General features: G+C 39.5%; 1 pseudogene; it reads right to left on the reverse strand.

Annotated features, from left to right (window-relative positions):
• Positions 1–32342: 32342 nt before the first annotated feature.
• Positions 32343–34205, reverse strand: LOC136335440 (large ribosomal subunit protein uL30-like; annotated as a pseudogene).
• Positions 34206–64423: the final 30218 nt, after the last annotated feature.

Below are 64423 nucleotides of genomic sequence, written 5' to 3' on the forward strand. Positions count from 1 at the left end.
ACAAAACATTGAATCATAATAATGAAAACAGGCATCCTTACATTGCTTTTGAACTTAAAGACAATGTCTTTAGTGGCCCATTCATTAAGTTGTTTTTTTATAGATTTTATTTATTAATTTTTAGAGAGAGAGGGGAGAGAGAGAGAGAAAGAGAGAGAGAGAAGAAGGGAGGAACACAAAGAGCATCAACTCCCATATGTGCCGTGGGTAGGCAAGCCTGGGGTTTCGAACTAGTGACCTCAGTGTCCCAGGTCGACACTTTATTCGTTACGCCCTCACAGGTCAGGCCCATTTATTAAGTTTTATGTTCTCTATTTATCATGCTAAAACTTTTTTTCTTTATTTTAGACTTTTCATTTTACTGAGAAACGTTATGTCAAAAATAGGAATGAATATTAAATTTTATCAAATATTTTTTTTAATTTAAAGAAGATATATTTGAAATTTTTTTCTGTTACTCATTATGTTATTAATAAGTTAAACTATTTTAATTTTCCTAAAATTAACTATTTTTACTTTAAAAAGAAAGTATTTCTCTTTTTATTAGTTTTTGATTTGGATATTTACAAGTAAAATTATAAACAAGTGATTTGTGTTTTATTTTTCAGACTTTGATATCAGATTAATATTAGTCAAGAATAAATAAAATGGGTTTACATATTTCCATATCTTATGAAATAGTTTAAATAACCCAAGAATTATCTGTTTCTTAAAAATTAATAGGCTTCATTTACATACAAATATGCGCCACACTCCTCTTTTGGTAGTAGACCTTTGAAAACCTTTTAATATCTACTATAGTTGAAACAAATAGGATAAAATGTTCCCAAAAATTGCTCCATGCAGTCAAACCCTGCCAGAACTATGGCAGTTATCGATGATAGGTTGCTAAAAACAATGATCTAGGCACTAATCTAATCTGACTCCTTTTAAGTCTGTATTTTAGATCTAAAGCCAAGCTCCTAACCACAAAGACAAACTCAATACCTAGCTGGAAAAGTCCTTTCCTATATCCCATAATAAGTGCTGTACAATCACAGAATGCTTTGCCTCACTGACATACCTGGACATCAGTGTTCGTATACCTAGACATCTGTGTTCTAAAAAAAGAGAAGCTTGTTAACCTTCTCCCTGATTGGTTAACCCTAGCAACTCCATGTTCCCAAGCCATAAAAACGCCTAAGCCCCACATTCAGTGCAGAAGCTGGGACCTTATCTCAGTCTTTTTGCCCTCTGCAGAGCCTCAATACATCTGCATTTGCTTTTATCACTGTTCCTGGTCTAAATCCTTTTATATCAGGAAACAAGAAACCAAACTTACCAGTAACATAGTTACTGTTGTTTATAGGTCTTAAGAGAATTTTGTTCAGTTATGTTTTCTTAGAAATTATTTTATTTAATATAGATTTTCAAAATTATTAATACGGATGGAGCATATAATTTAAAATATCCTTTTTTTTTTTTTTTTTTTTTTTTTTTTTTACAGAAACACAAGAGTCAGAGAGAAGGATAGATAGGAACAAACAGGAATGCAGAGAGGTGAGAAGCATCAATCATCAGTTTTTCATTGCGACATCTTAGTTGTTCATTGCTTTCTCATATGTGCCTTGACCATGGGGCTACAGCAGAGAGAGTAACCCCTTGCTCAAGCCAGTGACCTTGGGTCCAAGCTGGTGAGCTTTTGCTCAAACCAGATGAGCCCGTGCTCAAGCTGGTGAACTGGGAGTCTCAAACCTGGGTCCTCAGCATCCCAGTCCGACGCTCTATCCACTGCACCACTGCCTGGTCAGACTAAAATATCTTTTTATTTTAAACATTATTTACTAATATTTTCCTCTCTTTTCTCCTTGGTCTCAGTTAAAAGAAGTGTATCACTTTTACTGTTATTTTTGAAGTAACATGTCTTGATTTTATTATAGTTCTATTTTATTTAAAATAAATTAATTTCATATTTTTTCATAATGTATTTCTTCTGATTTATTTTAATTTCTTTTATTGTTCTTATTTATTTCTTCAAATTTACTGATTAATTTATTTTTATTCTGTCTTGTAGAAATAATTAAGGTTGGGAATTTTCCTTTGAGAACTGCTTTAGCTGTATAAACATGTTTTGATATATTGTGCTTCATTATTAATTTTCAGAAAATCTGTCATTTCTTTTTTTTTTTTTCAGTTTTCTGAAGCTGGAAACAGGGAGAGACAGTCAGACTCCCGCATGCGCCCGACCGGGATCCACCCGGCACGCCCACCAGGGGCGAAGCTCTGCCCACCAGGGGGCGATGCTCTGCCCATCCTGGGGTCGCCATGTTGCGACCAGAGCCACTCTAGCGCCTGAGGCAGAGGCCACAGAGCCATCCCCAGCGCCCGGGCCATCTTTGCTCCAATGGAGCCTTGGCTGCGGGAGGGGAAGAGAGAGACAGAGAGGAAGGAGAGGGGGAGGGTTGGAGAAGCAAATGGGCGCTTTTCCTGTGTGCCCTGGCGGGGAATCGAACCCGGGTCCTCTGCACGCTAGGCCGACGCTCTACCGCTGAACCAACTGGCCAGGGCCTAATCTGTCATTTCTGTTTGATTTATTTTAGTTATTTGTCAGTGTGATTTTTTTTTAAAGCATCGTATTCAAAATAGCTTTATTGTTACTGTTTATTGTAGACTATTCAGAGACTGCATGTTATAAGATTTCAAAATTTTTCAATATATTGAAAATGTATTTGTAGCTTAATATATAATCAAGGTTTTTAATGGTCTGTAAACTTTTGAAGGAGCTCTTTGCATTGCATAAATTTATATATTCATACAGTCAAGATGAATACTTTTAAATGTGTTACTTTATTGTACCTACTGTATTAATTTTCTATTGTTGAATTAAAGATTACCACATACCTAGCGACTTAAAACAACACAAATTAATTTTTTTATAGATTCTATAGGCCAAGAATCTGGTTTGGCATAAATGGTTCCTCTGCTCATGATCCCACTGGCTGAACAATCCAAGTGCTGGCCAGCTATGTCCTTATTTTGAGGTTTAACTAGAGAAAAATGCATTTCTAATTACCTCAGCTTGTTGAAAAAATGTTTCCATTGTATTGCTGCTCTCAGCATCTACAGGTTGCCTTCAGGGCCTTGCTATGTGACCCCCTCCACAGGCCCTCTCAGAATTCCAAATGTCTCTATTTTCTTTTTTTTTTAATTTATTAGGGTGACATTGGTAAATAAAATTATATGAGTTTTAGGTATACAATTCTATAATACATCATCTGTATATTGTATTATGTATTCAGTCACCCCAAGTAAAGTCTCCTTCCCCAAATCTCTTAGTTTAGAAATAGCCCAGTCTACATATTTTTTAATTATTATTTATTTATTTATTTATTTATTCATTTTAGAAAGGAGAAAGGGGGGAGAGAGAGAAAGAGAAGGGGGGAGGAGCAGGAAGCATCAACTCCCCCATGTGCCCTGACCAGGCAAGCCCAGGGTTTCGAACCGGCGACCTCAGCATTTCCAGGTCGACGCTCTATCCACTGCGCCACCACAGGTCAGGCCCAGTCTACATATTTTAATGGCTCCTCTAATTCGATCAGTCCCACCCAGGTTAAACTGTTGTTTAAGTCAAAGTCAACTAAGGACCTAAATTATATCTGCAAAATCTCTTCAGCCATGTAACATAATTCAATCACAGGAGTGATATGCTGTTATATTTACAAGTCTGGCTCATTTCAGGGAAGTGAATTAAAGAGAGAATATACACAGCAGAAGGTGGGGAACCTGAGGACCGTCTTAGACTTTTGTCTACCACGCTTAACCTATCAAATTCTGAGTAAGGTTTGTTCAAATCTTCCACCATGATAATTATTTTATAAAATTCTCCTTGTATTATTGGAAGATTTGCTTAATATATGTCTATGGCATATTGTTTATGGTGACTCTTTAAAGTGTCAGCGTGGATAGTTTGAATGCATTTACCAGAATTCCCTTTTCCATAAATTTCTGGTTGGGGTGATCCACCAGAGAATTCTTTTTTTTTTTTTTTTGTATTTTTCTGAAGCTGGAAACAGGGAGAGACAGTCAGACAGGCTCCCGCATGCGCCCGACCGGGATCCACCCAGCACGCCCACCAGGGGGCGAGGCTCTGCCCACCAGGGGGCGATGCTCTGCCCCTCTGGGGCGTCGCTCTGTGGCGACCAGAGCCACTCCAGCGCCTGGGGCAGAGGCCAAGGAGCCATCCCCAGCGCCCGGGCCATCTTTGCTCCAATGGAGCCTTGGCTGCGGGAGGGGAAGAGAGAGACAGAGAGGAAGGAGAGGGGGAGGGGTGGAGAAGCAGATGGGCGCTTCTCCTGTGTGCCCTGGCCGGGAATCGAACCCAGGACCCCTTGCACGCCAGGCCGACGCTCTACCACCGAGCCAACCAGCCAGGGCCCACCAGAGAATTCTTAAACAAGATATGGAACACAGAATTGAAGCAGCAAACATTGTGTAGCCACTTGTCTGCTGGATCATCTTGTTGCAACTGCTCCACGTTCCCCTGGATCCACTGTTAGCTCCTCTGACTCCTGCACTAGGTGTGCTTAACTCCAGGAAGTGTCTCAGCTTGGGTAACACATTCATACTTTCAAAGTAAGACGCAATAAGAAGTGACACAGGTTTTAGTAAGTGTAAGTCTGTCCTGATGAACTTCTGATTGTGTTAGTACCGTATTTCCCAATGTATAAGACCATTTTTTTCCCCAAAAAATTTGGGGTCTAAAAACAGGGTGCATCTTAAACAGTGGCTGTAGGTTTTTTTACTTGCATTTTCCGCTTTTCTGTGCTTGTTTTTGCACTCATTGTTGAAGACAGTGATTCCTCATCAGACACAGATGAGGACAAGCTAATGGATGGGAGTTTTGACAGTGATGAGGAGTTGTATAAATTTTATGATGAATAAAACTTGAGTTCAAGAACTTTATGTAATACATTGTTTTTTTTAAATTTTGGACCTCAAAATTAAGATGTGTCTTATACATGGGAAAATACGGTAGGTCCCAGCTTGTTCTTGTTCTTTCCACTTTTTATTCATCCTCTCTTCTTGGCTGCTCTGTGGACCTCAAGCCTTAGCATCAGGTGAAGACAACAATCTTAGAAAAGACTGTTAGACCAGTTCCCATAATTACATAAAGTCAAATCTCTTAATAGATACCTTTTCACACACATATTTATGTATACATGCATACATAGCTTTAGAGATGTAGGTATATATATGCATACAAATATACACATATATGTTTCTTCTTCTCTGATTGAACCCTAATAATTATCTTTGCATGAACTTGTTTTTATTGATTTTAGATAGAGAGAGGAAGGGAGAGAGAGAGAAAAACATCAATTTGTTCTTCTACTTATTTATACATTCATTGGTTGATTCTTGTATGTATTCTGACTGGAGACTAAACCCACAACCTTGGCATATCATACCAATTTTTTGTGTGACAGAGACAGAGAGAGAGACAGAGAGAGGGACAGATAGAGACAGACAGACAGGAAGGGAGAGAGATGAGAAGCATCAATTCTTCGTTGCAGCACCTTAGTTGTTCATTGATTGCTTTCTCATATGTGCCTTGACCAGGGGGCTATAGTAGAGTGAGTGACCCCTTGCTCAAGCCAGAGACCTTGGGCTCAAGCTGATGAGCCTTGCTCAAACCAAATGAGCGCACACTTTAGCTGGCGACCTCGGATTTTTGAACCTGGGTCCTCCACATCCCAGTCCGACGCTCTATCCACTGTGCTACCCCCTGGTCAGGCCTGTTTTTGCATAAATTTTTATGACTATTACAACTTCTTTATGAGCTATATCTTTTATCAAAATAAATAGTTATTTTTAAACCATTAAAAACTTTTTTTTGTTTTATATATTTTACTTTATGTGCTATTAATATTGCCACCTCTCCTTTTAAATTGGTTTGGTGTATTTTGGCCTATCTCCCAATTTTCAGTCTCTTGAATAAAAATTAGATCTACATTATATCTTACAGTTGATCTTTTAGAGTCACTTATTTTATCAGTAAAATGGCTTTTTACAAAGAAGAAAGACTTTAGCTATATTCCTGACTTTAAGTAAATCTTTAAAGTCTATTTAGTTGATATAGAACTAGATTAATCAAATCATGATAAGCAGACTAATCAGCACATACTTAGTAAATAAGAATTATGTTTTGCAATTATAATTTACAGCTTTACTATATAAATACAATTTTCAACAACAAACAGTAAATGCTTTTTCTTCAACAACTACTCATATTCTCTTCTTTAAATTTAATTTAAATTTTTGTATTAAATTTATTGGGGCCTGACTAGGCAGTGACACAGTGGATAGAGCGTTGGACTGTGATATGAAGGACCTAGGTTTGAGACCCCAAGGTCACCAGCTTGAGCACGGGCTTATCTGGTTTGAGCAAAGCTCACCAGCTTGAGCCCAAGGTTGCTGGCTCAAGTAAGGGGTTACTTGGTCTGCTGAAGGTCTGTGGTCAAGGCACATATGAGAAAGCAATCAATGAACAACTAAGGTGTTGCAGTGAAAAACTGATGATTGATGCTTCTCATCTTTCTGTGTTCCTGTCTGTCTGTCTCTATCTATTCCCTCTCTCTGACTCTCTCTCTCTCTCCTTTAAAAAAAATTTATTGGGGTGTCATTGGCTAATAAGACCACATAGTCTTCAAGTATAGATGTCCGTGATACACGTATTACATGTATTTTGCATCATGTGCCCACATGATTCATATTCTCAGTGTTACAAGTCAATAGTCCTTTGAAACTTGAAGAGAAACCTCTAAATACTGCAGGTATTTTTTGGTCTTTTTTAGTAAACAATGAACACTTACCTTATGAAGACAATATTTAGAATAAGAATAGATATAATTTAATTTATTTTTTAATTCAGTGAGAGGAGGAGAGGCAGAGACAGACTCCACATGTGCCCCAACTGGAATCCACCCAGCAAGTCCACTTGGGGGCTATGCTCTGCCCATCTAGGGTAGTGCTCCATTGCTCAGCAACCAAGCTCTTCTTAGCACCTGAGGCAAAGGCTATGGAGCCATCCTCAGTGTCCAGGGCTGAATTGTTTGAACTGTAGGAGCCATAGCTGTGAAAAGGGAGGAGAGAGAGAGATAGAGAAAGAGAGTGAGAAGGGGGAGCAAGAAAGGTGGGGAAGCAGATGGTCACTTCTCCTGTGTGCCCTGAAAGGTAATTGAACCCAGGACTTCCACATGCCTGGCTAACGCTCCACCACTGAGCCAATCAGCCAGGGCCAATTAAAATTTTTGAAACTGGTATGCAACTTACTGCTAATCTTCCCTTTTACCTGTATAAACTAAGGTGACATATTACTCAAGCACTTTGCTGTTCTCAAAATTACTTATGGCAAAGTTACAGCTATTGAAGTTTGTAGTATATTGTCTCAATTTTAATCAAAGTTATATTCAACATAATTGGAAATTGTATTAATTTATTTCTAGAAATCTTTTTTGGGTCCTTTTCACAGATCATTGAAATTGACTTGTCTCCTTATCTTCAGAGACCTCCATTCCAATGCAACTTTTAGATTGTTTTTAGCCATCATCCTAAAACACAAGTCATGTCTCACTTCTCTTTTCAATAAACTATGGAATAAAGTAAAAACATTTAGGCTAAGCATTCAAAGTTTTGTTGTCAGCACAGGGATGGATTTCCAGAATGTTCAAGGCATAAGAGAAAGTGATATATATGACCACATTAAAATTAAAGAATGTTTATCAAAAGATAACAAAAAGAGAATCAAAAGACATTTGGAAGAAAATACATACATCATATATAACAGACAAAAGGCCATAATCTCTTACATGTAAAGCAAAAGTAAGCAACTCAATGAGCAAAAAACTGAAGAAGCACTTCAGAGACCCTCAGATGACCAGTAAACATGAAAATAGCTTTGCTTTGCTAGCACATGAACAAATGAAAATGGAAATCCCAATGAGACAGATAACATTTTATACCAACCAGACTGTCAAAAACAAAACAATGGTGTAAAAGCAACAGTCAGCAAAGGTGAAGAACCATTGCAACACCAATGCATTGCTGGTGACAATGTAAATTGGTATCACCTGCTTTAGAAACCAGATTCCGTTTGACATTACCTAATAAACTTGAAGGTGGGTATATCCAATGACATTGACCCACTATTCCACACCAAGATATGCATCCTGGAAAAACTGTTGCATTAGTAAAGAAATATATAAAATAGTTCCTAGCAGCAGTATTTTTAATAGCAAAATAACTGGAAACCACCCAGATATTAATAAATAGTTAAATAGATTGATTAATTAATTAATTACAGTTATACAGAACAACATAAATAAATCTCAGAAATATAATGTTGAATAAAAAAGCATGTTGCAAAAGAATTCATGAAGAATGATTTCTTTTATGTTATGAAAAAAACATATAAAATTGTTCAAAATGTTTTTTAGGGACAAAGCATAGGTGGTAAGCCTATAAAGAATTGCAAAAGAATCATACACAAAAATTTCCAGATAGTGCTTACCTCTGAGAAGGGTGGGAATGATTTAAAAGATGGTCCATTGCCCATCATAACCTGGGAGGTGGGTTCATTGGTGTTCATTCTATCATAAATCTTTATACCTTACATTTGTTTTCTTAATTAGGAAAAAACAAAAATAACAGAAAAATGAGTTTCCTGTCTTCTTCTGTTCAGATTCACCCTGTTGCCCTTGAGGGAGTAATCTTTTTAAAACATGATTTAGTTACAACATTCTCTTTCCTAAAACCCAATGATTACTTATTCTCTGAAAGGTAAAGTCCAAAGTCCCTAGATTGATATTCAAGGTCTTCCACAAATCTGGCTCTTTCCTATCTGCCCAAATATCTGTCAGTGCTCCTAATAAGACATACTCCATTTCATCTAGAAGGGGCCATGTCAGTCCCATAAAGTGTCCTGCTCAGTTCTGCCTACAAGTTCTTGATTGTGGTATCTTTTCACCTGGAATGTCCTCCTTCTGCCTCTCTTCAGACTCAAATCCTCTGGTTTCATCCCCCCCCCCACCTTATGTTTTGAAGGCCAAGGCCACTTTCCAATTCCACTGAACAGCGAAATCTCCTACAATCAAATCCCTATACCTTCATGCTATGAAGTATCCACTTAGCCCTTAACCATATGTAGTTTTTTAAAAAATGTATTTATTTATTTTAGAGAGAGAGAGAAGAGAGAGAGAGAGATAGAAGGGGAGGAGCAGTAAGCATCAACTCTTATATATGCCTTGTCCAGGCAAGCCCAGGGTTTCAAACCGGCAACCTCAGTGTTCCAAGTCGACATTTTATCCACTCTGCCACCACAGGTCAGGCCATATGTAATTTCTTATCTGTGTGGTGTGTGTGTGTGTGTGTGTGTGTGTGTGTGTAAGTGTGTCTGTACTCATGTGTTTTATTCCCCAGTTTATAAACTCTTCACAAATAATAACTGTGTGTTCTTATTTTTTTTTAGCATGGGCTAAAGGGCTTAGTACAGTAAACATTTGTCATACAAATAAGTAAGCTTAAATTTTTTTAAATGATATGGATGCTTTGAAAATGCTCAAAGTAAAAGAAAACTTGGAAATGTTTTTCAAAATTAATTCTGCTGTTAATGTAATGGAGTGTGTCTAGCTTATAATATGTGCTATGACATTCAAATGTTCCTGTGGCTCTTCTTCTTCAGAAATCCCTTCAATTCCATGACATCCTGATGTACCTATTTTTACCGAGGCACCATGATGCAAGGGCATTTTCACGTGACCCAAGAAATAAACTTTTAAACATTTAGCTTAAACAAAACTTAGCTGTAATGTGCATAACAGATACTCCAGTCTATCCTTTACCCTGTGTTCTGAGACTCACCCCATCTGTGACCTCATCTTGGGCAGGGGCTTCAGGAGTAAGGTAGGGAATGGTGTGCCTTAGAGGTTGGGAGAGGTGGCTAAGGCTTTGGGAGAGGGTAAGGGAGAAAGTAGAGTCACATCAAGGTGGTCTTGTCAAATACTCTGCTGCAAAATGTCACCTTATTTTAATGTACAGTATCCTATTTTCATGAATTAAGAAAATCTTTAAATCTGTCTTTACCAAACAAATCATTTCACAATAAAATTATTATCATAAAAATACAATGTAGTATTTCTGGAGAATCAAGTATGGGTAGGATGTTGGGCCTTTTTTTTTTTTTTTTTTTTTTTTTGTATTTTTCTGAAGCTGGAAACGGGGAGAGCCAGACTCCCGCATGCGCCCGACCGGGATCCACCCGGCACGCCCACCAGGGGGCGACGCTCTGCCCACCAGGGGGCGATGCTCTGCCCCTCCGGGGCGTCGCTCTGTCGTGATCAGAGCCACTCTAGCGCCTGGGGCAGAGGCCAAGGAGCCATCCCCAGCACCCGGGCCATCTTTGCTCCAATGGAGCCTCAGCTGCGGGAGGGGAAGAGAGAGACAGAGAGGAAGGAGAGGGGGAGGGGTGGAGAAGCAGATGGGTGCTTCTCCTGTGTGCCCTGGCCGGGAATCGAACCCGGGACTTCTGCACGCCAGGCCGACTCTCTACCACTGAGCCAACTGGCCAGGGCCTGTTGGGCTCTTCACAATTTATCAAACAAATTATTTTTTATTTACATTAATTATTTGTATCTGAAAACAATGCAGTAAAGTAAAAGGGTCAGATATAAATTTCAATTTCTTATTACTTGCCTGTTTCTCACCCCTAGGGGGTAAGAAACTATGTTGACTATTGGGTAGTCAACATAGTACCTAGTGGGTATGCCCATGACACACACTCTTTGAATAAACACATGTATGTTTGGGAGTGAAGGGAACCCTTACTTTACAATTGAAGAAATTGAAGCCAAATTAAAGAGCAACAACCCGTCCAAAATCATGCAGTTAATAGGAAATGAGGATTCAAATCAGAACCTTTGGACTCTGGGTCCATTGTACCGTCTTCATAATGATAAGTCCCATTCTGTCACAAGCTGAAAGGAGATTTTAACTTACGGGTTGATTTTTATTCAACTTTCCTTAGTTCCTTTATGAGTATGCTATTTCACAGAATGAATACACTATAACTGGGAAAAGGTTCCTTTGGTGGAATTGCAGCCCTCTGTGAGAGTCAGAGGCCAAGGGCTCAGTCCTGCAAATAACACTTAGCCTGGATGAACTTCACAATCCCAGTCTGTGTGTCTCCCAATTGCACACAGCTGATCACACAAGCCTGGAGTAATTCTGTGCAAATTCATTTTCAGAACTGCAAAAAACACCGAAAAGCATGTACCCTTCTGATAATGCATCAATAACAATAACTGTGTATAGAGCAGACAGTAGTAGATAATAACAACTCTAGTATTTTATATATATATTTTTTAAGTTGTTTTTTTTTTTAATTTTTTAAATTCATTTTTAGAGAGGAGAGACAGAGGGAGAGAGAGAGACAGAGAGAGAGAAGGGGGGAGGAGCTGGAAGCATCAACTCCCATATGTGCCTTGACCAGGCAAGCCCAGGGTTTCGAACCAGCAACCTCAGCATTCCAGGTTGACACTTTATCCACTGCGCCACCACAGGTCAGGCAACAACTCTAGTATTTTAGAAGCCTAAATTATTCATCAGGTTGGAATCAGTGTGAGAAGTGTTATGATCCCAAAATTTCTAGTAGATAAAAAAAATTAGGATGTCCGTTCCCCTGGAAGTCCATGGGTCATCCCATTAGCAAGAATGCTGGGCACGATATCCTGAGGGAGGCATTGAAGTTGCCCCAAATATCACAGCAACTGGGATGAGTCCATTGCTTGCTTTTTGAGCTCTACCAGTGCAGAGCTCCAAATGCCTACTGATTGCTGTACAATAGTCCAGTGTGCTCTACATAGGATCCTGAGAATCTGGCTGGTTATATTGTCAGTCATGTCTATAAAAGTGCTAGATCAGAAGGCTTTCCTTCTAAAAGATACTCGACAAATTACAATTATTTTTTTCTTGTTTCCTTTTTTTGTTTTTGGCTTACATAATAGAGATTTATCTCTCATGTTTCTAAGGGCTAGGAAGTCCAAAATCCGGGTACCAGCATGAGGGCTTTTGTCCTTGTTTGCAGACTGCTGTCTTCTCGCTGTATGGTCATGTCAGAGAAAGAGAGTCCACAAATCACAATTCTAACTGCCCCATTAAGCACAGAGCTGGTCACTAATTAATTTCTCAGTAAAGGGCAAAATAAAAGGTAACCTTTACCTTTTTTTTTTTTTTTTTTTGACAGAGACAGAATCAGAGAGAGGGACAGATAGGATCAGACGGGAAGAGAGAGAGATGAGAAACATTAATTCTTTGTTGCGGCATGTTAGTTGTTCATTGATTGCTTGTTCATTGATTGCTTTCTCATATGTGCCTTGACCGGGGGGCTACAGCAGAGCAGATGACCCCTTGCTCAAGCCAGTGACCTTGGGCTCAGGCTGCAACCTTTGGACTCAACTCAGCGACCATGGGGTCACGTCTGTGATCCCATGTTCAAGCCAGTGACCCTGTGCTCAAGAGCTGGTGAGCCCATGTTCAAATCAGATGAACCCGTGATCAAGCCAGCAACCTTGGGGTTTAGAACCTGGGTCCTCCGCATCTCAGTCCGACCCTATCCACTGCGCCACCGCCTGGTCAGCACCTTTACCCTAGTCTTAAACAAAATGTGGTATTCAAACCTGAAGAAAATCCTGGACCTCCCTATAGGCTTTCTGTGAGATTCCCATGAGACACTAAAGCACACATGCTAGGTAAGTTTCCCTGGTCTGCCAATTCACCAAAGGTTATATTATTGCAATTTTTAAAAATTAACTTACTAGTTGGTGAAAAATATAATCACCTCCAGAAGTTTAAAACATAATTATATTATTTCAAATAGACCATTATCTAGAAACTCACTGTAGAATATGCCACTGGCAGCAAAGCCTTTGTCCTTGGTAGTGAGTTAAAAGGTACGTTTTGAAATGACATATTAATCAATGGAAGTACACTCTCAAAACATCATTTGGGAACTAAGCAGTTAGCTACTTATATAGATCTTTTTTACAGGTTAATCTCTGAATAACTGAATAAATCCCCACATAGCTGTGTTGCTTCGACAGTTGAATTGATGAAAGTAAGCAATCAGTCACCACATAAACAGCAGATAAAATATTTAGAATCAACTCTAGTTTCACTGAATGATAGGAATTAAACATAGCCATGGCTATTGTGTGCTTGCTGAGGCGATTTTGACTCCATTACTTTCATGTCCTCTAAGATTTGAGTTCATTGATTCATTGATCTCCTGGGTACAAAGATGAAGAACATCTGTTTACCCAAATATTTGTTCAGAGAGAATTTGTTTAAGGAAAAATATATTGACTAAATGAAGCAAGGTCACTTTTGTTTTGTTTGTTGTATGATATCAAAGGGCTGTGATGAAATTTAGTATGCTACTAAAGGGCATGAAGAAAAACACTATAAACAATTTGAAACAAAATGGAAGCCAATTAGGTTTATCTAGTGAGCATTTGATCTATAATTTTAAAATATATATTACATTTGGTACATGGAAAGAAGTAACATGATATCTTAATAGAGGTTTAACCCACTATCTGAAAACATATTGTGCATATTGCCTATATTGCCTATAGTATGATATATTATTTTTATGTACACTGCTTCAACGTAGTTCAGAAAACATTTTTTGAATATAGAAGTACTTGGCAATGGGGTAGGTCCTGGGAACAGGAGGCTTAATAAAAGCAGGTTGGGCTTTCAGAATGACCTCAATTCAATTAACAGTCACACAGGTTGTTGGTAAATTTGGTAAATGTATAAACGATTGAGCCGAATAATCCCTTAGTACATAGAATTCCTGGAACTTCTTGCCCTTAAAAGAATGTTGAAGAGGCTGAGTAATGAAATGCTCCTGTGAAAGGAGAGTGCCTTTGAATGGAATCTACTGAGACCCACGATATTGTCTTTAGCTTCACAGCTCTAAAACTTAACTTTGATGTGCCACCCAAATGTGACTAAGTCCTGGAAGACTGAGTCAGTTACCGCACGCTGCTGACTAATGAGTGAGATGCCTGCTTATTAATTTACAGTGTGAAAAACAATGCTACTCCTTTCAGCTGATGAACACACACCTCTTCAGTAGTAAAGTGTTTGATCATTGAAGCCAAATTACTCTTGCAAGTTTGGCAACCATGGAATAGAACAGAGGAAACCGGCTGCTTTAACAACTGCTCCTTCCACCCACAGGCTGGCTTGCTTCAAAAATTATTTACGTCAGTTCCACACTCAGGGATCCTCTCTCCAAGCTCCAGGTCCTCCAGAATCTGATGAATGCGTCTTGTTGGCTCTTTTTTATACTCCCTTTTCTTCAAACTGGTTTCACTTTCCAGCTTATCTGCTTTGGAACTGATGTGTTCTTAGATGACCCCTGGTTCTCAACCTGACTTTCACCCCCAGTTTCTGTCCTTCAGATAGCCTTTGGCATTAACTCTATTCATTTGCACAGCTATCACAGTAAACAGAACCCTTTGCCAGCCAATAGTATAGCACCCCCAACGCATTGCTTTGTCCTGGAGAGGATTCAAAAAGTTACCTAATTAATATACCTATTTCTAGTGTGGAGATCTATACATAGAAGGAACCAGAACATTGTGTCTATTGTAATGACTCTATCTGGAGACCATTCCTACTTTTGAGAGAGTGGAGTATGGAGTTAACCTTGCAGAGAGCTTGGGTTTCTAATTCCCCTCCACTGCTCAGTAACTGTGGGAACTTGGGCAAATTATTAGCTGCTTTGCACTCCAGAAACTAAAATGAGTTTCCTCATCTGTAGAAAGGGGATTATAATAGTTCTAACTTCAGAGCATAGTTCTGAAAAGTAAATGAATATTTTCATTTCTCAATCTATATGGCAAATAGTAAGCACACAATATTTGTTACTCCTCTTGATCAGTGCTTGTTCTAGATTCCACGCAGTTCCTTTCTTTTATGACAACACAATAACCTCAGATGTTTCACAACTGAGTGGGTTGTAGTTTCAGAGTACACCCTCTTGATCTGATGCAGGATTTGATTAGGTAGCACATTCATCTCTGCATACCCTTCCCAGGGTAGACAACTTAGCAGCTGCGTATCACAGTGACAAGCACCACCACTTACTAAGCACTTCCCACATGCCAGGTGCCACACAAACTGTTCCATGACTATTACCACAGGTAACACTGGCAATCTTGTAAAGGAAGTTACTGTTTTTGCAGTTCTAAAGGTCAGGAGACTGGGCTTCCTGGCACTAGGACATTTGCCTGGAATAGGCAGCAACTGGACTAGCCCTGATTTGAACTGAGAACTTTCTAATTCCAAAACCCATGGCTTTTCTCCAGAATCCTCTATTGTCTCCCTCACAAAATTCAGAGTGACCCTTTCCTTAAGTTATCTGCATACTGTAGGGACATTTTTTTATAGACTCCCAGAATAATGATAGATACTCATTGTCTATAATCAGTTCAGGCCAAATGCCCAGAATTTCTTGAGACAGCCTTATACCTTTTGGCAATAGCTGTCCTGCGTTTTTGTTTATTTGTTTTGCTACTATATGTTTTTATTTTGGCACCTATTCAAGATTCCTTATTCCTAACAAAGACTAGTTAACTGAACTTTTCTGTCTCAATAGCCTTCTGACTAAAGACCACTTTACTAATCTTCGAGTTAATAAATTCTTGACCTAAAGTTCTTAAAATCCCCTCTTCCTTGAAACAAAATTGGTCCTGGGGTATATACCTTCTGGTAGGAGTCAACTCATCATTTTTTTTTAATCCATCAAATTTTAAAAAATTAATTTATTTTTTAAAAATGTATTTTTCAATTACAGTTTACATTGAAAATATGATTTTGTATTAGTTTCAGGTGTACAGCATAATGGTTAGACAATCATATACTTACAAAGATTTGATTAGAGGAATTGGTGGTCACAGGCTGAGGGCACCATCCTCACACCACCTATGTGGGTTCCATGGTGATCAATTTCTCATCCCTTCTCCAGCTCTATCAATTCCTGACTGGGGACGCAGTCCCCAAAGACTCTCTCCTTGGCCACTCCCTGGAGCTTGAGTCTGGCATTCGGGTTTTCCACACACACAAGTGCTCCCCTTGGAGATCTTAAGTCTTGATATGAACCGGGAACTTTGATCCTGGCCCTACATAACAGGCTTAACATCATGAGCTTTACCCCTTTTTCTTTCCTGGCAAATTTTCTTGTCTTGTTCTCTTCTCTGTCTCTTAGTAGCATATCTTTATTCTGTTGGCCTCCCCGGTTTACAATATTGAAGTCACCTTTTATATATCTCCGTCCTTCTGCTGCATATGTAGCCTTCTACAAGAGTATCTCTTACATTTACACTGTCTTTTCCTAGGCTAGGACACAGCCCTAAATCTTTTCATTACATGTGTGAAGTATTAGAAGAACTTATGAACTTCACAGTTGTTAACCTGGAACCAAACACCACCTAGGCTCTTAGATGTATTTTAATGGGTCTGTAAAACCCTTGAAATTAGTTTTAAAAATACTGCTATGGTGATATGCATAAAAGCATTTGTTATATCAGTTTCTCAAGGGAGTTGTATCAGTTTCCTATTATCATTAAAACAAATTACCAACAATTTAGTGGGTTAAAACAATATAAATATTCTCTCTAACAGTTCTGGAAGCGAAACGTTGGGAAGGTTGGCAGGGCTGTACCCCCTCTGGAGGCTCTTGTTTCCTTGCCCTGTTTGGTTTTGAGAAGTCACCAGCCTTCTGGGGCCTGTGATCCCTTCCTTGCATCACTCCAAACTCTTGTTTCTGTTGTCATATTTCTTATCATTTACTTTGATTTCCGACCTTGCTCTTATAAGTATTCATGTGATTATGGTGGGGCCACTCAGGTAATCCAGGATTCTTTTCTTTCCTGAGGTCTTTAACTGAATCACATTTTTGCCATATAAAGTAACAGACAAAAGTTTCAGGGATTAGCATATTGGACATTTTAGAGAGGGCCATTGTTCAACCTCCTGCAGGAGTCAGTGACCCAAATATGCTATCTTAATGGGCTTCTTTAGCAATCTAGACTATTATTTCTCAAACAGCACTCTCATCTTGCCATCTCCTGTATGAATTTACAATGACTTCCTCTTACCTATCAGATCAATGCACTCTCTGAGCCCAGCATTCAAGACCATTAGTGACTGGGCCCCCATTGATCTCTCCAATTTCAACCCAAATGTTCCCCAGCTCGATGCGTTTCCAGTGTTGGCTGGCCAAGACTAACCTCCTGATTCATTCCCCACCATCCCTGTAACTTCCTCCTTTTTATCAAAGACTCCTCTCTCTCATTTATCATGTTAATGTTTTCCTTTATAAAGCTTTAGAGTCATTGCTGACCAGTTCTATAATCATGCATTATTTTTACTCATCCTTAGAATAAGGAAAAATTCTTTTTTTTTCCCATTGATTTTTGAGAGAGAGGAAGAAGTGAAGAAAGAGAGAGAAAAACATCTATCTACTTGTTCTACTTTGTTGTGTATTCTTTTTCCTTTTTTAAAAAAACACAGTTCTGTACTTATCAGCTGATGAAAATGTGAAACAAATAATTTTAAGGTACTTAGTTTTAATTTTAAGGTGCTTTCTTTCATAAATAACCAGAATCATGAGTAAATAAAAAGAATAGGAAATAAGTGTACATGTTTGTCAAAGCTATTCTAACTGTATATTTAAAATGGTATATCGTATATATAAATTATACTTCAATAAATTGATGTAAAAAAAATAGGAATACATGGACTCTAGGAAGTATAACATCTAGAATAGAAGAAAAGCAAACAGAATTCCTAGAATGATGATAAAGACAAGTCCTAGCATAAAATAGCAACAGGACTAGACATTTCTGCTGAAATAAAGTAAATAAAATATATTGATATATAGTTCTAGCAGTGATGCCTTCAAAAAAACAGTAATTAAAACATAAAAGACTGATGACATTTCAGATATACTGTATTTGATTTCATGAGAGGAATTTATATTGTCATTAGAGTGTTTGAGAATACATTTATGATAATAATGTAAACAATAGATTATTTGAATAAACTAGAGAATTACTAATTCTGGGAAAAATAAAAAGAGTACCAGAAAGCACATGTAGTCATATTTTACCATGTGGTACAATTAAAATTTTAAATACTAGTAAAATGCAAAAGAATAAATGGAGATAGAAAATTGGAGTTCAAAGTTCCTATTCTAGAAACATAAATCTTAACATTTATTTATAATATTTAATACCCTGCTTTAAAATATAATAGTACCATCTGTCATATTTTCAATTTTGTTTGTTTATTTATTTTGCTTTTTAGATTCCACATATAAGTGAAATCATGTGGTATTTGTCTTTCTCTGACTTATTTCACTTAGCATAATACCCTCTATGTACATCCATTTTGTCTCAAAATCTTCTTCATCTTTATGGCCAAGTAATATTTTATTGTATGTCTCTACCACCACTTTTTTATCCACTGTCTATTATTGAGCACTTGGATTGCTTCTATATCTTGGCTATTGTAAATAACACTGCAACAAGCATATTCTTTCAAATTAGTGTTCTAGACTTCTTTGGATATGTACCCAGAAGTGGAATTGCTGGATCAAAAGGCAGTTCCATTTTTAATTTTTCAGGAACTTCTGTACTGTTTTCCATAATGGACGCACCAATCTGCATTCCCACCAACAGTGCATGAGGGTTTCCTTTTCATCACACTCTTGCCAATACTTGTTTGTTGATTTTTTTTGATGATAGCCATTCGGACAGGTTTGAGGGGTTATCTCATTATAGTTTTAATTTGCATTTCACTGATGATTAGTGACATTGAATATCTTTTCACATGTTTATTGGCCATCTGCATGTCCTCTTTGGAGAAGTATCTATTTAGGTCCTCTGGCCATTTTTAAATTTGATTGTTTTTTAGTGTAGAATTGTATGAGTACCTTATAAATTTTGTATATTAACTTGATTGCCTTTCAGTAGGTTGTCTTTTCAGTTTGTTGATAATTTCCTTTGCTGTGCAAAAATTTTTAAGTTTTATGTAGTTCCAATTACTTATTTTTCTTCCATTTCCCTTGTCCAAAAAGATAAGTCAGAAAAAATATGGCTAAGAGAAATGTCTGAGATTTTACTGTCTATGTTTTCTTCCAGGATTTTTTTTATCATTTCAAGTCATTTTTAACATTTATCATTTTTAAACTTAATCCATTTTGAGTGTGTTCTTGTGTATGGTGTAAGAAGGTGGTCTAGTTTCATGTTTTGCACTTATTTGTCCAATTTTCCCAATACAACTTATTGAATAGACAGTCTTTACCCCATTGTATGTTCTTGTCTTCTTTATCAAATGTTAACTGACCATGTAAGTGTGGGTTTATTTCTTGGCTCTCTACTCTGTTCCATTGATTTCTGTATCTGGTTTTTGTTGTTGTTTGTTTGTTTTTTAAGATTTCATTGATTTTAGAGAGAAGAAAGAGAGAAAGAGGAAGGGAGAAGGAAGCATCAACTCATAGTAGTTGCTTCTTCTATGTGCCTTGACCAGGCAAGCCCAAGATTTCAAACCTCGGCATTCCAGGTTGACATTTTATCCACTATGCAGTGTGTCCCTTCTATTCCCACTTTGTTAGAGGTTTTTTTTTCTTTTAATTATAAATGGATGCTAAATTTTGTCAAATGTTTTTTTGTGCAGCTGTTGATATAATTGTATAATTTTTATCTTTCTTTTTGTTTATGTGGTATATCATGTTAATGGTGTATCATGTTAATATGTCTGTTTTTATGCCACTACCATACTTTTTGATTGCCATAGCCTTATAGTATAGTTGATATCAGGTAGCATGATACCTCTAATTTTGTTATTCTTTCTCAAGATTGCTGTGGCCATTCACGGTCTTTTGTGGTAACATAAATTTTTAGATTATTTGTTCTAGTTCTATGAGAAATGCCACTGGTATTTAATTAGGTTGAATCTATAGATTGCTTTGGCTAGTATAGACATTTTAACAATATTAATTTTTTCTATTCATGAGCACAGCAAATGTTTCCATTTATTTGTATTTTCTTCAGTTTCTTTCTTCAACATCTTATAATTTTCCAAGTATAGGTCTTTTACCTCTTGGTTAAATTTATTCCTAGGTGTTTTTTTATATAATTGTGAATGGAATTGCTTTCTTAGTTTCCCTTTCTGATAGTTCGCTATTGATGTATAAATATGAAACTGATTTCTGAATATTTATTTTGTATCTTGTTACTTTACTGAAAGTATTTATCAGTCCTAGGAATATATTTTGGTGAACTCTATAGAGTTCTTTAAATATAATATTATGTCATCTGCAAAAATAAGTGTTTTACTTTTTTCTTTCCAATTTGGGTGCTTTTTATTTCTGTCTAATTGCTGTAGCTAAGACTTCTAATACTATGTTGAATAAGAGCAATGAAAGTGGACATCCCTGTCTTGTTCCTGATCTCAAGGAAAACACTTAGATTTTTCCTGTTGAGTATGATGTTAACCCTGGGTTGGTCATATATTTTTATTATGTTGAGGTGTGTCCCTTCTGTTCCCACTTTGTTAAGAGTTTTTTTTCTTTTAATTATAAATGGATGCTAAATTTTGTCAAATGTTTTTTGTGCAGCTGTTGATATAATTGTGTAATTTTTATCTTTCCTTTGGTTTATGTGGTGTATCGTGTTAATTGATTTATGACTATTGTACCAACCTTGGATCCCAAGAACAAATCTCACTTGATCTTTTGGTGTTTGATCTTTTTAATGTATAGCTGAATTTGGTTTGCTAATATGTTGTTGAGGATTTTTGCATCGATGCTCTTCAGAAATATATTAACCTATAATTTTCTTTGTTTGTAATGTCTTTGTATGGTTTTGAAATCAGGATAATGCTGGCTTCATAAAATGAGCTTGGAACTTCCCTTTCTCTTGAATTTTTGGAATACTTTGAGAAGGATGAATTTTAGTTATTTATTGAATGTTTGATAAAACTCACCTGTGAAGCCATCCAGTCCAGGACTTTTGAGTTTTTGGGAGGTTTTTGATTACTGATTTGATTTCGTTGCTTGTAATTATTCTGTTCAGATTTTTTTTTTTTTTATTCAGTCTTGGAAGATTGTATGTTTTCAGGAATTGGTCCGTCTTTCAAACTGTCCAGTTTGTTGGCATATCATTGTTCTTGGTATTTGTTTTGTAATCCTTTGTATTTCTGTAGTGTCAGTTGTTACTTATCCTCTTTCATTTCTAATTTTATTTATTTGAGTTCTTTCTCTTTTTTTCTGGGTGATTCTGGTTAAAGGTTTACCCATCTTGTTTACCTTTTCTAAGAACCAGCTCTTGGTTTCATTGATTTTTTTTTTTTTTTGGATTTTTTTTTAGACTCCATGTCAATGATTTCTGCTCTGATATTTATTATTTCATTGTTTCTCTTTATTTGGGGCTTTGTTTTTTGTTTGTTGTAGCTCCTTTAAGTGTAACATTAGATTGTTTATTTGAGATTTTTCTCATTTCTTAAAGTAGGCCTGTAATGCTATGAGTTTCATCTTAGAACTACTTTAACTGTGTCCTATAGATTTTGGAGGGAGGGAAGGAGGGAGGGAGGGAGGGAGGAAGGAAGGAAGGAAGGAAAGAAGGAAGGAAGGAAGGAAGGAAGGAAGGAAGGAAGGAAGGAAGGAAGGAAGGAAGGAAGAAGGGCCTGACCAGTGGTGGTGCAGCGGATAGAGTGGGATGCTGAGGTCCTAGGTTTGAAACCCTGAGGTGCAGGTTTGAGTGTGGGCTCATCCTGCTTGAGCACAGGTTTACCAGCTTCAGCACAGGATTATCAACATGATCCCAAAATCGTTGTCTTAAGCCCAAAGGTCACTGGCTTAATCAAGGGATCACTGACTCAGCCTGAGCCCTCCAGTCAAATTATGTATGAGAAGCAATCAATGAACAACTAAGGTGCCACAACTATGAGTTGATGCTTCTCATCTCTCTCCCTTCCTGTCTCTCTTCTCTCTTGCATTAAAAAAGAAATAAAAGAAGAAGGAAAGAAAGAGGCCAGTACTTAGTAATCTTTGTGTTATTGATCTGTTTTTCTGTTTCTATCTCCTATCTCACCCCTTTAACTAGAAGCAAACCATATCCAGTGATTTCAAGCCTCTAGATTTTTATTTTTAATTAAAAATATTTCTCAAGTGAGAAGTGAGGAGGCAGAGAGACAGACTCCTGCATGTGTCCCTACCAGGATCCACCCAGCAAGCCCCCTATGGGGCAATGTTCTGCTGCCATCTGGGGCTGTTGCTCCGTTGCTTGGCAACCAAGCTATTTCAGCACTTGAAGCAAGATAATGGAGCCAACTTCAGTGCCTGGGGCCAACTTGCTCCAACCAAGCCATGGTTACTGGAGGGAAGAGAGGGATAGACAGAGAAAAGGGATAGGGGGAAGGATGGAGAAACAGATGGTTGCTTCTCCTATATGCCCTGACTGGGAATAGAACTCAGGACATTCACATGCCAGGCCGATGCTCTACCACTGAGCCAACCAGTTAGAGCTAAGTCTCTAGATTTTTAGATGCTTTTTCTTTTATTCATTCCTGCTAAAGTTGTACTTCCTCATCTTTCAAGGACCAAAAAGTCCTATCAAAAATTTGAAATTTATGTCAAATGTCTTTGAAAACTTTTCCATAATCTTCCTAAGCTAAATATTTATGTGTTTTGTCTTTGTCAGTCTTATGTTACATACTATACATTATAACTGTTTATGTATTCACTCTCTTTCTACCAAATTGCATCTTGAAAGCAGGAACTCTAACTTACTTTTGCATGTCTGTAGCACCTCATAAACTTGATCTGTTCAAAGTAGATGTTCAATAAATATTTCTTTGTGAAAATACTGAGGGGATCATGTGAATTGACTCAATATTTCAAAATAATATGTAGAAATTGCAGGAAAGCTATTTTGGTATTCTGAATTATCCAGAACCTGAAACTTCAGTTATTTTTAAGGCATGACCACAGAGAAGATGATTCTTATCTTCTGAATTATTCCTATTATATTCTATGTAGAGTGATGATTCATTGTTTTAAATATACTGTGATTCAACACTAATTCTAAGTAAATATCTATGTATATGAAACATGGTGAATTACTTTTAACAATAGTTGATCCACTAGACTTAGGGGCATCATAGTTTCCTTAACAGTACTAGTTTGGAGACTTTTATAAAGAAACAAAAAACAATAAAAAACTAATACAGCCACATCTAATGGCAATGTAAGCTAAGTTATGTAGTTAAATAACTACCAAGGTCATGATATGCCTGGTTTTATGGCAGAAAGATTCCTAAAACTGATTTTAAAATAATTTAAAAAGACGACATTAGTCATCCTCAAAAGACTGCTAACTCTAGCACCGCTTATAAAATATTCTTGCCTAAAAATATGGGTCTGAATCCAATCAGACCTTTAGATTCAACAACCAGTTTAACATCTTTTAGATCAGTGGTAGTCAACCTGGTCCCTACTACCTACTAGTGGGCATTCCAGCTTTCATGTTGGGCAGTAGCGAAGCAACCAAAGTATAAATAAAAAGATAGATTTAGCTATAGTAAGTTGTTTTATAAAGATTTATTCTGCCAAACAGTAAAAATCTGACATAAAGTACTTGGTAAGTAATTATTATTATATGCTTTAACTTGCTGTAACTCTGCTTTATAAATTTTATAAAGTAAAGTTACTTCCCTACTTTATAAATCACCATTACTGTGGAACCAGTGGGTGGTTAGAAAATTTTACTACTAACAAAGATACAAAAGTGGGCGGTAGGTATAAAGTGGTTGACTACCTCTGTTTTAGATAATCAAGAACATTTGTGTATTGACTGGATTAAAGATGATATTAAGGATTCAGTCACACTTCTGTTATAATAATGTCATCGTGGTAAGTTAGAGATTCATACTAAAGTATTACACGTGACATAATATAATATCTAGGATTTGCTTTAAAAATATTTCAGGGAAAGAAAACTGTAGGTAAACAGATAAAATAAGTTTTTTGATTTTTTTTTTACAGAGACAGAGAGAGAGTTAGAGAGAGGGATAGATAGGGACAGACAGACAGGAACGGACAGAGATGAGAAGCATCAATCATCAGTTTTTCATTGTGACACCTTAATTGTTCATTGATTGCTTTCTCATATGTGCCTTGACTGTGGGCCTTCAGCAGACCTAGTAGCCCCTTGCTCAAACCAGCGACCTTGGGTCCAAGCTTTGCTCAAACCAGATGAGCCCGCACTCAAGCTGACGACCTTGGGGTCTGGAACCTGGGTACACCGCATCCCAATCTGACACTCTATCCACTGTGCCACCGCCTGGTCAGGCATAAAATAAGTTTGACAAACTGTTGACATATGTGATCAGTGGGTAATGGGTCCATTGGGGTGAACTGAAATTTTCCCTTTTATTTTGTATATTTTTGAAAAGTTTTACACTGCCGTCCATGTCCATGAGTTTTTCTCTTTTTTCCCTTTTTTTGCTCATTCCCTCCAACCTCCTATCCAGATCTCCAATTCCACAGCCCAGAAGCTGTAAGCCTGCTCTCTATCTATGAGTCTATCTCTATTTTGCTGGTTAATTCAAGATAGGCAATATTATTATGCACATATCAAAGAAGAAGGATCTAAGGCACCGGGAGGATAAACAATTGCTTAAGAAATAATAAGCAGTAGAGTTACGATCTGAATCCAAATAGTTGGCTCCAGAATCCGTTGTTTTTTTTTTACAGAGACAGGGAGTGAGTCAGAGAGAGGGATAGACAGGGACAGACAGACAGGAATGGAGAGAGATGAGAAGCATCAATCATTAGTTTTCCATTGCACGTTGCAACACCTTAGTTGTTCATTGATTGCTTTCTCATATGTGCCTTGACCGTGGGCCTTCAGCAGACCAAGTAACCCCTTGCTGGAGCCAGTGACCTTGGTTGGGTTCAAGCTGGTGGGCTTTTGCTCAAACCAGATGAGCCTGCGCTCAAGCTTGCGACCTCGGGGTCTCGAACCTGGGTCCTCTGCATCCCAGTCCGATGCTCTATCCACTGCACCACCGCCTGGTCAGGCCAGAATCCAGGTTTATAAGCACCATAATTGCCTTCCAAGTTCTCACTGTTACAGAATGATTGGGAGCGCTGGGGATAATGATGCTCATACAGGGTTAGGGAAAACCTCTCGTTTAAAAAACTTAGCAACTGGCCCTGGCTGGTCAGCTCCATGGATAGAGCATCAGCCTAGTATATGGATATCTCAGGTTCAATCCTGGTCAGGGCACACAGGAGAAGCGACCATCTGCTTCTCTTCCCTCCCTCTTCCCCTTCTCTCCCTTTTCCTCTCCAGCAGCTAGTGGCTCAATTGGTTCAAGAGTCAGCCCGGTCACTGAGGATAGTTCAGTTGATTCGAGCATCAGCTCCAGACAGGGCTTGCCAGGTAGATCCTGGTTGGAGTGCATGCAGGAGTCTCTATCTTCCCTCCTCTCAAAAAAAAAAGAAAGAAAGAAAGAAAGAAAAGAAAAAAGCTTAGCAAAGATCTGAATATTCATCCAACCATTTGAGTATAATCTGTCTGTTTGTCACTGTGTGGATACAAAAAAGTGAAACGATTATAACAGACACCTGCAGTTTGCCTTCAATCACTGCTATTATAGAGATATATGGCTTAAGTATACCATACTTTCTGTGAAAAGAATTCTGAATTTGAAAGTCAAAATACCCAGCCTCAAGCTCTGCTTTATGAGTCATTTTTTCTCAAGTATGTCTTAACTTAGATTCAGGAAAGTCTTCCTACTTATAAAATAGAGATAAAATACTGCTTTGTGGACTCGATGTGAGGGTTGAGTAAGATAACAAATATAAAAGATCCTGGCAGAGAGAAATTCCTCGATAAAGTAATTCTAGAAAATTTGAATACAAAATCTTATCAAGATGAATAAAAGTGCATGGCAGTGCATGTAAGAACTTATTGCCAACTATTCTTAGATAAATTTAGACATGAATCTAATATTTAGCAAGAAGAATAAAGCATAAATCAAGTGAAGGTAAAATTTTAATTCATTGTACATATATATTTTTGGCTAACCTCGCTTTCCTAAATATCTTGCACTTTTACCTTCTACCATATACACTATTCATATAAGCATACTGAGGGAAAAGCCCCAGGACTGAAAATCTACCTATACTGTGGAGGGCAGGGAAAGGCTGAAGAAAGAGACTGACTACTCCAGTCTGGCAATTAACAGTCTATAAAGGGAAGTTTACATCTGAGGTGCATCTTGGGCAGTGGTAAGACAGAGTGGATAACCTCCTTGCTGCTGGGCAGGACTGAAGAATTATAAAGAATAAGACGGGATGATAGGAGGACTAGTATGTCACTCATCTTAGGTAAGGAAAGATGTCTTACATGCTCGTCCAGGGCGGGACAATGACCTTTTCTAGGAACCAGCATGCTGTGGACATAGAGAAGGGGTACTTGGTTTATGTCAGAAGAAATGTAGAGATTATGATCAGTCTCTGAGGGAATTTTTGTGAGGCAATCTCTGTTCTGGCCTAGGTCTAGTTCATGGGTCTGTCAGCATCACATCACAGAACGGTTTCCCCTTCACACACGAGGGGATTAAAAAGCTTTGGTACATATATACTACGGAATACTACTCAGCCATAAGAAATGATGATATCGGATCATTTACAATAACATGGATGGACCTTGATAACATTATACGGAGTGAAATAAGTAAATCAGAAAAAACTAAGAATTATATGAACCTATGCACAGATGGGACATAAAAAAGAGATTCAGAGACATGGACAAGAATGTGATGGTAACAGAGGGGTGGGGTGGAGGGGTGGGGAGGGGGCGAGGAAGAAGAGAGGGGGTAGGAGGAGGAGAGGAGCACAAAGAAAACCAGATAAAAGGTGACAGAAGACAATTTGACTTTGGGTGAGGGGTATGCAGCATAATCAGATGTCAAAATAATCTGGAGATGTTTTCTCAGAACATATGTACCCTGATTTATCAATGTCATGGCATTAAAATTAATAAAAATAAGATAAAAAAAGGTAAATCGGCAACTGTTAACTACACTTGTTCTACATAGTGAATTGCATGAAACAGTTAAAATTATACAACCAAATTATTTGTATTAAAAAACACATTGTTACTCTGGTATTTACAATCATCTTTGGTGTCAAAATAGTACACGTTATCATAAATCATATAAGTCTCATTTGATGCTGGAGAGCTCACAGGGAGGCCAGGGGAGGCCTCAGCCCAGTCACAGTGTCCAGGTTTTTGTCACAATGTAAGAAAAGCCTTGAGGGCAAGACAGAGAGATTCTTCAAAACACAGCAGATTTATTAAAGTGACAGCGCACACTAAAGAGGAGGGGAGTGCAAGTAAACTCAGGAAGTGAGTCAACCTGTGGGGCTCTGGGTGGAGGATTTTATCAACTATGGGCCAGAAGAGGGAATGGGGGTGGTTTGTGATCTCTGATGTGGGCAGTGGGTCACCAGCACAGCTCATCTCAGACTCCTCTCTCCGATGGTGAGTCTCTCTTGGAGGGTGAAGCAACTTCAAGACCACGATGTAGGTCAACATAGCTGTCAACTCTAGCTGAGACCATTTTTTGTTTTCTTCAACTATTTTTTTTCCTTTTTTCTTTTTTTAATTCACCAAGAATAAGGGAGGCAGAGACAGACTCCCACATGTGCCCCAACCAGGATCCACCTAGCAAGCCCACTAGGCAGTGATGCTCTGCCCATCTGAGGCCTTGCTCCATTCTTCAGCAACCAAGATCTTCTTAGTGCCTGAGACAGAGGCCATGGAGCCATCCTCAGTGCCTGGGGCTAACTTGCTCCAATTGAGCCATGGCTGCAGGAGGAGAAAAGAGAGAGAAGGAGAGAGAAGCAAGAGGGGGAGGGGTTGGAGAAGAAGATGGGCGTTTCTCTTGTGTGCCCTGACTGGGAATTGAACCTGGCACTTCCACATGCCAGGCCGATGTTCTACCACTGAGCCAACCAACCAGGGCCTCCTCAAGTATTTTTGACCTCAGAAAATTGAAGAGGGCAGCAAGGGGACAAGTTGTGTCTGCAGTGCTCCAATCCAGATGATCGATGGGGGAGCAGGTGTCTACCCACAAGTCACATCTGCAGTGTCCTAACCTTAGGGGAAGGTTAGGACAAGGATAGAGGGGAAGGAAAGGATAGAGTCTGGGGTCTCTATTTCCTATGCTAACTTTCATGCTTCATCATGATTATCATTATTACACTTATTTGTGTTAAAAAGGCCATATTCTACCTTGCCAGCTGCGGAGATCCTTCTTCCCATATATATGTTCATCCATGCTTCTATCTAAACCTCAAGACTAGGGTTTCCACTGAACTCTAATGCTGATGAGCTAGAGACAACAGAAACTTTAGGTTATGAGTGTGGCACTCTGACCTTCATACTTGGAGAGAAGCAAGGAGAAGACACAAACTAGGAGGAGTGTGCTATTATCATCTAGGTATCATTAGGTAGGAATGGAAGGACTGATGAAATAGGGAGGATCTAGATTGAAAGGAGCAGAAGGAAGGTTGGGGGGTTGGGGTAGAGGAGTGTGGGGAAGAATCAGCTTAAGTATTCTGCTGTTCCTACTGACTCTCACCTTTTGGGAAAGTAAGAGCATTATTAAACTAAACTAAAATCAAAAAAGTTTTCCTAAAATATTGAAAGGATTTCTATCCTACCATTCCCCCTGGCTTCGATAAGTGTCAGAGCCTCCTAACAGTTTTCCTCAAAGCCACCCTTCCCCCACTATGCTATTTCCATATTACCACTAGGGCTGTCTTTCTCATTTGCAATTCTCATGCCACTTCCCAGCTAGAAACACCCTCACTGATTCCCCAATGATGTTAAGATAAAGTGAAACTTCTTGGCACGACTGTACCCATTACCTGTTGCTGTATTAAAAACTAAAACAAAGCCCTGGCCAGTTGGCTGAGCAGTAGAGCATCGGCCTGGCATGCAGGAGTCCTGGGTTCGATTCCCGGCCAGGGCACACAGGAGAAGCGCCCATCTGCTTCTCCACCCCTCCCCCTCTCCCTCCTCTCTGTCTCTCTCTTCCCCTCCCGCAGCTGAGGCTCCACTGGAGCAAAGTTGACCCGGGCGCTGAGGATGGCTCCATGGCTTCTGCCTCAGGCGCTAGAGTGGCTCTGGTCGCAACAGAGCAACGCCCCAGATGGGCAGAGCATCGCCCCCTGGTGTACATGCCGCGTGGATCCTGGTTGGGCACATGCGGGAGTCTGTCTTACTGCCTCCCCGTTTCCAACTTCAGAAAAATACAAAAAAAAAAACCCACAAAAAAAACCCTAAAACAAAAATAATCATTTATTGTTTCATGGTTTCTGTGGATAGTTTGTTTCTGCTTTGTTATGTCTGAAGTCTTGCAAGAAGACTCACTGGCCAAAAAGATCTGAAACCTTGTTCTTCCCACATCTGATGGCTATGCTGGCTGGGTCCTGGCTAGGACTGGAGGACAGAACACTCATATTTAACCCTTCCATTTGGTTTGGCCTTTCTCACAACATGCTGACTTCAAAAACAAGGGTATAGAGAGAGAGAGAGAGAGAGGAAGGCAGGGAGAGAAGGAGGGAGGAAAGAATGGAGGGAGAGAGGGGCACAGAACCACACTGAGATCCATATTGTCTTTTGTGTGTGTGTACGTGTGACAGAGACAGAGAGAGGGACAGATAGGAACAGACAGGAAGGGAGAGAGATGAGAAGTATCAATTCTTTTGATTGCTTCCTCATGTGTCTTGACGAGGTGGGGGTACAGTAGACTGAGCTTAAGCCAGCGACCTTGGGCTCAAGCTGGTGAGCCTTGCTCAAACCAGATGAGCCCGTGCTCAAGCTGGCAACCTTAGGGCTTCAAACCTGGGTCCTCCACGTCCTAGTCCGACACTCTATTCACTGCGCCACCACTTGGTCAGGCCCATATTGTCTTTTATGACCTAGTTTTATAGGGCAGACAGCATCACTCCTGCCACATCCTATTGGTCAGGAAGGGTATAAAGGTAGCTTAGGTTCAAGGAGAGAGGGCAGTATAGTCCACCTCTAGAGAGAGGAATATAAGATCCTGTGGGATGAAATATATATTGGTGAGGTCATCTTTGAAAAATATAATCTGCCACATTACTTACCAGACCCTTCATCACTGTTTTACTTCTCATTCCCTTCTACTTCTTATCATTCATTTAACCCTTCAATACTGACACTTGGTTTTGTTCAATTTTATCTTTGAACATGAAAATTTTTCTATGCTTCTTTACCTTTGTACATACTATCTTTATGCTTAGAATACCCTTCCTTTTTCCTGTTCTTTTTTTCACATTTTTCTTGGTCTCTTCCAGAGGCCAGATATTTAACACTGGGCTTAACACAGGGCTCCCACTCATTAACGTGTGTTGAACAAAACCTTTTCAAGAGAAAGGTGGCTCCTTTGGCCTTCTATTGCAAATATATTTTTTCACTTCTACTATTGTCTGAAATACTTTACATTTTTATTTTAAGTTAAAAATTTTTTTCAATTACAGTTGACATTAAATATTGTATTAGTTTTAAGTGTACAGCATAGTGGTTGGAAATTATATAACTTACAAACTGATCCTCTAATAAGTCTTGAACCCATCTGATACCATGAACAGTTATTAATATTAATATTAATTAACATTATTTTCACCCAATCCTCCAACCCCCCTCCCATCTGGCAACCATCAGATGGCAGGGTTGGTCTCTTTCTTTCTCTTTTTCTATGAGTTTACTTCTGTCTTGTTTGTATATTTTGTTTTTTAGATTCCACATATAAGTAAAATTCTATGGTATTTGTCTATATCTGACTTATTTCACTTAGCATAATACCTTCTAGGAAAGAACTTGATTCTTTTTTATGATTTTATCCATTTCTTTAATTAAAGCATTTAATTCATTGACTTTAAAAAATTATTGATAAGTTTGTAACTATTGGCATTTTATTAACTGTCTTCTGAATGGTTTTTGTAGTTCTTCTCTGTTCTTTTTATATTCTCTTACTCTCCTCTCTTCTGTTGATGACTTTCTGAAGTGTTGTGTTTGGATTCTTTCTCTTTATTTTTTGTATATCTCCTGTGGCATTTTGGTCTGTGGCAACCATGTACTTCATTTATACTAAGCTATATTTATCACAGCTCCTCCACATGTATGTTTTGTCATTACTTTTTACTTACTTTGTGTGTGTGTTTGTATGTATCCCTTAAATAACTGTTGTAATTACACATGATCTTCCTACCTTTTTGCATTTTAACCTTTGTACTAGCTTTAGTGTTGGTTAATCCACTGCTTTTATTATGTGTTTGGCTTTGTCAGTGAGTTTTTATCTTAACTATATTTTCCTTTTTTTTTTTTTTTTTTTTTTTATTAAGTGAGAGGCAGGAAGGTAGAGAGACAGACTCCCGCATTCATCTCTGACCCATCAAGCCCCCTATTGGGGTGATGCTCTGCCCATCTGGGGCTGCTGCTCTGCTGCTTATCAACCAAGCCATCTTAGCCCCTGAGGTGAGGCCATGGAGCCTCAGAGCCCGGGTCCAACATTGCTCGAACCATTTGAGCCATGGCTGTAGGAGAGATGGGGGTGGGAGAGAGAGAGAAAAAGAGAAGGGGGAGAAGGAGGGGTGGAGAAGCAAATGGCCACTTCTCCTTTGTGCCTTGACCGGGAATTGAACTGGGGACTTCCACACGACAGGCCAAGGCTCTACCACTGAGCCGGCTGGCCAGGACAGTGATATGTTCTTATTCGTAGTTCTTATTTTTTTTTCCCCTTTTCTTAAATCCTATAAACATTTTCTATAATACTGGTTTGGTGGTGGTGAGCTTCTTTAGTTTTTTCTTGTCTAGGATGAAGAAATACTTTTTTTCAACTTTAAAGCAGTCACTTTGCCATTTATTAACTGACCAGATTACAAAAATAACCATGGTAGATACGTTAGTTCATCCTTCTTTTTTTAAAATTTTTATTTAATTAATTGTGTTTACATAGATTCTAGGGTCACCCTGAATGCATCCCCCCTCTCCTCCCTATACCCCTCAACATCTCCCTTGCCCTCATCCCTACAGCGCCCTCCCACCTTCCCTTCAGGTTTATCCCATCCTATCATCCCCTTTCCCTTTGTCCTCTTTTCCTCTGGTCCTTTTGATCCCTCCTCTGTCTCAATTCCGTTCCTCAGTCATCCTTCTGATAAGCCTGTTGATCTGGTCTTCCCTGTTATCAGCATCACCACCTTCTACAAAGTGGATGGTAATTTGAAGGTCACAAGAGGTTGTTTGCTTCTTTGAAGCATTTTCCAATGGTATAAATCTCATGAATTAGATCCTCCATGCAGATGATGCCATATCTACCAAGAGATTGAGAATCAATGCGTTATCTGCCAGGGTGATTCATTTTTTGTTGATTTTGCCATAACCACATGTTGGTCAAATAAGTTTGTAAACATGATATATATGTTTGCTCGCTTGTGACTTACAATGGGTGTGGGGGACAGGCTATAAGCAGGCCAGGTTGTTGTAGCCTGAGGTTTGGTTTTGGGACTAAGCTTTTCCCCACACCCTTGACTGATTGTATGATCTGGGTGGTGCACTCTCATGAGAAATCCAATTATACCTTGGATAAGTGACTTTGTATCGGAGACTTCCTTGTTTGTATATTGGATTAAGGGATTTTGGTTTTCTACACTATAAAGTGGGACAGACCAGGAGCTCAGACACACAGTTCCTGCTATCACAATTGCAGGGGCTCCCCTGATCCCTTGCCCTTCATGGGAAGAGCTGGTTTTCTGCTTTTCCCTTGTCTTCTTTTGTGGTTTGCCTGTCTTGGTGAGACACCAATAAATAGGATGGCCCCCCATCCTCTGACTCCGCCATTTCTTTATCGCCTGCCCGAATCCAATGGGAACCTGCATGTGAATGGTCACGATGACGGCTCCTGGCCTTACACCACACTTATAGATCAATTCATTTACTGACTTCAGGTTTGGGTACCTGTTGGGCAGATAAAATATGTATTATGCTCACTTTGTTAAAAATGGCGCTGCCCACATGGAGGCCATTGCCCAGGTGATATTAATGTGTGTTGGGGCCAGGTAGGATCATTGTAGCCTGGGGCTTGGTTTTGGAATTAAGCCTTTCCCACCCTTTTTGATGTGGGGCGGTACAATCCAATCATGCCTCAGAGAAGTGACTTTGTATTAGAGACTTCCCTATTTTGTATATTGGATTAAAGGTTTTGAATCTACAATATAAAATGGAGATGGAGCGGGAGCTTGCTCTCTTGGTTCCTGGGATGATTAGCATGAGAGAGCAGAGGGAGCAGAGCAGAGAGCAGAAAGAGGCCATGTGGCCAGGAGAAGCAGCCAAGATGGCGGAGTGCTGAGTGAGATGCCAGTTTGTGTAGTGTTTGTATCTGGGATAGGAAGGAGATGGGGAACTGAGGAGAATAAGGCTGGTGAGCTAGAAACCTTTGATTCTAGGAAACTCAGATAAGTCAGTAGCTTTGTGAGCCATGAATGTGAGTGGGTTTTGGAGCCCAGTGTGTATTTTTACTTGCCCGCCGGTGCAAGCTAGGATTAAAGACTATGGCCCATCAGTTTGTGGCTCCGTTGTTTCTTTACTGACTGTCTGAATCCAATGCAAACCTGCATAGGCCGGGCTGCTGTGATGGTGGCCCTAGCCCCGGATACTGGCTTTACAGTACCCCCATGCAATATATGGTTCCACAATCCTCAGTGTGTTAATCGAAGCCTTGTCGAGTTTCACAGAGATGCCATTGAAGATCTGGCACAGCCACAGAAGCTGCAGCATCTTGCGGCCCTTTGGGCTCACACCATTGATACCTCTGATCCTGTTGACATATGCCAATTTGGGTTCACCAGGTACATAGATGTTGCCAGCCTTTCTCGCCATCATAGCCATTCGAATCTCAGTTCTGTACATCTGCCTGTACTCCTTGTGACGGTGCTTAGCTTTTTCATAGATGAGCTTCCTCCTGGCCTTTCGGAGCATCTCTTGGGCAAGCTTCTTTCTCAGGCACTTGATCTTCAGCTCTGTGAAATTCCTTCGTTATTTCTTCAGGGTTTCTGGCACAGCAGGAACCTTCTTCTTCTCACTGGCACTTGTATTCTTCCTCTCTGACATTAGCATTTGATAGATACGTGAATTCCAAACTGCCCTTTTGCTGTTCCGCTTGGCTGCCTGACCCCACCCTTAATTACTGGACAATCACTCATGGAACAAAGGAATTCCAGGAAGCTGGTCAGTCACCCCGATGAAGAGTATTCCAGCCCTGGCCGGTTGGCTCAGCAGTAGAGCGTCGGCCTAGCGTGCGGAGGACCCGGGTTCGATTCCCGGCCAGGGCACATAGGAGAAGCGCCCATTTGCTTCTCCACCCCTCCGCCGCGCCTTCCTCTCTGTCTCTCTCTTCCCCTCCCGCAGCCAAGGCTCCATTGGAGCAAAGATGGCCCGGGCGCTGGGGATGGCTCCTTGGCCTCTGCCCCAGGCGCTAGAGTGGCTCTGGTCGCAACATGGCGACCCCCAGGATGGGCAGAGCATCGCCCCCTGGTGGGCAGAGCGTCGCCCCTGGTGGGCGTGCCGGGTGGATCCCAGTTGGGCGCATGTGGGAGTCTGTCTGACTGTCTCTCCCCGTTTCCAGCTTCAGAAAAATGCAAAAAAAAAAAAAAAAAAAAAAGAGTATTCCAGAAAGCCGAACATACCAGCACACCCTTGCTCGAGGCTATCCTCAACCCTATAAAGTTTTACCTCAGTCTGTTTTCGGCGCTCTTCTCCCCCAGAGAAGTGCCCAGCAGGGTTCCTTTCTTCCTTTCAATAAAGCCTGTTACTCTGGTCTTTCGGACTCCCATGGATTCCAACAGCATTCTTCTTCTCTTCTGCACCCTCCATGGTTCCAACTGGAAAAGAGGTAGGATGATGTTGGGCAGATCAAATATATTATGCTCACTTTGTTAAAAATGGCGCTGCCCACATGGAAGCCGTCGCCCAGGTGATATTAATGTGTGTTGGGGGTGGGCTGTGGGCAGGCAGGATCCTTGTAGCCTGGGCTTGGTTTTAGGACTAAGCCTTTCCCACCCTTTTTGATGTGGAGTGGTGCAATCCCATCATGCCTCAGAGAAGTGACTTTGTGTTAGAGACTTCCCCTATTTTGTATATTGGATTAAAGGTTATAAATCTACACTATAAAGTGGAGGCAGAACGGGAGCTTGCTCTCTTGGTTCCTGAGATTATCATTAGAGGAGAGAGCAGAGAGGAGAGCAGAAAGAGGCCATGTGGCTAGGAGAAGCAGCCAAGATGGCAGAGTGCTGAGAAAGAAGCCAGTCTGGGCAGAGTTTGTGCAGGGAGAAGGAAGGAGATGGGGAACAGAGGTGAATAAGTCTGGTGAGCTAGAAACCTTTGATTCTAGGAAACTCGAATAAGTCCGTAGCTTTGTGAGCACTGAATGTGAGTGGGTTTTGGAGCCCAGTGTGTGTTTTTACTTGCCCGGCGGGTGCAAGCTAGGATTAAAGATGATGGTTGTAAAGCCAGTATCCACAGCCACTATCACAGCCTCCTGGCCCATGCAGGTTCGCATTGGATTCGGACAGTCAGTAAAGAAACAACGGAGCCAAAAACTGATGGGCAATCATCTTTAATCCTAGCTTGCACCCAGCGGGCAAGTAAAAACACACACTGGGCTCCAAAACCCACTCACATTCAGTGCTCACAAAGCTACTGACTTATCCGAGTTTCCTAGAATCAAAGGTTTCTAGCTCACCAGACTTATTCTCCTCTGTTCCCCATCTCCTTCCTTCTCCCTGCACAAACTCTGCACAAACTGGCCTCTCACTCAACACTCCACCATCTTGGCTGCTTCTCCTGGCCTCCTCCATGTGGCCTCTCTCTGCTCTTCGCTCTAATGCTAATCTCAGGAACTAAGAGAGAGCAAGCTCCTGTTCTGCCCCCATTTTATAGAGTAGAAATCAAAACCTTTAATCCAATATACAAAATAAGGAAGTCTCTAATACAAAGTCACTTCTCTGAGGCATGATGGGATTGTACCACCCCACATCAAAAAGGGTGGAAAAGCTTAGTCCTAAAACTAAGCCCCAGGCTACAAGGATCCTGCCTGCCCACAGCCCACCCCCAACACACATTAATATCGCCTGGGCAACGGCTTACACGTGGACAGCGCCATCTTTAACAAAGTGAGTATAATATATTTTATCTGCCCAACAATGGTCCACCAGTTTTTGGCTCCGTTGTTTCTTTACCGACTGTCCAAATCCAATGTGAACCTGCATGGGCCAGGCGGCTGTGATGGTAGCCCTGGCTACTGGCTTTACAGATGAAATGCTTGAAGCCTTACATTAATAAACAAGAAAGATGGACACACACACACACACACACACACACACACACACACGGGAGAAGTGAGGAATCTAGATAGTATTAATGCCTTCTCAAGGCCAAATACTGCCTCAGTCAAAGTATGGATGATGACAAGCCATTTCTAGGTACCTAGGGAAGACTGACTTGAGCATAAGGACACCCTGGGGGGATAAAGGGGTGAAGCCACTAAGAAGAAAGGAAACAAAGCACAAAGGGAAGGCTATAAGCACCAAGTTCTGCTGCACTCATCATTTTGTCCTCAAGCGAATCTTGTTTATCTTCAATGTCTCTGAAGAAATAGAATTTGGGGGCAAAAGTACCTTGTTCCAGCTGATCTGGTTCCTCAGCACACTATAATCTGGGACTTTCCTTCCTCTCCCACCCTCCCACTGACTTCTCCAGCCCCCACTACCTGAGGGTTCCTATTGTTGGGAGACTGCTCCCTGACAGGATCACACAGTCCTGGGAGCCTCAAGGCAAACCTTAGATTGCACATTCTGGTAAGATTATCGTGAGGTCTGCAGTCTCATTCACAGCTATCCTCTTGTTCCAGTCCCTTCATTATGGTGCATGCACTCATTTTCTGGACTTCTGCAACTGGAGTGTCTCTCTGGATCTGAGTTTCTTTATCTGATGCAAAATATGTTGTTGGGCTTTATCACTGTTCCTCAAACCATCTGAGTTTCAGAAGGGCTCAAGTTTTTAAACGTAGGCTCTCCTTTGGGAGACTGATCCAGTAGGCCTGGGGTGAACTGAGGGATCTATTATATTCAGAAGTGAGGAGGGAAGCCTACATGACCTTGAATTCCCTTATTGGGCCTGAATGAATGGTATACTTCTAAATTTTCTCTTTTCTCATGTATGTTTATATAGATAACTTTCCAAAGTCACAGCTCTGATAAGTATCAAGAGGTTTGGGCTTCCACATCAAAATTACAACTAAATTACAGAACAGCCATCATTCAGAACTGCCTGAAATCTTGCTAAATGGAAGTCCTACAGCTAGGACTTCCATTAAGAAAAGTCCTAGGGAATTAAAGAAGAAGCCACATGGAGACTGGTAGGAGTGGTGAAGATGCAGAATAGGCCTGTCCTATAGCACGTGTGATGGATAAAAATTGGGAGGGTAGCTCAGCTGCGAAGTCCACCTGAGGAGCGAGGTTATCTCAGCCCTACATCAGTGTTAGGGTTAAATTGACTCCTTTAAAACTCAAATTCCCCTCACCCAACTCCCATTAGGGCAACTTCTTCAGTAAACATTTTCCTTGCCCAAACTCCCCCTATCCTTAAGCAACTCCTCATACCCTGGGAAGGTTCTGAAAAATGTCCTTGAGACAAGGCCATTCTGAGTGGCCTGAGGGTTGGGAAAGAGAGACAGTCTGTAACCAAGGCAACCAACCCCAATATACTAATCTAAGTATGTCCAGGTGCAGACAACTCCATGCTAGCAAATGCCTGAACTTCTATATCTAACACTTTCTCCCACAGTTTGGGGCTGACACCTTTTTGCTGGTCTCAGCCTGCTTGTATCCAGGATCCAGGTGCTTGTAAAATAAACTTTCCTTTTGGAGCACATTAGCTTCGTGTTTTTGGTTCATCCTGCAGTTTCCGCCTTTCAATCAGGTCCCCTAAACCAGTGTTCCAGAGCCAAGAAGAGAAATCTCCTAACTTCTGGCTCTAAAAACCAGCAGGAACTGAGGCTGAGGGAAATGGTTAGCTGCAGGAAGCAGCTCCTCTTAAAGGGCCTACACACAGATTTACTCAGACTCACTCCCTCTGAGCTCCAGTTCTGGGGCAGCAACTTGAAAGGCACCAGAGACAGACAGGGAGGTCCGACATCAAGGTGAGAGCTAGGGGGCAGCTTTCTCCCAGAGAGAAGTGCTGGCAGAGGCCATTGTTCCTTTGATGAGCCCTCCTCCATATGACTTCATTTACATGTGGAATCTAAAACATAAAGAAATGAACAAGCCGAATGGAAACAGACTCATAGATACAGAGAACATTGTTGACGGTTGTGAGATGGAAGGGAGTTGGGGGATAGGTGATACAGGTGAAGGAATTAAGAAGTACAAATTGGTTGTTACAGAATAGTCATGGGGAAGAAAATACAGCATAGGGAACATAATCAATAATATTCTCATAACTATATAAGGTGTCAGATTTATTGAGATGATCACTTAGTAAGTTATGTAATGTTTAATCACTGGATGTACACCTGAAACTAATATAATAATGTATATCAATTGTAATTGAAAACCAAAAATAATTTTTAAATGAAAAAAAAGAAGTTTGAGCTTTGTCTTCTGGGCAGTGAGAAGCCCCTGCAGAGAAGAGTAGCATGATCACATTTGAGATGTCGAAGACCATTCTATCAGCAGCATAAAGGGTGGTGCAAGATCATAAGCAGTAAGGACAAAACTATCCCAATCGTTCAGATATCCTCTTATCCCATCAGTGGCAGAGAGCATTTCTGCTTCTCATATTTCACGGGAACTGATTTCCCTTAACTTTAACAACTTTAACTGAAATTCATTCTCATTCATGTAGAACTTGGTAGAGCTATGTATAGTAATCAAGAGACACAGAGCACCAGAGCCAAGAAGTAGCATTACAGGTGGAGAGAACGAGCAGGACAAGTGGAATGACAGTAAGAGAGAAGGCAGAGAACTTGGTGAAGAAAGGTTTAACACAAAGACCAGTTTAACTCAATTCCTGCTGTACCTTGCAGGGTATTGTAGCCCCATTATTGAGAGTGAGTTCCCACCTCTTTCTTAGCAGCACCGTCAGGCATTTTACACCATTTCCTTTTTATCACTTTGCCTCCTACTCCTATGGCCCCAGGAATTCCTCGCCCACCTGGGAATTGTTTGATTCATGCATAAGCCTTTTGAACCTTTTTCTCCTTATAATATTGAATGGCCATATATTACACACCACACTTGCCTAGAACTTGCTACCATGTAACCCAGGGGTCCCCAAACTTTTTACACAGGGGGCCAGTTCACTGTCACTCAGACCGTTGGAGGGCCGGACTATAAAAAAAAACTATGAACAAATCCCTATGCACACTGCACATATCTTATTTTAAAGTAAAAAACAAAACAAAACGGGAACAAATACAATATTTAAAATAAAGAACAAGTACATTTAAATCAACAAACTGACCAGTATTTCAATGAGAACTATGCTCCTCTCACTGACCACCAATGAAAGAGGTGTCCCTTTCAGAAGTGCGGTGGGGGCCGGATAAATGGCCTCAGGGGGCCTCATGCGGCCCATGGGCCGTAGTTTGGGGACCCCTGATGTAACCCATATAATATCCTAGTGTAACAAAGAGAAAGGAAAAGAGAGAGAGAGAGAGAGAGAGAGAGAGAGCATATTTACTCTAGCTCCCATTCTTAGCTTATCATCTAGGCTTATTTCCTAGGCATTCCTCTACAGGCATGCTACACTTCGTGTTCTTTTCCAAAATTTGCTTCAGTCTTCGTACGTCATGCTAGTGTTGCCTGTGTGCCCTTCTGTAATGTAGGCACAGCTCAAATGCCATCCTCTGAGTCACATGTAGGCACAACCACTTTCACTTCTGGTCTCCATAACACTGCACACCTGTGAAAGCATGATATCACCACTCTGCTCCCTGCTGGCCTGAACATAGAGCTCCCTGATGTGAGATGATGGCTCACACATCTTAATAGTTCTTAGTTCCTAACAGTGTTGTGGTTGTTTTTGTTGAATTATGAAGATGTAATGTAATGCTCATATTTCATTTATACCACAACTTGTTTAGTGCTACTGTGCCCTAATTCTTTATTCTACAGTTTTGAGTATAGCATTATTTAATATAGATAAAGAATTGGAATTGTTTTCCTTTGTAGTTAAAAAAATAATGCAGATAGTTTAATATAAAATTTTTCATGTTCTCATGAAGACATACTCACATTAGCATGAACATTTGCTATTAGGGAAAATAGGAAGCATTTTTAGTGGCTCAACACAGTGAATAAGGGAATGAATAGTCAGGAATAGATTCATGTTTCCTGACCTGATCCTGTGCCCTTTCCAAATTGAAATAAGGTAAACAAGCAAAAAAATTATTAAGAGATAGGAAAAGCCTCAACAAATTTGACTCAACCTGTTAACAATTCATGAAAAACAATTAAAAGTGAAGTATCAATTAAGGTATTGAGTTTAAATTCAAACTATGTTTCTGGAAATACTTGACACGCTTTTTCAGAAAAAAAAGAAACCCTAAATATATGCAGGAAGATTATCATAGGACAAAACAGAAGTAAGCAGTATAAACTGATCAAGTGTGTCTGAGAAGTCACATGGAATTAGGATACAAGAAACATCAAACTCTTGAGCCTGTAAAGCAGCTTGTTATATTTGTTCCCCCAACATTTGTGGGGTCCAGATGAAAAGCATAAATCGAAGCTCAAACACCAAACATTTTAATATTTTACAATTTTATTTATTTTTATTTATTTTATTTTGTTTTTGACAGAGACAGAGTCAGAGAGAGGGACAGATAGGGACAGACAGACAGAAAGAGAGAGAAATAATAAGCATCAGTTCTTCCTTGTGGTACTTTAGTTGTTCATTGATTGCTTTCTCATATGTGCCTTGACTCGGGGAGCTACAGTAGAGCTAGTGACCCCTTGCTCAAGCCAGCAACCTTGGGCTCAAGTCAGCAACCTTGGCCTTCAATATAGCAACTTTTAGGCTCAAGCCAGTGACCATGGGGTCATGTCTATGATCCCACGCTCAAGCCAGGGACTCTGCACTTAAGAGGGTGAGCTGGTGCTCAAGCCAGATGAGCCCACACTTAGGCTGGCAACCTCAAGATTTCAAACCTGGGTCCTCTGTGTCCAAGTCTGACGCACTATCCACTGTACCACCATCTGGTCAGGCAATATATTTTACAATTTTAAACTAAACTTAAAAATTCTGCCTGACCTGTGGTGGCGCAGTGGATGAAGCATTGACCTGGAAATGCTGAGGTCGCCGGTTTGAAACCCTGGGCTTGCCTGGTCAAGGCACATATGGGAGTTGATGCTTCCAGCTCCTCCCCCCTTCTCTCTTTCTCTCTCTCTGTCTCTCCCTCTTCTCTCTAAAATGAATAAATAAAAAAAGTTAAAAAAAAATTCTTAAATATCATGTTCTATTCTGAGTTAACAGGTGGACCCTTCATTATGTCAAAATATTTAAATATGTAAATCTATAGTTGTTTTTTTTACTAAAAAAATTAAGAATATGGAATTTCACTTATTATTGTATATGTCTTAATATTTTGTTGATGAATGGTCATATTTGCATAATAAAAAATAAAGATATGCATTATTCATAAATTATATGTTTATCTGATGTGGCAACTTTTGCTTTGATTTCATCAAAATCACTATATTGTTATGACCAAGATTTTCATATAATTTGTTGATATTCAGACTAATAATTTAAAGGTTCTTTAAAAATTATATTTAAAGTGTACAAATTTGAGTATATTTCACAAGAGAATTAAACAAAAATCAAATATTAAAGTATTTCTCATAGATGTTTTCAAGAAAGTTATTTTCTAAAAAATTTTATATTTTCAGAAAAACCAAAAGGTAATTAAATTAATGTGTATCAAATTTAGAAATAAAATATTCTATTAAAAAAGATAATTACATCTTATCAAACATTTTATAAATTGCATTTTTAATTCAATATTATTTTGTATTAGTTTATGGTGTACAACACAGTGGTTAGACAATAATATACTTTACCAAGTATTTTCCCCAATATTCCCATTTCCCACCTGACAACATATAGTTGTTACAACATATAGACTATGCTGTTCTTAACGTTCCTATGACTATTTTGTAACTACCAATTTGTACCTAATCTCACCAACTTTTCCACCCAGTCCTCAACCCCCTTTACTTCTGGAAACCATTGGTCAGTTCGCTGTATCTATGAGTTTGTTTCAATTTTGTTTGTTTGTTTATTTTGTTCTTTAGATTTCACATGTAAGTGAAATATGGTATTTATCTTTCTCTGTTTTACTTATTTAATATAACTTAATACCCTCTAAATCCATCCATACTATCACAAATGGTAAGATTTTGTTCATGTTTATGGCCAAGTAATATTTCACTGTTATATATGTATCACAGCGTTTTTATCCACTTGTCTACTGATGGACAGTTGGGCTGTTTGCAAATCTTAGCTATTGTAAATGATGCTGCAATGAACATGGGAGTGCATATATTCTTTCCAAATACTGTTTTGGGTTTCTCTGAATATAGTCCTACAAGTGGAATTGCTGGGCCATAAGGCAGTTCTGTTTTTAATTTTTTGAGGTAACTTCACACTGTTTTCTTTTTTCCTCTATTTCTTTTTTTTTTAAGACATATAGTTAGAACATAGTGGTCAATGTAAAGAATGCTACTCCCTTTTTAAAAAATTTTATTTATTGATTTTACAAAGAGAAGAGATGAATGAAAAGTATCAATTCATAGTTGGTTCCCTTTGGTTGTTCATTGATTGCTTGTCATATGTGCCATGACTAGGCAAGCTCAGGGTTTCAAACTGGTGACTTCAACATTCCAGCAAGTCAATGCTCTATCAACTGTGCCATTACAGGACAGGTTCCATACTGTTTTGACAGTAGCTGCACCAATCTGCATTCCCATCAAGTGCACGAGGGTTTTCTTTTTAAAAAAATATATATTTTGCCCTGGCCGGTTGGCTCAGTGGTAGAGTGTCGGCCTGGTGTGCAGGAGTCCTGGGTTCGATTCCCGGCCAGGGCACACAGGAGAAGCGCCCATCTGCTTCTCCACCTCTCCCCTCTCCTTCCTCTCTGTCTCTCCCTTCCCCTCCCGCAGTCGAGGCTCCATTGGAGCAAAGTTGGCCTGGGTGCTGAGGATGGCTCTGTGGCCTCTGCCTCAGGTGCTAGAATGGCTCTGGTTGCAACAGAGCGACGCCCCAGATGGGCAGAGCATCGCCCCCTGGTGGGTGTGTGGGGTGGATCCCGGTCAGGCACATGTGGGAGTCTGTTCGACTGCCTCTAGGTTTCCAACTTCAGAAAAATACATATATATATATTTTTTAATTTTTTATTATTGATTGATTTTTTTAGCCAGACAAGAAGGGAGATAGATAGACAGGAACATTGGTCTGCTCTTGTATGTGCCCTGACCAGGGATCGAACCCACAACCTTTGTGGTTTGGGCTGATGCTCTAACCAACCGAGCATTTTGGCTAGGGCCAAGAGGGTTTTCTTTTCTCTACATGCTTGTCAACAATTATTACACTGGGGGACAAAATTTTTTTTCATTTTCTGTTGCATGAGGTTTTAGAACTGTTTCTATATATTTCTGCATTGCTGATTCCAAATCTGAAATCCGTTTTTTGGTGCATGCTCTAGTTTTTTTTGTTTTTGTTTTTGTTTTTTTAAAGATTTTATTTATTCATTTTAGAGAGGAGAGAGAGAGAAGAGGGAGGAGCAGGAAGCATCAACTCCCATATGTGCCTTAACCAGGCAAGCCCAGGGTTTTGATCCGGCGACCTCAGCGTTCCAGGTCGACGCTTTATCCACTGCGCCACCACAGGTCAGGCTAGTTTTTATGCAATTTTAATTTCTTTTTGTTACAGTTAATGGCATGCATTGGTTTTTAAATTGGAGTTAAAGGGCAATGACTCTTGGATTGAACATAACCACAAGGCAATTAATGTTTTACAAACATCACTTTTACATAATTGTAGTTGTTTTTAAATGTAAAAAATTATTATCTGATAAAAACACCCTCTTATTTTGTTTTAAGATAGAATCATGGCTTCTTTGAGTAAGGGTAAATGTAAGAATAGTCCTGACACCTTCTGTTATATATGTGGCTGTTACACACTTCAACGTCAAAGGCACAATATTTTATCATTAATGACACATGCATATATTGCCTATTTTCAAGTTCCTTTTGGCGATCAAGACAAGAATTGGGCTCCTCATATTGTGTGTCATAATGGTGAGGAAATGCTTCATGATTGGACGAAAGGAAAACGCAAATGAATGCCTTTTGGCATTCCCATGGTTTGGCGTGAACCTAAGGACCACAGCAGAGACTGTTATTTCTGTCTGATCCATACAAAGGGCATCGGCAAGAAAAAACGGCATATGATCGCATTTCCTAATATTCCTTCAGCAATACGACCTATCCCACACTCTGAGACACTCCCGGTACCAGTTTTCAATGGTTTTATTTCTTCTAAGGATGAAGAAAGTGAACATGGTGATCAAGTGTATTTTGATAAGATGCATGAGGAAATGGTTGTAGAATCTGAAGGGTCTTCTTTTGATGCCAAACAGTCATTAACCCCTCAGCTGTTTAGCCAACCCAAATTGAATGACTTAGTAAGAGATTTGGGCCTATCAAAGAAAGTAGCTGAGTTATTAGCCTCTAGGCTTCAAGAAAAGATTGTACTTCACTGGTCAGCTACAGTATCCCATCTCAGGATGCGTGAACAAATTTTTGTGGACTTTTTTTCCGAAGACAAACACTTTGTTTACTGTCATGATATCAGTAGTCTTCTCAGCGAACTAGGTGTTACCACTTACAGTCCAACAGAATGGTGGCTATTTCTTGACAGCTCTAAACGAAGTCTGAAATGTGTTCTCCTACACAATGATAATGTTTATGCAGCAGTTCCAATTGGTTATTCAACTCATCTGTGAGAAGATTATAATGACATAAAAATTGTCCTCAACTTTCTGAAGTATGAGGAGCATAACTGGATCATTTGTGTGGATCTTAAAATGGTAAATTTCCTGCTAGGACAACAGAGAGTTTCATGAAGTATCCTTGCTTTCTGTGCTTATGGGACAACCGAGCTTGGGAGAAACACTGGACACAGAAGCTGGCCAAAATGTGAAGCTCTGGAAGTAGGGATGCAAAATATTGTGAATGAACCTGTAGTTAATTGAGACAGGATCATTTTTCCCCCATTTCACATCAAACTTGGCTTAATGAAGCAGTTTGTTACTTTGAATAGAGAAAGTGAATGCTTTCAACATATTATTTCTGCTTTTCCTGCCTTGTCTTTTGACAAGATAAAAGCAGGTGTATTCGATGGACCTCAAATTCGAACCCTCATATATGATGAAGAATTTGCCAGGAAGATGAATAGGGAGGAGAAAGCAGCATGGCAGTCTTTTGTGGCAGTTACAAAGAACTTCCTTGGCAACAAAAAAGCAGAAAACTATGAACTCCTGGTTCAAAGGATGCTGTTGGCTTTCCACGACATTGGCTGTAACATGAGCATTAAGATTCATTTCCTGAACAGTCATCTTGATAAGTTTCCCGAAAATCTTGGAGCTGTTAGTGATGAGCAGACTACTGCTGGAGCATCAAATGAGATTGTTCTCAACAAGTACACAAACGCAAGAGCTACAAATGCAAATTTTTGACTGAATAGAATTTAAATAAGTTTTGCACAAATTTTATGATTAAAATAATTGTTTTAATATGTTCTATTTTGAAATTGTAGACAAATTCTGATGCAATCATATCTTTTAGTGCATTAGTGTATTTACTGCATTATACAAATTATTATATTTTCACAAAGATGATGCCCAAGAGGACATTCTATTTCATTATTTTAAACTAAATGTGACAATTTTATAATAAGATGAAAACTTAAAATCTTGAATTGGAAAAAATCCGTAGCTTACTGAGAAAAACTAATGCCAGATTTGAGATCAGCACACTTGAATTAGGTAAGAACAAGTGTTTTTGTGGATGCAACAAAAATTTTGTTCCCCAGAGTTATTTGTTGATTTATTGATGATAGCCATTCGGACAGGTTCAGTGTGATATTGTGGTTTTAATTTGCATTTTGCTGATTTGTGACACTGAGCATCTTTTCACATGTCTATTGATCATCTGTATGTCCTCTTTGGAGAAGTATCTATTCAGGTCCTTCCTCTGACCATTTTTTAATTGAATTGTTCCTTTTTGGTGTAGAGCTGTATGAGTACTTTATAAAATTTGCATATTAACCCCTTATCACTGGTAAATATCTTCTGCCATTCAGTAGGTTTTCCTTTCATCTTGTTGGTTTCTTTTGCTGGTAAAAACCGTTTTAGTTTGATGTAGCCCCATTTGTTTACTTTTTCTTTTGTTTTCCTTGAGAAAAAATTAAAAAAATATATTGCCAATGGACATTTCAGAGAGTTTACTACCTGTTTTCTACAACATTTTTATAGTCTCAAGTTTTACATTTAAGTCTTTAATCCATTTTGAGTTAATTCTAATATATGGTGTAAAAAGGTGGTCTAGTTTCATTTTTTTTACACATAGCTTTCCAAAATTCCCAACATCACTTATTGAATAGACTGTCTTTGCCCTCTCGTATGTTCTTTTCTTCTTTGTCTTATATTAATTGACAATATAGGGATGGGGGTACTTCTGGATTCTCTAATCTGGTCCATTGATCTATATGTCTGTTTTATGCCAGTACCATACTGTTCTGATTACTATAGCCTTACAGTATAGTTTGATATCAGGTAGCGAAATATTCTAATTTTGTTTTTCTTTCCAAGGTTGCTGTGGCTATTTAGGGCCTTTTGTTTTTCTACATAAAAGTTTAGATTATTTATTTTAGTTCTGTGAAATACACTATTGGTATTTTGATAGGAATCGTGTTAAACCTATAGAGTGTTTTGGGTAGTATGAACAGTTTAACAATGTTAAATTTTCCTATCCATGAGCATAATATATGCGTCCATTTATTTGTACCTTCAATTTCTTTCTTCAATGTCTTATAATTTTCTAGGTACAGGTCTTTTACTTCCTTGGTAAAATTTATTCCTAGGTATTTTTTTTATGTAATTGTAAATTGGATTGTTTTCTTAACTTCTCTTTCTGATAGTTTATTATTGGCGCATAAAAGTGCAACCAAGCCTAAATGTTTATCTTGCATCTTGCTACTGTGCTGAATTTATCAAGGCTAATAGTTATTTGGTGAAATCTTCAGGGTTTTCTATATAGAGTATCAGGTCATCTGCAAATAAGGACAGTTTTAATGCTTCCTTTCCAATTTGAATGTTTTTTATTCTTTCTTGGCTGGTTGCTGTGGTTAGAACTTCCAGCATTATATAGAATAGTATTGGTGAAAGTGGATATCCTTGTTTTGCTGCTGATCTTAGGGAAAATGCTTTTAGTTTTTCTCTGTTGACTATGATGTTAGTCCTGGGTTTGTCATATATGGCCTTTATTATGTTGAATTATGTCCCTTCTCTTCCAACTTTGCTGAGAGTTTTTCTTATAAATCAATGCTGGGTTTTCTGAAGTGCTTTTCTTGCATCTGTTGCTGTGATTATATAATTTTTATCCTTCATTTTGTTTACATGGTGTATCACGTTAATTTTTTGCAAATATTGTACCAACCTTGCATCCCAGGAATAAATCTTGCTTGATTATGGTTTATGATCCTTATTTTTTTAAGATTTTACTTATTCATTTTAGAGAGGAGAAAGATAGAGAGAAAAAGAGAGAAGGGGAGAGGAGCAGGAAGCATAAATTCCCATTAGTGCCTTGACCAGGAAAGCCAGGGTTTTAAAACAGTGACCTCAGCATTCCTGATCAACACTTTATCCACTGTGCCACCACCAGTCAGGCAATTATTTTTTTATTAATTTTTTAGAGAGAGAGGAAGGGAGAGAAACATCAATTTGTTGTTCCACTTATTTATGTATTCATTAGTTGATTCTTGTATGTATCCTGACTGGGTATCAAACCAGCATCCTTGCATATTGAGACAACACTCTAACCAATTGAGCTACCCAGCCAGGGCCTATGATTTTTTTTTTGTATTTTTCTGAAATTGGAAATGGGGAGGCAGTCAGACAGACTCCCGCATGCGCCCGACCGGGATCCACCCAGCATGCCCACCAGAGGGCGATGCTCTGCCCATCTGGGGTGTTGCTCTGTCGCAACCAGAGCCATTCTAGCACCTGAGGCAGAGTCCGTAGAGCCACCCTCAGCGCCTGGGCCAACTCTGCTCCAATGGAGCCCTGGTTGCAGGAGGGGAAGAGAGAGACAGAGAGGAAGAAGAGGGGGAGGGGTGGAGAAGCAGATGGGCGCTTCTCCTGTGTGCCCTGGCCAGGAATCAAACCTGGGACACCTGCACACCAGGCCGATGCTCTACCACTGAGCCAACTGGCCAGGGCAGGCCTATGATCTTTTTTTTTAAAAATAATTTTATTTTTTAATGAAGTGACATCAATAAATCAGGATACATATATTCAAAGATAACATGTCCAGGTTATCTTGTCGTTCACTTATGTTGCATACCCATCACCCAAAGTCAGATTGTCCTCTGTCACCTTCTATCTAGTTTTCTTTGTGCCCCTCCCCCTCCCCTTTTCCCTCTCCCTCTCTCCCCTCCCCCAATAACCACCACACTCTTATCAATGTCTCTTAGTCTCGCTTTTATGTCCCACCTACGTATGGAATAATGCAGTTCCTGGTTTTTTCTGATTTACTTATTTCACTTCGTATCATGTTATCAAGATCCCACCATTTTGCTGTAAATGATCCGATGTCATCATTTCTTATGGCTGAGTAGTATTCCATAGTGTATATGTGCCACATCTTCTTTATCCAGTCTTCTATTGAAGGGCTTTTTGGTTGTTTCCATGTCCTGGCCACTGTGAACAATGCTGCAATGAACATGGGGCTGCATGTGTCTTTACATATCAATGTTTCTGAGTTTTTGGGGTATATACCCAGTAGAGGGATTGCTGGGTCATAAGGTAGTTCTATTTTCAGTTTTTTGAGGAACCACCATACTTTCTTCCATAATGGTTGTACTACTTTACATTCCCACCAACAGTGGATGAGGGTTCCTTTTTCTCCACAGCCTCTCCAACATTTGCTATTACCTGTTTTGTTAATAATAGCTAATCTAACAGTGTGAGGTGATATCTCATTGCTGTTTTGATTTGCATTTCTCTGATAACTAAAGAAGATGAGCATCTTTTCATATATCTGTTGGCCATTTGTATTTCTTCCTGGGAGAAGTGTCTGTTCATGTCCTCTTCCCATTTTTTTATTGGATTGTTTGTTTGTTTGTTGAGTTTTATGAGTTCTTTGTATATTTTGGACATTAGGCCCTTATCTGAGCTGTTGTTTGAAAATATCATTTCCCATTTAGTTGGCTTTCTGTTTATTTTATTATCAGTTTCTCTTGCTGAGCAAAAACTTCTTAGTCTGATGTAGTCCCATTCATTAATTTTTGCCTTCATTTCTCTTGCCTTTGGAGTCAAATTCATAAAATGCTCTTTAAAACCCAGGTCCATGAGTTTAGTACCTATGTCTTCTTCTATATACTTAATTGTTTCAGGTCTTATGTTTACATCTTTGATCCATTTTGAGTTAATTTTAGTACAGGGGGACAAACTATAGTCCAGTTACATTCTTTTGCATGTGGCTTTCCAGCTTTCCCAGCACCATTTATTGAAGAGGCTTTCTTTTCTCCATTGTGTGTTTTTGGCCCCTTTATCAAAAATTATTTGACTATATATATATATATGTGGTTTTATTTCTGGGTTTTCTATTCTGTTCCATTGGTCTGAGTGTCTATTTTTCTGCCAATACTATGCTGTTTTGATTGTCATGGCCCTATAATATAGTTTGAAGTCAGGTATTGTAATGCCCCCAGCTTCATTCTTTTTCTTTAGGATTGCTTTGGCTATTCGGGGTTTTTTATAGTTCCATATAAATCTGATGATGTTTTGCTCCATTTCTTTAAAAAATGTCATTGGAATTTTGATGGGAATTGCATTAAATTTGTATATTGCTTTGGGTAATACAGCCATCTTGATTATATTTATTCTCCCTAACCAAGAACAAGGAATATTCTTCCATCTCATTATATCTTTTTCAATTTCTCTTAACAATGGTTTATAGTTTTCATTATATAAGTCCTTTACATTTTTTGTTATGTTTATTCCTAGGTATTTTATTTTTTTTGTTGCAATTGTGAAGAGGATTACTCTTTTGAGTTCGTTCTCAAATGTTTCATTGTTGCCATATAGAAAGGCTATTGACTTCTGTATGTTGATTTTGTATATTGCGACCTTACTGTATTGGCTTATTGTTTCTAGTAGTCTTTTTGTGGATTCTTTGGGTTTTTCGATGTATAGAATCATATCATCTGCAAAAAGTGATACCTTTACTTCTTCTTTTCCGATATGGATGCCTTTTATTTCTTTGTCTTGTCTGATTGCTCTGGCTAGAACTTTTAGTACCACATTAAATAAGAGTGGAGAGAGTGGACAACCCTGTCTTGTTCCTGATTTAAGGGGGAAAGCCTTCAGTTTTGTGCCATTTAATATGATGTTAGCTGATGGTTTATCATATATGGCCTTTATCATGTTGAGATATTTTCCTTCTATACCCATTTTGTTGAGAGTCTTAAACATAAAATTGTGTTGTATTTTATCAAAAGCCTTTTCTGCATCTATTGATAAGATCATGTGGTTTTTGTTCTTTGTTTTGTTGATATGGTGTATTACGTTAACCGTTTTACGTATGTTGAACCATCCTTGAGATTCTGGGATGAATCCCACTTGATCATGATGTATTATTTTTTTAATATGTTGTTGTATTCGATTTGCTAGTATTTTGTTTAATATTTTAGCATCTGTATTCATTAGTGATATTGGTCTGTAGTTTTCTTTTTTTGTGCCATCCTTGCCTGGTTTTGGTATGAGGGTTATGTTGGCCTCATAAAATGTATTTGGAAGTATTGCTTCTTCTTCAATTTTTTGGAAGACTTTGAGTAGAATAGGAACCAAGTCTTCTTTGAATGTTTGATAAAATTCGCTGGTATAGCCTTCTGGGCCTGGACTTTTATTTTTGGGGAGGTTTTTAATGGTTTTTTCTATTTCTTCTCTACTAATAGGTCTGTTTAGGCTTTCTGCTTCTTGACTCAGTCTAGGAAGGTTGTATTGTTCTAGGAATTTATCCATTTCTTCTAGGTTGTTGAATTTAGTGGCATAAAGTTTTTCATAGTATTCTACAATAATTCTTTGTATATCTACGATGTCTGTGGTGATTTCTCCTCTTTCATCTTGGATTTTGTTTATATGAGTTCTTTCTCTTTTTTCCTTGGTAAGTCTTGCCAAGGGTTTGTCAATTTTGATGATCTTTTCAAAGAACCAGCTCTTTGTTCTATTAATTTTTTCTATAGTTTTTCTGTTCTCTATTTCATTTATTTCTGCTCTGATTTTTATTATCTCCTTTCTTCAGCTGGTTTTGGGTTGTCTTTGTTCTTCTTTTTCTAGTTCCTTAAGGTGGGAAGTTAAGTGGTTCACTTGGGCTCTCTCTTGTTTGTTCATATATGCCTGAAGTGATATGAACTTCCCTCTTATCACTGCTTTTGCTGCATCCCATAGATTCTGATGTGTCGTATTGTCATTTTCATTTGTCTGTATATATCTTTTGATCTCTGCACTTATTTCTTCTTTTTTCTTTTCTTTTTTTTTTTTTTTTACTTCTTTTTATTCTGTATTTTTCTGAAGCCGGAAACGAGGAGAGACAGTCAGACAGACTCCCGCATGCGCCCGACCGGGATCCACCCAGCACGCCCACCAGGGGGTGATGCTCTTCCCCTCCAGGGTGCCGCTCCACCGTGACCAGAGCCACTCCAGTGCCTGGGGCAGAGGCCGAGGAGCCATCCCCAGCGCCCAGGCCATCCTTGCTCCAGTGGAGCCTTGGCTGCGGGAGGGGAAGAGAGAGACAGAGAGGAAGGAGAGGGGGATGGGTGGAGAAGCAGATGAGTGCTTCACCTGTGTGCCCTGGCCGGGAATCGAACCTGGGACTTCCGCACACCAGGCCAATGCTCCACCACTGAGCCAACCAGCCAGGGCCACTTATTTCTTCTTTGACCCATTCATTTTTTAAAAGTATGTTGTTTAGTTTCTACATTTTTGTGGGATTTTTTTCCTCTTTTTTGCAGTTGAATTCTAGTTTCAAGGCTTTATGATCAGAAAATATGCTTGATACAACTTTGATTTTTTTGAATTTGCTGATGTTGTTTTTGTGACCCAACATATGGTCAATTCTTGAGAATGATTCATGTACACTGGAGAAAAATGTATACTCAGTCACTTTGGGATGAAATGTCCTGTAGATGTCTATCATATCCAGGTGCTCTAGTGTTTTGTTTAAGGTCACTATATCTTTGTTGATTCTCTGTTTGGATGACCGATCTAGAGCCGTCAGCGGTGTATTGAGGTCTACAAGTATGATTGTATTTTTGTCAGTTTTTGTTTTAAGGTCAATAAGTAGCTGTCTTATATATTTTGGTGCTCCTTGGTTTGGTGCATATATATTAAGAATTGTTATGTCTTCTTGATTCAGTGTCCCCTTAGCCATTATGAAATGGCCATTTTTGTCTCTGAGTACTTTGCTGTCTTGTAGTCAGCATTATCAGATATCAGTATTGCTACGCCTGCTTTTTTTTTTATGTTATTTGCTTGGAGTATTGTTTTCCAGCCTTTCACTTTGAATTTGTTTTTATCCTTGTTACTTAGATGAGTTTCTTGTAAGCAGCATACAGTTGGATTTTCTTTTTTAATCCATTCTGCTACTCTGTGCCTTTTTATTGGTGAGTTTAATCCGTTTACATTTAGTGTAATTATTGACACTTGTGAGTTCCCTATTGCCATTTTATAGATTGCTTTCTGTTAGTTTTGTGTCTTGTTTCATCCTTCTCTTTCATTTTTCTATCTTTTGTTTTTATTTGGTTGTATTCCATACATCTTTCCTCTGTTGCCATCTTTTTTAAATCATGTGATTCTGTGGTGGTTTTTTTCAATGGTGGTTACCTTTAAGTAATGAAAAAGGTTCCTACCCTGTTCATTGTAGTGCACTATTTTGTGAGTACTTTTGCACTCCATCGTCCTTTGCTACTGTTAATCTCCGTCCTCTCCCCCCACTTTCTTTTTGTTGTTGTCACAGTTTAAATTTGGTTTTATTGTGTTCTTCTTGGAGCTTTTACTTGTGGCTTTGTTTTTTTTTTTTGTTCTTTGTATCTGATTGGAGAACCCCCTTTAGTAATTCCTGGAGTGGGGGTTTTCTGATGATAAATTCCCTCATCTTTTCTGTATCTGTGAATGTTTTTATTTCTCCTTCATATTTAAAGGATAGCTTTGATGGGTATAGTATTCGTGGCTGGAAGTTCCTCTCTTTCAGGACTTTAAATATTGGGGTCCACTCTCTTCTAGCTTGTAGAGTTTCTGCTGAGAAATCAGATGATAATCTAATGGGCCTTCCTTTATATGTTGTATTCTTCTTTTCTCTGGCTGCCTTGAGAATTTTTTCTTTGCCATTGGTTTGTGCCAATTTCATTATGATGTGTCTTGGAGTAGGTTTGTTGGGGTTAAGAAAACTCAGAGTTCTGTTTGCTTCTTGAATTTGAGGCTTTAGTTCTTTCCACAGGCTTGGGAAGTTCTCATCTATTATTTGTTTGAGTATGTTCTCCACTTCATTTCTCTCTCTTCTCCCTCTGATATACCTATTATTCTTTTTTTTTTTATAAGAGCTCTAATCTTTTTTTTTTTTATTTAGCTTTTACAGAGACAGAGAGTGAGTCAGAGAGAGGGATAGACAGGGACAGACAGACAGGAACGGAGAGAGATGAGCAGCATCAATCATTAATTTTTCATTGCGCGTTGCAACACCTTAGTTGTCCATTGACTGCTTTCTCATATGTGCCTTGACTGCGGGCCTTCAGTAGACTGAGTAACCCCTTGCTGGAGCCAGCGACCTTGGGTTCAAGCTGGTGGGCTTTTGCTCAAACCAGATGAGCCCGCGCTCAAGCTGGTGACCTCGGGGTCTCGAACCTGGGTCTTCCGCATCCCAGTCCGACACTCTATCCACTGCACCACCGCCTGGTCAGGCACCTATTATTCTTATGTTATTCTTTTTGATGGAGTCAGATAATTCCTGTAGGGCTATCTCATTTTTTTAAATTTTTGAGTCTCTTTCTTCTTCTCTCTGTTGTGCTTCAAGTTGCTTGTCTTCTATTTCACTAACCCTACCTTCTATCTGGCCTGTTCTATTAGCTGAGCTTATTACCTCGTTTTTCAGCTCATGAATTGAGTTTTTCATCTCTGTTTGATTTGTTTTTATAGTTTCAATTTCCTTGGAAATATATTCTTTGTGTTCATTGAGTTGTTTTCTGAGCTCCCTAAATTTCCTTTCTGTGTTTTCTTGAATATCTCTGAGTATTTTTAGGATTTCTATTTTAAATTTTCTGTCGTTTAACTCCAAGGTTTCCAATATATTAAATTTTTTCTCCGTAGATTTTTCCTCATCTATCTGTGTTACCTCTCTTTCTTTTGTATCCATGATATTTGATTTTCTCTTTCTTAATGGCACTGAGGGTGGTTTTGTTGATAGTATTAATAAAATTTAATAAAGAATAAAAAGTTAAAAAAATAAAAAATCAAAAAGAGTTTTTTAATTAATAATTAAATAAAGAAAAATAAAATAAAATTAAAATTAAAAAAAGGAAATTATTCCCCCCTCCTTTTTTCCTCTCCTCTCCTCTCCCCTCTTTCTTGAGAAAATCTTGTGGTGAACTGTGAATTATATTGTACTAAATAGAACAAACAATGCCTGTAATGGAGGGCCTGAATTGGGGAGAAGTAATAAAGGGGCAAAAAGAAAAAGAAAACAAAAAGCAAATAAGGAAAAAATATGGGTCAAGAATAAAATGATTTGCTTTTAGGTGTTGGTTGACTAAGAGTTATGATGAGAGGAATAAGAGGGAAACAGGAAAATGGGGGGACAAATTAAAAAATTACTATTGTACTTAGTGGAACAAGAACTAGATAAAATGGAGAGCCAGGGATGGGAGCACTGCTAGTGAGTTAAAAAGGTGAAGTAACCCCCCCCCCAAAATGCCACAAACATAAATTGAGTCCCAGATAAGATAATTTGTTCGTTATTGAGGTTTGAATGAGAGGAGACGTAAAGGAGAAAGGAAGAAACTAATATAGAGGGAGAAAAGAAAGAAAGAGAGAAAAAAAAGAGGGAACCACTAAAAGAAGAAAAAATAAAAAAGAGGAGAGAGAGAGAGAGAGAGAGTTAAGGGTTTTGGAGTGCAACCCTCATAGAGAGAAAGGAAGAGGAAAGAAGAGATAATGGGAGATGTAACACTTATGGGTAGTGTAGTTCAAGGAGAGGAGAGAGTAAGACTGGCAGAGAGTTAAACGACCAAATTGGAGGAGGGAAAAAAAATCAAGAATGAAGATAAGAGAAACAAACGAACAAATATCGATATAATAAAATGGGATAGGTTATAAAGTCTGCAGATTATTCTTGATTTTGAGAGGTTATCTTCTTGCTTTTTCTTTTCTCTCCCTGTTCCTGGTCAGGGACTCTGTACCCCAGGTTCTGCCCCTTTGGCACGCTCAGATAGAGGTTTGCAGTTGATAAGTCTCTATGGCGATGTCATGTATTGGGCTTCAGTCTCGTTGGCAGTCAAGGCTCATTAGCATTTATAGGCTCTGACAGTGAGAGAGTCCATGTTCCTGGAGCCTCTCTCCTAGTCTTTCCTTCCTCAATTAGTAGCCTGATAATCCAGCTATGGGGTTGCTGCTGCCTCTGCCTGGATAGTAAGAGGCTCAAAGAGCTGGCAACTCCCCACTCTATTTCCACTCAGCACAGGGCTCTGGGTAAGGCTCAGTCAGTCAGAGCTGCTAGCATAATCAGATGGGGCTTCTGCCCACTCAAAGACCTCTGGCTCTGCCACTCTGTCCGGTAACACGGGTGGGCGCCCCCTCCCGGGGCACTTGGAGGAAACTCTTGCTCACTATCTGTGCACAGACCAGGATATCAGGCCGGCAGTCTCATACTCTGAGTGAAACCCCTGCCTGCATGAAAAAGTTCCAGCGTTGGAATTGGCTCTCGCTCCCTCCCCGTGCGCGGCTTTTTCAGGGCGCTGGGGTGGCCTGGAGATTCTGCTTTTGGCCCACACAAAGGCCCCTGACTCTGCCTCTCTGCAGGATAACATGGGCGCCCACTCCTGAGTTGCTCGGAGGAATCTCTTGCCCACTCTCCGTGCGTGCAGACCAGGATATCAGGCCGGCCGCCTCACACTTTGAGTGAAACCCCTCCCGCACGGAAAAGTTCCAGTGTTGGAATTGGCTCTTGCTCCCTCCCCATGTGCGGCTTTTTCAGGGCACTGTGGTGACCCGGAGATTCCACTTTTGGCCCACACAAAGGCCTCTGACTCTGCCTCTCTGTGGGATAACACTGGCGCCCACTCCCAGGGCTTTCAAAGGAATCTCTTGCCCACTATCTGCGCGTGCTGACCAGGAGATCAGGGAAAATGGCTGCCCCACTTGTCTTTCTTTGTCTGGGTTTGGTGCGAGTCTTAGCTTGTATTGACTAGGTTGCCACAGGCACAGTTTTTCCTCAGCTTGGATCTCCGTGCCACAGCCTGGTTCAGCCGTTTGTGCCGCGGCCTGAATCTATTCACCCCCTTTGCCCGCCTTAGTTTCTATATTCTCAGTTCCCAGTGAAAGCAGCCCTATTTAGGTTAGTGAGGAAGGCAGAGCATTTCTTACTCCCTATTTCCTTCGGGGTTTGATTATATATTTAGCCAATTTTTCGCTCGACCATACCTTTGGGTGTATTGCAAAACATCTGGAGGCTCCAAGGATAGGTTTTTCTGTTTCTGGTTGAAGATCTTGTTGAGTTTTGGGGGAGATTTATTGGTATCACTTCCTACCGCGCCATTACTCTGATGTCCTATCCTATGATCTTTTTAATGTATTACTGAATTTGATTTAACATTTTGTTGACAGTTTTTTAAAAAAAATCTATGTTTATCAGAAATACTGACTTATAATTTTCTTTTTTTTGTAGTGTCTTTGTATGGTTTTGAAATCAGGATAATGCTGGCCTCATAAAATGAGCTTGGAAACCTCCTTTCCTCTTGAATTTTTGGAATAGTTTGATTGAAGCATTTAATCTATTTATGTTTAAAGTGATTATGGATAAGTACATATTTATTGCTATTTAATTTTTTATAATTATGTTCTTTCTTCTTCTTAAAAAAGTTCCTTTAACATTTCTTATAATACTGGTTTGGTGGTAATAAACTCCTTTAGCTTTTTCTTCTATGGGAAGCTCTTTATTTATTTTTTTTTCAATTGTAAAGAATATCTTTTCTGGGTAGAGTAGTCTTGATTGTACATCTTTGTTTTTCATTAGTTTGAATATTTTGTGCCAATCCCTTCTGGCCTGAAATAATTCTATTGAGAAACCAGCTGACATTCTTTTTTTTTTTTTTTTTTTTTGTATTTTTTTTTTGTATTTTTCTGAAGCTGGAAACGGGGAGAGACAGTCAGACAGACTCCTGCATGCGCCCGACCGGGATCCACCCAGCACGCCCACCAAGGGTGACGCTCTGCCCACCAGGGGGCGGTGCTCTGCCCCTCCAGGGCATTGCTCTGCCGCGACCAGAGCCACTCCAGCGCCTGGGGCAGAGGCCAAGGAGCCATCCCCAACGCCTAGGCCATCTTTGCTCCAATGGAGCCTTGGCTGCGGGAGGGGAAGAGAGAGACAGAGAGGAAAGCACGGCGGAGGGGTGGAGAAGCAAATGGGCGCTTCTCCTGTGTGCCCTGGCCGGGAATTGAACCCGGGTCCCCCGCCCGCCAGGCCGACGCTCTACCACTGAGCCAACCAGCCAGGGCCCAGCTGACATTCTTATGAGAGCTTTCTTGTAGATAACTGTATTTCTCTTGCTGCTTTTAAAATTCTCTCTTTATCTTTAATCTTTTGCATTTTAATTATGATGTGCTTTGGTGTGGGTATGTTTGGGTTCATCTTGTTTGGGACTCTGTGCTTCCTCAACTTGTGTGCATTTTCCTTCACCAGGTTATGAAAGTTTCAGTCATTATTTCTTCAAACAGGTTCTCAATACTTTAGTCTCTCTCTCTCTCTCTCTCTCTCTCTCTCTCTTTCCTTGTACCCCTATAATGAGAATATGGTTATGTTTGATGTTGTTCTAGAGATCCCTTACACTATCTTAATTTTTTCCTGTTCTGATTGGGTGTTTTCTGCTACTTAGAGTTTTAAATCACTGATTTAATCCTTTGTTTCATCTAGTCTGCTGTTGAGTCCTTCTAGTATATTCTTCATTTTAGATATGTATTCTTTATTTCTGACTTGTTCTTCTTTATGGTTTCTATGTCCTATTTTAATGGTCATATCTCTTTGTTTAAGTTCTCACTAAATTCATTTATTCTTCCCCTAAGTTTCTTGAGTACCCTTATAATCAGTGTTTTGAACTCTGTATCTGAAAGATTGCTTGCCTTCATTTCGTTTAGTTCTTTTTCTAGGAATTTCTCCTATTCTTTCATTTGGGGCATGTTTATTTGTGTTTCCATTTTTGGCTGCCTCTCTGAATTTGTTTCTGTATATTAGGTTGATCTGCTATGGCTCCCAGTGTTGGTATGGTGGACTTACACAGTATATATCCTGTGGGGCTCAGTGCCACAATCTTCCTGATTACCTGAGCTAGGTTCTCCAGAAATGTCCTTTGTGTGAGTTAAGTGAGCCCTCTGGTTGTAGTTGAGTCTTGATTGCTATTGGCCTATCCATGGGTTGGGTTGACCCTCATGCTGGCTGACTATGGGCATTGACTCCAACCACAGTTACAAAGGGCTGTGCAGGAACTAATCTCACAAAGTAGAATTCACCCCGTAGGGTCCATTGATTGCTGCCATCTCCATTTTGGGGGTGTTGCTTATGGAACTAATGAGTCATGCATTGATACAGTCTGAAGGCAGTGACCAGGTATGTTGCCTTTGCAATCTCTTGGGAAGGACTCTGGTGAAGGTCAGTGTTAGACAATGCCTGTGATCATCCCTGAGCTATCTATTTGAAACTACAAAGGACATACAGTTTGTGGCCACCTCTGCTGGGCCTGGTGGTGCATGCAAGGGGCCAAGCTGCATAGAAAGACTGACTTCCACAAGCACTGAGTCTGGTGGGGCAGGTCAACAAAAGGCCCAATTCACCCCAAGTAATGCCTCTGCCTTCTGTTAGGCTCAGTCACTGAAAGAGCCTCTGGAAGTATGGGAGTTGCATGTGGCAAGTTCTCAGTGAGTCACCAGGTAGAAGTTAGTGGTGTTCATCAGACTGATACAGATTCAAACTCAGCACAGGTGGTGGGTCAGAGGCCTCTCAGCAAAAGTGTCAAAGTACACCAAGGCCAGCCACAACCCACCTGGTATTTGTGGTGGAGCAGTGTCTTAGAGAGTCATCAGGGTAAGGCCAACAGAGTTCATCAAGTTTAAATAGACCAAGATTTGACCATGTGGAGTGACAGCTCTGCAGAGGAGCGATGGTGCATGCTGGGTAAGTGAGAAAAAACATGGCCCTCATCCTAGAACCACACAATTCTGTTTGTCCTTGAGCCTCTCTGTCATCTTTTGTGTCTGCCTTGACCTCCTTGAGAGACTTCCAAGAAAGTTCACACCTTGAGCCTAGGTTGGCTGCAGCCAGCTGAGTCTTCTGCAGGGCTCGAGCTTGGCAGGACAAGCCCAGAGGGAGTCAGGAGGTTGAAGCTAGTGGACATGAGGGAAAGACAGCACTGGTCATATATACAGGGAAAATGACCCTTGACCTAGAGTCACACAACTCAGTCTCTCCTTGTGCATCTCTGCCACTTCCTGAATCTGCCTGAACCTCCTCGAGAGCCTTCCAGGAAAGTCTGCACTGCAGGTCCAGGCTGACTGCAGCCAGTTGACTCCTCCATAAGGTACGAGCTTGGTAGGGTGAGGCTATAGGCAGTCAGAAGTGTGGGGTTAGTGCATTATTCCAGGCTGTTGCTGTATGGAGAAGAGTGCTTGAACCAGGAAATATTACAACTGTGGGTGGTGAGGGAAAGGGTCTCTCAGCACCAGCACAGGAACCTTGGTGGCTCTCCCTTCACCCTTCCCCCTGAAGCCACACAACCTAGTATTTCCCTGTACAATTCCAGTCTACTCCGAGCTACCTTTTCTCTGCAATAGCCAAGGTAAGTGGATGTGAACAAGATTTTGTTTGCTGGCTCCTTAAGAGGGTGCTTGGGTTTCTAGCAGACTCCTGTCTTTTCCTGAAAGATAGAATGCCTATGGATTTTTGCAGCCAGATGTTAGCAGGCTCCTCTACCTAGTTCTGATGCTTTGGGCTAGGGAGTCTGACATGGGCTTGAAACTCCTCGCAACTCAAGGGGAGCCTTTTCAGCTGAGATATCTCTCCTGATTCCCAACTGCCACACATGGGTACAGGGCCAGCCCTTTACCCATCTCTGACTTTCCTATCTGTCTCCAGGTGTCTTCTTCTATAAAACCTTGGTTATAAGACTTCTGCTTACTTAATCTTCCATTACTTATTCAGGCCGACTGTTCTATAATTTAGTTGTAATTCTGGTTCAGTTCCAGGAGGAGGTGAGGGCAACTTTTACCTACTCTGCTACCATCTTGGATCCCCGTCTTACCAAATATCTCTATAAAAATTGATTATTCGTGGCCCTGGCCGGTTGGCTCAGTGGTGGAGCGTTGGCCTGGCGTGCAGGAGTCCCGGGTTCAATTCCCAGCCAGGGCACAAAGGGGAGGCACCCATCTGCTTCTCCACCCTTCCCCCTCTCCTTCCTCTCTGTCTCTCTCTTCCCCTCCCGCAGCCAAGGCTCCATTGGAGCAAAGTTGGCCCGGGTGCTGAGGATGGCTCTGTGTCTTCTTCCTCAGGTGCTAGAATGGCTCTGATTGCGGCAGAGCGACGCCCCAAGATGGGCAAAGTGTCGCCCCCTGGTGGGCATGCCGGGTGGATCCCAGTCGGGTGCATGCGGGAGTCTGTCTGACTGCCTCCCCGTTTGCAGCTTTGGAAAAATACACACACAAAAAAAAAAAAAAAAAAAAAAAAGAAGAAGAAGAAAAAAAATTGATTATTTGCAATAACTCTAGAGCTCAATTTCCATTTAGCAGTCAAGATAAAGAATAAATACCCCACTTAATGCACATTATGTCTAGATCTATATATCTAAAAATTTGAGTTTTATAAATTATTTAATGTTACTAAATATTCCTCAATTTATACATAAGATGGTTATGAGTACCATGTTTTGTTTGTTTTGTTTTTAATAAAGAAGATCAATTTTAATTTAGTAAATGCCAACATGAATATCTGAGATAACATTTGTCAAATTTTACAATGTTTTGATAAGCTCCAAATCTCTTTAATTTTAAGTAATAATATTCAATGAGATAGATCATTGCTTTCCTTGACAAACTCTATAGCTTTTTGCATATTACAACTTTATTCTACTTATATTTTTGGTCAAATATTTTCAAATGTAACATAATTGAACAAATAATTGAAGATATTTTCAAAGTTAATTAACTTAGAAATAGATAACTATAGACTTACTGAGTGCTTACTCTGTGCCAGGCATTATACTGAAAATTTTACCATCTTTGTCTTTTTAAATTCTGACATCAAACCTGTAGTTAAGTACTACTATCTCCATCTTGCAGATGAGGAAACTGTGGTTTAGAAAAATTAAGTGACATACCCATGGTCACAAAGCTAGTAGTAGAGGCAAGATTTGAGTCCAGAGCGTGTTAATTGCACAAACAAAAAACAAATACAAAAACAAAACAAATTAAAAAACCCGCCTGAATTTTAACTAATAAACTGACATTTTAGATGTCCTGATCATTCTTAAAATGAAAATAAAATGTTTTAAAAGATTATTGCACTAAACTTTACCACTTCTTACAGAATAACTTTACCCCTAAATCTGAAGTCGAAAGGTAAGCATGCTCCTGGAAGTATATAACACTCGGCACCTGTTTCTTACGATTTTGTGAAAACTCCATGACAATTTCCACTCTTGTTAGAGGTATAATTATACTTACTATGATTTGCTTCAGGTAAGTTTATAAAGAAATTCTATTTTATTTACTTTGATCACAAAGATAATACGGCATAGCTGCTAAAAATCAAACCAATAAAGAAATATAGATTGTTGGTAGTGAAAGCTTCCTGAAATCTAGTATTAGAACTTCAGTATTTACAGCATTCTATTTATAGACATGAGGTTTGACACACACACACACACACACACACATATATATATGTATATAAAATAGTATTATAACATACATTTTTCTGAAACTTGCTTATTTACTTATATCTCTCCTTTTAAAAATTCTTCTTTCAAAGTTTTAAAAAAGAATACTCCACAATTATCTCCTTTGTTTCTTCAATCCCTTTCCGAAACAGTGCCTCTAATTCCTTAATTTCAAGGACACTAGGGTGACTATTGAAGACACTGTTTCCTTTTCGTCCTTCTCAAGTCACATCTCCTGTCCAATCTCATATATGTATGGTGCTGGAGTCGGGGCTACTCCCTTCTTTGCTCCACATGATGCTTCCAGACCATTACCACTCCAAGCTCTTGGACAAACTCAGCTCTTTTAACACAAATGCCCTCCTGCCATCACTACATCTACCTTTTCTGATAGCTGTCATTTCCCGACCTGTCGCCATTTAATCAAAGATGCAAGACAATCAAGGATTCATGTCATCATTTTGAGCAACTCACATGTCACTTTAGTCTACTATCTCCCATGCTTTTTTCCAATCCAAATTATATTTTATGGTTGATTATTTTAATCATGTTCTTATCAATTCTCTAATCTCTTCTTTTTCTTCATATCTGCTAACTTTGATGGGTACAGCTCTTTTCTTTCTTACCATCTAAAGCAGGGGTCGGGAACCTTTTTGGCTGAGAGAGCCATGAACGCCACATATTTTAAAATGTAATTCCATGAGAGCCATACAACGACCTATGTACATTACACATTATCCAATAAGAATTTGGTGTTGTCCTGGAGGACAGCTGTGATTGGCTCCAGCCACCCGCAACCATGAACATGAGCGTAGGAAATGAATGGATTGTAATACATGAGAATGTTTTATATTTCTAACGTTATTTTTTTTATTACAGTTTTGTATGCGAGCCAGATGCAGCCATCAAAAGAGCCACATCTGGCTCGCGAGCCATAGGTTCCTGACCCTTGATCTAAAGCAAGTTCTTTAAGAGTGAAAAACCACACAGTTCATTTGCTTGTTCTGGGTGAGATAGCATAGGGTTTTCAAGGTCACTATTAGAACTTTCGAATTTACTCTGTGTGACACTGAGAAAATGAGTGCCATGGCTGTATTTATGTTTTAATAGAATCCTCGGCTATTCTGTGCTGAACAGAATTTAGAAAAACATACATTGATGTGGGACACTAGTTAGGAAGTACAATATATGCAATTATTCAGACCAGGGAGGAAGGTGAGTTGGGCCAGGGTGGTAGCAGTGGAAGAGTGAGAAGGTGCTGGTCTCTCTTTAGGGTAGGGAGGTTTCATTTTGGAATAGAGCTACAAGTCACCTTGGACAAACCTCTCTAACTCTAAAAGTAGAGCTTTCCCATTACTTAAGACACCCATATTATAGCTTTGAACTGAAGTAAAAACACTTTGAAGGGTCTGAACTATTGATAGTCTTCTTCTGATTTTACAAATACCATTGTAATTTGGGACCACCTGAAAAACTATCGATTGGAACACAAAGAGGATCAGAAAAATTTACATTGAGCACTCTTGGGAAATAATACTTCCACTTTTGAAGAATCTACTGTATTCATACTGAGAAGAAGGATTTGATGGGTTAATTCATTAGTCTTTTTTCTCACCTCCATGCTTGCACTGTTCACATCCTCCCTGCACTCTAATGATGACAGCTGTTTGACACACTAATCT

The sequence above is a fragment of the Saccopteryx bilineata genome, chromosome 4 (genome assembly GCF_036850765.1).
Source record: "Saccopteryx bilineata isolate mSacBil1 chromosome 4, mSacBil1_pri_phased_curated, whole genome shotgun sequence".
NCBI lineage: Eukaryota > Metazoa > Chordata > Mammalia > Chiroptera > Emballonuridae > Saccopteryx > Saccopteryx bilineata.